Here is a 69,463-nt window from a genome sequence, read left to right on the forward strand (position 1 = left end):
TAATATGATATTATAGAATTACCTTTAAACACACACACGCAGTTTGCTGATATGCTTTTGTCCAGGTTTTTTCCTCCCACATGATTTGTGTCGAGTGTGTGAGTTCTCATGGAGTTCTTTGTCTCCGACAGTGTTCGGCTTCTTGTGGCGGTGGAGTGAAGCGTCGACTCGTCAAATGTGTCGACACAAAAGCTGAGACGGAGGAAGAGGAGGTGGAGCGAGCGCAGTGCGACGCTGAGACTCAGCCAGAAGAGGTCCAGAAGTGTAACTTACAAGAGTGTGAGAGCGCCCCCTCTGGTGAGTGAGCCCTAACTCAACTCAACTAACTACACTGAAAGGTTTGATTGGACCTGTCTGCACACAAAGACAACATCAGAGGAGAGTGAGCGAGTGTTGAACAGCATCAGTGTGTGTTTCCTGCTTGGCCGGACTGAATCTGATGGTTGACCTTCCGATTGTCAAACCTACCTAATTCAATTGTACGCAATTCACAACAATCAATATCATTAAAATTCCTGACATAATTAGAAGGAATTGCACTTCCTTCAGTCAACAGTGGAATATAACTGTGATTCTATACATAATGAGCATTATATATATTATATAAGGTCCTTAAGGCCGTGCTTAACTTATTCCCTTCTGAATAGCAGGCATCAGAAGTGACCCACAGGCTTTTGAAATACATTCCAGATAAGGGCCCAACAGTGCCCTACTTTATATTCAAAGGATGCTACATATATATACATGTACAGTAATTAATATTATCTGACAGCTTGGAAACCCACACAACTACACATTTTCACTCTGGCATGTAACACACTACACGGTCTCTGGCGGTTCTCCCAGATGCCCAGGCCTTCTGCCCTCACATGTGGGCCCTCACATGTGCCCGGAGGACTGAAGGGAAGCGGCAGGATGTGGACACCAAAGCTTAATAAGGATCAGAAATGAAGCACAGGAACACGATGTCAAGGGATACTTTGAAAGTAAATTACGCAATTTCGAAATAAATTTTGAGCTAAAACTGATGAGTCCAAACTTTTGGCTCTAGTCAGGAGTGTGATTGACTGAAGGCGGCGTTTGATTGGCTGAACGCAGGTTTGCACTGCAGCGTTGGCAGCAGAGGTGGAGGTCGTGTAGATCCACTCAAGTCCTGATCCACCCTGTAAACAGAATAATGAAAACATTCCTCAGAAGGTTGGTAGCTGAGAGAGGCATGTGTCAGGAGAAATGATGAAACTCTTTAGTTATCCGTGTTATCAGCTGAGGACTGGAGCTTCACTGACCCTCTGTGTCATGCAGCTAAGAAGGCAGCTCAGGTCAGTGTCATTACACTGGGATGGTCACTCAACCCTGCGTTAAATAGCTTTCATTTAATGGACTGTTAGCAGAAGAGAGAAGCTTGCAACAATCCCAAACACAGAATTCATTTTGACACCAAGAATTCTGTAATGATTCTTGTAATGCCTCATTTTTATTCCAATAAAAGCAAACTAACTCCTTACACATTAAAAACATAGACTTGTATAGACTTATTTTAGTTTGGCAACAGGAGTGTGTGTGTGTGTGTGTGTGTGTGTGTGTGTGTGTGTTTCATCATTATCAACACAATTCCCCTCTTACAGATCTCTTAGCAGGGCCTGTTTGGTGTTGAAACTTAATTATGTAGCAGAAGTGTGTTTTCTTAAACAAGAAGCTTGGTTTGCATAAGAGGGAAAAGTGATGAAAGGAGCAATCATGTGTGCTGTAACGGGCGAGTGCAGATCTTATTATTCATCCCATTTTAAACACTATATGTGGCTTTAGCATGCGTGGTCAGTGCTCCTCCCAATGGACTCCATGCTTCAGGAGCTCACAGTCTTTGGTTTCATGTGTCACTGAGTTCCAGCTTATCTTAAGTAAGGGCTTCATTTCTTATTAAGATCAGACCCTTTAGTGAAAAATACACCTCCAGATAAGCTGTTGGTCTTGATTTATGTATCCTATCCTCTATGAGCTGCAGCAGGATTCCTTCACAGAATGTCAGATTTGGTTTTTGAAAATGTTGAATTCAGAATTCTGCTGGCATAGTTTGGTTTGGTATTCGGCTCAAATGAAGACCTTCCTGTTCCGTGGTCCACACAGACGCTCCTCTGGCTTATTGATCTCGTCCAGATAGGAGAATGTAATGCATGAATATGAAGAAGAAGAGAGGGATGGCTTTATTTGTAGGAACATGTAGATGAGGGACTGTGAGTCTCCCTGGGCGACGCTGGACTCTTACATTTGTCTCTGTTGTCTGTTGTCTCGATCAGAAACTTTGGCATACTGCTGGGAAAATCCATTAAAAATGATTAAATGCAAATGATTTTGATCTAACAAATACAAGAGTCAGAATATTTTCAGCTTTTTGAAACGTTTCTTTTCTTAACAGCGTGTCAGAGGCATCGCTGCTCTGATTACATTTCTTCATCTTTTGTAAGAAAACACTCAACAATCATGTTTGTCAGAAACCTTGTCTCAGTTGAAATGATACAACAGATTCAACAGATTCAGGATGATATTATTATTTTACATAATGAAACGGATTTCACATGAAGGCAGCATCGTCTCGTCAGTCCTGTGGTGCAGCCTGACAGAGTTTTAATCATTCATGAGAGAGAAAACAATAACTTCTCTGTTTTTCTGAAACTTGAGTCCCTTCGCAGGAGCGGTTTTGCTTCTTGCAGAATGGAGTGTGTGATGTCACACTGGGCCCTGGGTGTGTAGTGTTACTGCAACCCTCACGCTCATAGGCAGCAGCATGAGAGAGAGAAAACATGATGATGAAAAACATCACAAACATTGGGGTTACAGGATCCTATCATAGGGATTGGACCCTAGAGAGAGAAGAGAGGGATTCTCTTTACCACTATGTGTTGTTGTTGAGGGAATCTAGTTTTGGTGCTATGCTTTCAGTCAGTGTGTTTCACAGTCCACACACGGATCCTTCTTTCATAGACTGCTTGGGAGCACACACAGACACACACACACACACACACACACACACACACACACACACACACACACACACACACACACACACACACACACACTCCCAAGCAATCCAGTGGGACCATGAAAAAAAGATCCGATCCCAAAGGAGATTTGAGTTGAGTTGTTGTTGTGTGGGGTTTTTGGACTTTTCTGAATATATACGTATGCATTCATATGCATATGTATACAATATCTGGATATGTACAATATTCAGGCTTGGACTCCATTATTTAGTTTGACAATTCCCATTCTTGTGGGGCTATTATGTTCATCTTATATTTATAAAGCAGGGCCAGTGCAGACTAAATTCTCTTAAAGTTAAATTTTCTTTGCCACAGTGTTGTGAATATATAATTTGCAGTCATAGTAACATTGAGCCTTTATCACTAAGGGCACACAACTGAATCATCAAATGAATACAACTCACAAAGTGTCCAATCTTCTTGACACTGTGGGTGTTTGAATGCAGCCGTCAGATCAGACGATTACTGACACAACTCTCATTACTCCATCATTCATCTCACCGTGTTCCTCTGCCTCTGAACACTAAACTACACTGTGGTTTGACAGTAAAAACAGCTGTGGGGGTCTGAGTCAGGCTGACAGCACAGAGACGTCACTCACTCACCTATCCGAGGGTCAATGGTATGAAGAAAATCAATCAGGCAGCAATGACACACAGGAAAATGAGGAGGAGGAAAGGAGAGAAAGGTCCTGGAGCTCAATCACAGCTGCTGTCAAATCATCCCAGTATGTCATTAGTATTTAATAGTTATTGTAATTGAGATACTGGTACTTTAATACCTGATATTTTTACAGCATCAGTCCAGTCTGCACACATCTGTACTGTACTCTGTCTACACACAATTACAGTTAGTTACACTAACACAGTTTCCTTTTACAAATGAATCTAAATCCATAGGTCCTAACATGGGCAGAAAGAGGTCAGGTGTGTGTGTTCAGGTTTCCCTATTCCCTCTGTTAGAAATTGACAGCCATAATTAGGGGTTATTTCACTCCAATATGAGCAGAGGTTGGTCCGGCGTGTGAAGTGGTTGCAGCTCAGCTGTTAGGGCTCATTTCAAGATGCATTTCACTCAAAGTAATGGTTTGAGCTTAGATCCCGAGGCTTGTGGTTACATTGTAATTTCCCTCCAGTGCTGATGGTGGTCGGCCTGTGCTGATGCTGATTGTACTGATACTACTACACGGGTCAGAGTGGTCGCTTAGTGAAATGTCAAAGATAGAAGCGTAGGAGAGGGGGGGTGATTACTCTGAGCAGCAGTTATACACCCATTCCTTTCATCAGTGCAGTAAATTCACCTATATAAGCCTGCTTTGTAATCATAAATCTGTTCAGGCACAGGGGAGGAGATGTAAATAGTAAATCGAAAAAGGCTGCAACTCACACCCACAATCAGGGAAAAGCCTGCTGCACTTCAGGGGTAGAATGTTCCCAGCTGGGCTCAGACTGACCATCAACAGCAGCATTGATATCACTGGGCTCCTCTAATGGTGCAGCACGTCACACCTCCAGTGGAAAGTCTGACCGCAGGCAGAGTCAAAGATGCTCTTTGTCATCCGGGTCACATGAGAGATGGAACTTTTTTCTTTCAAATGCAGTTAAAGTAGAAACTATCTGAAATCAAAGCAACTATTCAGCCCAGGGAACGGCCTGCTGCGTGTATTGTCTCCCCTGAAAAGGATCATTCATCCAGCAGGGAGCATAGAAGTCATCTGAAAGCCTCCTCGTCTGATGCAACAATCATTATATTCTAATGGCGGATGCTTCTCCTGCTCGGGCTTTCAGCATCAGTTGTCGGTTGATTGAACAGATTAGATTATAAGATGAATGTTAAGTGCCACAGACTGTCATCATCCTACAAAAACTTCAAAAACACTTCACAGAGCCTCACAGTGACAAAATAACAAAGGCATCTAACCTCCTCTGCATCAAATATGTATGACGGTGCAGTGGAGAATAGTTCCAAGCATGAATTGTAACTCTGGACCTGACTGGATAATTGTTATGGCTATTATGGCTCCTGGTCGACACTCAGCACAGGACAAAGGCTTTGGACATGTTTAGAGTCTGACAGTGGGAATAATATGTTTTAAGTCCTTTTATGTGATTGTTATATTCTATTCTGTTGTTAAGTAGATAAAAGGCTTTTTCCTTTAAACAAATCCTATTATTCTGCAAAAATAAACCTTTTCTCATCCCCTTTTATAGTCAATATTATCTGTTGTAATTGGACAAAAGTCAATTTTCTGTCTGATTTTGGTTGTCAGTGGCATTTGTGTTTTCTATCAGATGTGAGATCGCCGTGTTGTGCTGAAGGCGACCTGTTGTGGAGTGAAAGCAGGCCGAGCTGACATTTTGAAGGGACACGGCTGCAGAAGTGTTATCATAAATAGATAATGCTCGGTGGAAAAGGTGACATCTTTGACTCTGTGTGTAATCTTTCATCTGAGAGGACGTTGCGGTTTTTCGTGTTGTACTTTGTGGCACTGGAACAATCAGACATTAGATGTTTTATGCTCTTTTATCATGTTAGAATGTCCAGGATGTTTTTGGAAGCAGGCTGAAATCATAACAACAAGTCTAATGCGGCAAAATAAATATGAAATCGAAAGCCTCATCTATCTAAACGGAACACTGGAGCTTGTTCTTTTCTTCTTTTCTCCGCTGGGAACATGATTTTCAATTCACATCCTGTCAGAGATGTCATGCATGCAGCCTAATGGGAACATTCTAACCAACGGCAAGATGACCTGGACGTGTACTGGGAAAAACTTCAATGTCTTCCAAATTGTTTTTTTTTGGGTTATTGTGAAAATGTATGAATGTGTCTAACCTGTGCCTGTTTGTCCGTACTTTCTTTGGAAATAGAAACACAGTCAAAACAAACAGTGGCTCACAGCTGCAGCGTGTACATGCAGAGATTGGACATATTATATGGATATGTCTTCATATTTTCATGTCAGGGAGTATTTTGAAACTTTTGTGATTCTTTCACGAATCCACTTTCTGCAGCACGGCTGTGATTGAAAGCAGGCGTCTGCAGATAGATGTAGTCTCCTTCATGCTCCACAGTGCTCTCTGCTCTGATTGGCCAGATGCATCTGGAGTGAGCTGGCAACACAACTTTAATGATGTCATATCTTTTTAAGACTCATGTGTTCCTTTACAGTTGAATTAAATGAAGCAAACCTTTTTGATCTTTCTAAAACGCCACATAATGCCAAAACTAAAAATGTATCATTAAACAAAACCACATGTATCACACATGTATTAGATGGTGCAGGTTAGTAGAAGTTGTCCAAAATGAAGATGCTCAGGTAATCTATATAAATACATACTGTATATACCTCACAACTTCTCCATTTGCTGTATTTACTTTGTTCAAGGACTTAGTACTCTTTCTTTCCACGCATGACTGAGTCTTGTACTGGTCTTGTAATCTGCAGCACACAGGCCTTGAATGAAACAAAGCAGTACCACGCCTCGCTCCTGTGTAGCCTTTCTTGATTTTCACAATTGAAAGGCTTTTTGTGCTGCCAGTGTTGAGGACGCAAGCTCAATCAGGCCAGTTTGACATTTCATATAACCTGCTGCTTGTGTAAGTGTGCCAGAGGGACTCATTGATAAAACACAATACACCAACTCAATCATTGCTCTTAACGGCTGCCGAGCTGGCGCAGTGTGTGTGCTTTTGTCTGCAACTTGGCTCTCATCGAATGTAGATGCTTGTTATGCTCCCTGCCCTCCAGAAATCAGTCAAAGGAAATGCCACTACGAATAGGTGTGTGTGACCCTGGTGCTGTGACCACGTGTCAAACTGCCAACAGGCTGCGTGATCAGATCCTTCACATGACACATGCATGTGTCTGTAAACACAAAGCACAAATTGGATCCAATGAGCACGAGCCGATGCATGTGCATCTCCGCTGGTCTCATACTATTAGTCATCTCAGGCTCGTGCTTAGCCTCAGCACCAGGTTGATTGGCCTGTGACCCTCTGAACGCTGGCTCTTATGTGACACATGTGTGCTTAGTAGCTGTGTGTCTCAAGTCAAGTCAACTTTATTCCTATAGCCCAGTATCAACACATGTCTCAAAGGGCTTTAGAGGAAAGTACACGTGTTAAAGTTCTACACTAACGACAGCAAGACCCTCCAAGTAGAAAAAGGATTAGAGTGGGTCGAGGTGGGCGCAGAATTGAGTTTTGACTTTGTGTACGTATGGAGGCCATCTAACTTAAACGGCAGCACAGGCGCTCTAATCATTATTATATTGAGTGAACTGAATGTTACTCTGTGCTGTCACTTACAAGGCAACAGTTACTGTGATGTAAGGCAGGTGAGTGGGTGAGTGTGGAGGTTTGTCTGCTTCTTTCCAAAGTCATTCTAGTTTCACCACTTCAGTATATAGAAGATATTTGATTATAATGGATCAATGAATATGTGACTTTTGACGTCCAAGTGTCCTTGGAAGAATTTGAGTGAAAGCTCTGCTTTATGCCAACATCCACAATTGCATGCCGTCATCTTCGTCTACACACAATGTCCTTGCGGAAGCTATAAAGAAGAATGTCTGTTTGGAACTCTATTCAGAATGCATGTATGTATGTACGTACATGTGTGTGTGTGTCAGTGGCCTGTAGCCTTGTATTTCCTCTTTCTCTTTGAACCTCTTGGACTTTATTCATTCATTTCTAGTTATACCTGCAGAATGTCATCCAGTCAGCCCAACCCAAAGGTTTGCTTAAGTGTTCCTGAGTGGCCTTCAGTCAGGGCCTTTCTGCCCTGCTTTTCAGAAATGTTTGTGCATTTTTAGTGTGATGTTTATGAGCAGGCTGAGGGTTGTGCAGCCATATTCATACAGAAACTAGAAAGACACCTGGCGTTCCATTGTCCAATGTACGAATGAAATGTCCTTGGAGAAGCATCATCTTTACAGACAGAACACAACAGAGTGGACCTTCCAGTAAATGAAAATTATGTGTCCTTTAAACTAAAGTTTCCTGTGAGATGTATGGCTCTTGTATACGCCACAGCATTTGACCCTGGAAGAGCTGTAAGGAAAAGTTAATTGGGATAATTTTCTGTACCTGCATAACATGTGGTTCCTCTATTTACTGATCCAAGTGAGCTGAGGAAGCTTCATGCTCCACTTCATCCAGGAGGAGCTCACCTGTGAGACCAGCTCAAAGGAAAAGCTCATCGTCATCTTTTCATCCTTTCATTATTATTAACAAGCGCTATGTAAAGACCAAACCAGAGATGAGTGTGTCCCTGTGTGTGGAGTACTGCAGAGAAAGAGTGTGTGTGTAGAGAATCGATGGATGGATAGATGAAAGCTTAGTGCACTTAAAGCGAGTTTGCAGGCCTTTATCTGCACTGTAATAGAACACTTAGTAAACCTTTGAGTAACTCAAGGATGAAGATCGATGTTACATTCATTAGTATTATTATTAGTATGCAGTGACAGCGACCTTGTAGGTTTGTGTTTATGTGCAAGGAGACAACAAAAGCTGAGGGAGACGCTAAAAGCAGTGAAGGTCAAAGCTTTGGCTGTGCCTCGTGCTTGTTTAGCACAAATATTCAAAGGTCAGTCATCCGTATGATTATGCTTTATCAGTCATATGGAGGCGATGCTGTATCTCACAATTTGCAAATGTCTGAAAGGTCAAAGTGTACATCACTCAGCAGCCTTTCACCCGGCTTCACATTCAGCTTGTTTATTCACAGGCTCGTCCGCTCGGCGTGCTGGAATAAGCATCGTTGACAATTCCTGCAAAGATACTTTAAAACACTGGCAATGAAACTGAAGACGCAGCCGCGGTCGCTCAAGCTCTTACAGTGAATGAGGCGCACAGTGGAAATCTCCCGACCCACTACCTCCTTTCGTTGTTTACTGTTCTATATGAGGCATTCTGGAGTGTGTGTGTGTGTGTGTGTGTGTGTGTGTGTGTGTGTGCGTGGATTGGGGAGTAGGTCATAGACATGGTGGGGGGGGGGGGGGGGGGGGGGGGGGGGGGACTTGCGCACAGGAAATGCTGTGTATAGATTTGCAGCTGTGACCTCTGTGCCCCACTGATGTCACAACACTGGAAATGCTGCAAGCTGGGCCGTTTCTTTGTAATTGCTTGACATAAGAAGGAACATATCTGTGTCCTCTTCAATGAGGCAATCAGGGTGAATCCCAGACTTGACCAGGTCAGCAGAACGCTGAGCTAAGCCATTGAGAGCAGATGAGGGTTGATGGGATTTCCCCTCTTCTGACGCAATCTATGGACAGCAAACAGGTGGATGTGACCACCAGTGACAACATCTGGCTGCTCTTTTTATAAGTGGTTCCAGATTGTAATGACTTGGGTGAAGCTGTTGTAGCTGTGGCTCAGAGCGTCACCTCAGGCAGGGAGTAGGGAGTCATTTCACCGACCAGATCAGAGCAGCGGATTAGCAGCTTATCTCAGAGCAGCAGCCACGTCCACTCACATCACACATACTGCAGGAAACATGTTGTGCCCTTTGACCTGACGGTGGCGCTGTTGACATGCCTGTGTCAGGAAGGAAGAGTGTTATCTCGGGAATGGAAGGTTCTTGGAAATCATTATCTCTTCATCTTTAAACCTTTCACGCCTCAGACTCCATCCAGCTCCTGCCGAGTGTGACTTTGAATGCATTTTGCACTTTGATGCATATAAAACGTCTGATCTCAAAGTCATAGCTCCGTACGTAACATGCAGACTGTGATCACAGAGCTTCAGCTGAGTGAATATTTAAACTGAAGGAGTGTAAAATGTCTGACTGTCTCTCTTATTGAGACTCTTGAAAGTAAATGTGTTGCAGTTCTCCAGAGCGTCTCAGCTCACACACACTTCTCTCTTCTGAGAAACGGTGAAACTATTTACCAAACTCAGCTTGTAAAGGACTTAACAGGGGAGTGTGGGCTTGTTTTCCTACCTCATTTGTTACTCCGCAGCAGTAAACTACACTCCCGAGGGACGTCTGCCTGCCCACTCGGCTGCTCTTAAACGGGATGACAAGGGAGCAGATTTGACAACGATATCAGACGATCGCTGTGTTATGAAGTGTAACACTGCCCACTCTCAAATTGCTGTCTGACCTGCTGTTTCAATTCCATCCTGCAGCCGCCTGCAGTGACGTGAAAGAGCAGGAACCAGATGGTGTGAAGATTGTACTGGGCTGGGTTGTAGAGACCTGTGTGCACAGCGGTGCTGCTGGAAACACCGGGCTGCCTTCCCACATGGCAAACGTGTTGATGAGATGTGTCGTGTTCTGGCTTAATCATTGTGCGCCGATGGGATTGGCGCTCAAATCCCCGCCTGTTCATGGGAATTAGCTCATAAGCAAAACAACTGTGGCAAGTGGGGTGTGTGTTTGTGCTCGCAGCTGATTATGGTTCAACACAAACACAAATTAGACGGCACACACCGATGCACAAATGTCCCCGGATTTCTATTTTTGCCAACATAAACCCACAGTTTTACAATTTCAACCTTACAATCATGGGTTAATTGAGTTCTTATAGTATTTGCAGATGTCATTGTGTTCTTGTTCTGTATCTATAGATGTAAACGTTGCAAATCTGTCCATTTACAACCTCTAAAGCTGCCTGATCTCAGCTTCACATTGGTGCTAGTTGTATCTTTCTCACTTTACTTGTTGGTGTACAGAGATTTCATTAAGATCCACTTCTTTAGTTGTGGACATTTACAGCTCTTTCTTGATGAAGGTCTCATCTCTTGTGGATGGTGGAGATAGAGGAAAGTGCACTCAGACCCACTTCTTCTGGCAGGAAGCAGCTGAACTTCACACTCCTGCTATAGAACGTCTAAACAAAGATTAAATATAGCAGATTAAGTTTTCTTAATACAGTTTCTTCAATATGTAACCAGTGAAGTGTAGAAGGGCCCAAAGAAAGGCAGAATACAAGAACCTGCACCTTAGAGCTCCACTCTCTGGTTTGATTTGAATTAGAATTTAAATAAATACAGAGAAATGTGTGTTTAAGCTCTTACACACTAATATAAAATACCATTAATATCCAATATCTGCGTCATTAGATTTATTTTGTAATTTGACTCCATTTCACATTCATAACCTTCCTAAATGATCTGTCAAGGTTAAATAATGGTTGATTATGATACTAATGAGAGAGGACAGAGTGTAATTACCTTAAACTCTTCTTCTACTCTATGAACTCTAATCTATGCTGACATCGCTTATTTTTTCATCTGCACCAGAAATTAATCACTTAAGTGAATGAATACTTGGTCCCTATAAGGTGAATCTTAGCTATGTAAACAAATATATATGACAGTTATGATGCAATATCTTTCTTACCACTTAATTTAAAGATCTAAATTGGTATTTTTCAGGAATTTAATGGTTAATAATCCACTCTGTAGATCACATTCTGTGTATCTGTATATGCAGATGAGCTCCTATAGGAAAATAATTGGACAAGTGATCAGTTGACATTGTGGACAGTATGTGGCAGGAAGCAGTTGACTAATTAAATAATGATAAATCAGTGTTTCATCCTTCTGTCTTAACACTTCCAGAGTCTGTTTGTATTTGACATGGACATGACTTGATGGGATTCCCAGACACTTCCTTCACTTCCATTTGTTTATTAGTGACCTGAGATAAACGTCATCGCCTCTGAGCAAACTGAAGAAAACCTCAGCACCACGAGTCTCTGTGCTGTGAGGAAATGGAGACATATAAGAAGTATAAAGTACATGTACTGTGCAAATATGTAGGACACTAAGTCAGAGTCCATCCACAAAGGAAAACAGTTGGATATTAAATCTATTTCTGACTTAAACCATTGCGAAGTTGCGACACAATGTACATAGATTTCAGTCGCTTTGAGCCTCCGCAGTCAGCTGATGTACCACCAGGGGGCGCATCAGGTTTGACTAAATGTGTGTAGACCACAGGGGGAGAACAAAACGAGATTTAGAGAATAGTCCAAAACAAACTTCTACCTGCTGGGTTCTGGTTTTGTCCAAAGGCTCATATTCATGTTTACCAGTCGTGTTGAATTAAATAAACGATGAATACATTATCTGTGTGTGTGTGTCTGTGTGTGTGTGTGTGTGTGTGTGTGTGTGTTTGTGTGTGTGTGTGTGTGTCACCCACAGGAGCAGTTTGCCTCCGTGACCGGCTGACGTCTCGTTTCTGTCAGACTCTCCGCTGGCTGGGACGTTGCCAGTTGACCACTGTGCAAGCTCAGTGCTGCAGAACCTGCAGCCAGCGTTCCCATGCCAACAGCGGCCCTCGCCACTGAGGTGTAATCCATGGCGAAGTGTCACGTGCGGCCCACAGGAGGGCTGATTGTATTCAGGGCCCATTTCCTCCCACGCAGACCTGCTGTAGAGAGTGAATAATGGAACCAAATGAACTGCACGCTCCGACTCCTTTCCTTACGTCCTCCCCACTAAGCTCCCACCGTGAGTCAGGCCCTCGACACATCTCTGCACGTGTGAGCTTGTGGAATATTAAAGAGGACAGCATAGCCTTTTACTTCCTTTGAAAACAATGAGAATGTACATATTTCTTTGCACTTTTTATATTACGTAGTTTGATCAAAATGACTTTTTATGAGTCCAGGTTTCAGAGTCACAGCAGACGTTAGGACTCCCAGCAGAGAACATCCTAATGCAGTGATGACATGCTTAGATAAGTGGGTACAATGCTTTCCTTAGACTGCAGCAGGTAAAACAGGGAGGCAGATACAGTGTACTGACAGTTTAATGTGGTACAAGCAGGTAAATGCAGCATAAATGCTTCATACGACATTTAAAAATTCTTTAAACTTGTAAAAAGCTTTGATGGGGTAGATGAGTCAGTCACAGTCGGTTAATGTCTTTCATTGGCTTTCCAGTTTGCCTCATAAATGTGAAACTCATTGGTGCTACACACACACACGTTTGGGTCGGGTATTGGCAGGCCCAGTGCTTTACCTACTTGAATATTAGGAACATTGGATATTTGTGTTATACACTGTTGAATTATTTGAATTGATTTGAATTCCAGCGTTTCAGACTAAGTGTTGTTAAAGTGGAGAGATGTTTTCAAACCACTTCTCATTCATGGCGGATCATCAGGTGTACAGTGTTTCATGCTTTATGATTATTTGAAGGTTTCTTCTGGTTTTACTCCACACTTTACCTTGCTACATGCATTTTGAGAGAATTTGCTGGAAGTGATGGAGATTGTTTGTCACTGTTTAGTTGATATAACCGTCCTGTTCTAATTTTTAAGTTTTTGTCAAACTTGCCTTCTTTCCTCAGGCAGCTCACCAGCAGACCAAAGCAGTCAGTCAGCTGTCACACAGATGTCTGTGGTGTTGAATGCATTTCAGGAGTTAAGTGGCGATGTAGCAGTGAGAGTGACAGTAAACGATAGCGCTCCTCTTCGTGTTTACTGCAGTGATTGCATTTACAAAGACCACAAGCCCCGGGAAGCACGTGCAGTCAATACTTTAAATTGAAGGTTAACACGTAAACAAAGACATATAACAACCTAATGAATATAGAGTATACATGTGTGGGATTGGGGCCATGACCTTAAGGCAAAATGCATCTGGTCTTGCAGCTGCATTGCTTTCTGCTCTATTCCGTTTTCTTCAACTTCTGCAAACAATTTTTCTTTCTGTTATGATTGTGTGACTGAAACTGACGGTGGAGGTCAAACGTTTGTTTGTTTGTTTGTTTGTTTGTTTTCTGCAGCTAAAACGTGATCAGAGCCGGTGTGACATCACAGGACAATGTTTACGTTTGTGTACATTTGGCCACTAAGACTGACATATCACAATCTCAACACAACAAGGATCCAACAAGGATCTTGTGAGCTTACAGGAAGGCGGCGGTGCATTTAGGGGAACAGGCTACTGGACGTCCCTTTGCCTTGTGTGTTTGATGTGTTTTTGTTCTGAGCTGACAGCTTGGTGGAGGGAAACATTCGCTTGCAATGAATCCAAATCTCCCATCTCAATATTATCTCCATGTGGAATTGTCCTCAGGAAAAACTCACTTTCAAATTGATGCATTCAGTTTGATCAAAATGACATTTTACAGCTTCAAAATGAGACCTTTGTTTCTCTCTTTGTACTCTATTATTAATGTGTTCAGCTTCTTTTTGTCCTTTGATTTGTATGTTGGTTTCATCTCTTCTCTGCTCTCAGTACATTTTCCTTACAGGTGCTTTAGTGTTTCATCTTCCAGAATCTCTCAGCAATATTCACTTTGAACTCCATTTAAATGCACTCTTCATAAGCCATAAGCCATACAACTGATACGTTTTGGAGGGAATGATAACATTGTTATTAATCAGTAATGTGTTTATTTTTGCATATGGATATTTATATAATTGCTTTATACCACTAAATAAAATTTGGGAAACAGAGATTTTCTAATGGTGTTTATTGGAAATGATTGCAAAACACATAGCTCTTAGGAAAGTTACCAAATATTCAGAATTATTCATAAGTACCTCGACAGAAAGAGTCAAACTGCAGAATTCAGCCAACAATCAAACAGAATTCCCATAAACACACACCTGTGCCATCTGGGTTGAGTTGAAAATCCAACAGAAGCAAATGTGACTTTGACTGGAGGCGTTTCAGTAAATGTCTCTGTGCTTTACAATGTCTTTTAACTTAATCGTGAGTAAAACCTAAGAAAACTGAAGCATTATTAATTTCTCTTCATGCATCGTGTGACAAGGATGTGACAAGGAGTTCAGTGTGTGTGGCTGAAGGTTTGAGGCTTCCTGCTCCTGGAATAATCAATAATCAACAGGTGGCAGCGTCACCATGTGGGTGAACTCCTCATAGTTGATGGTTCCATTGGATCGGACGTTTGCTTCTCTGAACAGCTCGTCCACTAGAAAGAGAAGAAGAAGGACAACAGCTTGAGAAGTGACAAGAAGGTAATCCACTGACTCACGACTTTAGATTAGTCTGTCGGGATTGGTCCCTAGGGGCCATGGAGACAGTGTTTTTGTTTCACAACAGTCTGAGCGAGACTGAAGCCACAAAAAAGAAGACAAACATAAAGTAAAGGGAACTTCCACCCTTTTAAGGAAACTGAAATTGGACGACAAATTCTCTTTGTGCTTGGCTGTGAGGAGGCGTCTTGTTGCTGCCACTTCCTTCCCTACCTCTCCCGGATGATGGGGGTGTTTTGTACCTGATCGCCTCATCTCGCTCTCTACATCTGTTCATTCTGTTTTTCACCGAGTTATGATTTTTCATTTTTATTATTTATAAGTCCGTCCTTGGACAACTTGGATTTGTTCTCCATTATGTGTTGTAAACAGTGCGGCTCCAGCCCACGCTGCGGGGGCTTCAGTTCTCTCTCCAGCCCCTCATGAAGTACACAACTTGGTAAAAGGGCCTTTTCTTACTCTGCCCACTCAACCTGGAACAATTTACAGCGGGAACAGAAGCTGTCCAGCATGATTCTCTTCAGCCATTTTAAAGTACTTAAAGTAAAGTGGATAAAGCTTCTGTGAGGCTTTGCTCTTGTACGTTGCAGTTTAAATCAAGTGACTTCAATTCAGTAGATTTAAGTGTACTGTCAATTTAACGGTCATTTATCATGGCTATTTAAAGGCTGTGATGGCGGTTCCATCTACCTTCAAGCTGACAAATGGCTTCTGAACGCACAGTGAGTGGAGAGACTGATCATAAGAGGCAGCGGCCAATTACAGCAAAACTGAGTTGGAATATCTCCACTACTCACTTTGATGAGGCGACAATTAAGGCCCTGCAGTTGAGAGCGGAGCTATTTGAGCCTTAATGGGTTGTTGACTGATACTTTAATGGCTTTGGAGGCTGTGCCCCACTGGGAAACAGCATCCATTAGAACATAAAGTGCAAAGAGGCAGTGCTGTGATTAATGTAAATATGCAGCAAAAAACATTCATCAGCTGAGACTGCGTGTGTGTGTGTGTGTGTGTGTCCCTGCAGCCGTCCCTGCATTAATCCAACAGCTTCAAAAAAGGTTTGACACATTCTTGATGCTTGGGCTCCTTCCGGCTGTATTCAAAGTAATTGTTGAATATCAAACAAAATGGCGGCGTCGGTATGTAAACATCAGAGCTACGCAGCCTCTTTTGGGCTTCAAATGAACTCTAGCACCTCTAGCAGTTTGACAATGTTTTGAAGGTTATTGGGTTCCATAAGTCTGGTTTGCAGGACGCTCTTGGATTCTGTGATTAGAATCTTTGCAAGCTTGTTTTTGTGCAAAAATGATTTCCTATTGTCAAACTGTTTGACATTGACGCCTGCGGTCATTTCCCACCGCGACTCTACAGCTGTGACTCTACAGCTGTGACTCTACCTCCTCTCTCAGAAATCTCACAGGTGCTTGGTGTGCCGACAGGTGATCATACAGTTTTCATGTCTCGCCACGATCTCACCACTTCTGGGAAGACATGAAGGACGACCTGTTGGCACGCCGCCATCTGTGAGATTTCTGAGGCAGGCGGTAGAATCGCAGCCGTAGCCATCAAGGGTCTCGTCATCCGTTATTCCTCGACTGTGTAATGACGCCTGCGCAAATCTTTTCAAGCTAAAGGTCAAGACACGTTTGCTTGTGCTCTTGCGGTTGTCAAGGGAAACCATTGTTCACATTAGTTGCTTTCTTTCCCATTTGAAATAATAAAGAGAAAGAGAAAAGACTGGCATGGCAGATGGAAGAATGGCTTCACGTGTTACAGCTCACCTGGACCTTCTCTTTTATAAGGGAGAATGTGTCCATGTGACAATATTTGCTATTTCTTTGGAGGCTTATAGAGGACTCTTAAGTAGATAATCTATTGTTTTGATGATGATCCATTCATTTAAGGCCCAATTTCATCACACTTGTCACAGCATTCCCTTCACCTTCTTTGTCGGTGAGTTTCTCGCCCAACTTGGTGAGCTTGGCTCGGAGCTCAGAGGCAGTGATGTGTCCCTTCTTCTGCTTGTCTGTCATCCTGAGGGCCTGCAGGATCTCAGCCTTAGGATCCTCCTGCTGCATCTGTCTGTGCATCATGGTCAGGAAAGTAGAGAAGTCCAGCTCGCCTGTTTTCTCTACACAGAAGAAGACGCCACAAAATAATAATAGGTTGTAAGAAAGGTAATTTGCTTCAAACAATGAATCGATTGAGAGATATGATGTGTCAGACGTGGAGCTCATAACTTCACTGCTGCCACTGAAACAGGTCTTTGCTTTTTGTTTCACTCTACCTATTTTGTGAACTTGGAGATGTCTCTGGGTTTCACCGAATGTGGGACTTGTGCCCAGGCACCTCATCACGGTGATCAGGTCCTTGGCATCAATCTTCCCCTTTTGCTTCTTGTCATACAGGGAGAAGCACTCCTTGAATTCTGCACAGAGGATTACATGTGTTTATCATGAGTACTGCTCTCGTACCACTACTCTAATACTGATCTACAGTATTTACAATAACAGAGTCTGGAAAACTAGTGCCATTAATAATACTATTAATACTATATACATAATAATATATTCTTATTTGATATATTTATATATGTTTTAATATAGTTAATATATAAATATATCAAGCAATTATATTTAATTATATTTTTTATGACGTATAACACAATTACATGTTTTTAAAACTGTGTTCATTTATAAACGTACAAAAGAAATGTTAAGAAAAACACGAATTGCTGCGTCGTACTCTTACCGTTGATTTGAGCTGGAGTGAAGAATTTAGCCTACAAGATGAAGAGTGTGAAGAGGATGAAGAGTGAACGATCAAAAAGCATGTTACAAACCAAGATCAAAGTAACACACATCAAACATTTTAAATAAGAGACCTTTAGCTCTCACCATGTTGTTAGACCTGTGTGTCGCTCCAGGAAGCAGCTCTGTCAGCTGCTTGCGTCACTCGTCACTCCACCCATGTGTAAAGTCCACTACCTGTGGGCTCTGGGTAACTTAATATGGGTTGCTGTGGTAACAGAGATACCAGATCTGCAGCGTTGCATTAGCGTTTCTCTTTCAACCATTATAATAAAAGGGACTCATTAATTACCGTCCACACAACTTCATAGACCTCCATACAATGTTGTTGCTTCTTTAAAACGAGGTAGAAGCCATTTCTCATGCTTTATAGGGGAACATTAGACATTATTCTCATTTTGGGGTCTACTGTATTTTGAAACCTTTGTAATGGATTAATAAAGCCACACACTGGTTCATTATTTCTCTCCATGGCAGCAGCACCGCTGTGCACACTGCCATTTTTACCAGTCTCTAACAGGTCTCTTCCCCGGAAGCCCACTTCTGCCTGGGCAGTCACAGCACTTAATAGCCTCTTATTAAAGCTCGCCTGGCTCAGCACAGAACCATGGAAACACAATGATTATTTAAAAAAAAAAACCAACATGCTTGACTCAAACCAAAGCTGGGGACAATAACAGCAGATCGATGTGCACTTCACCCAAACTGACCCGCAGACAGAGAACACACATAAAAAAAAAGCCTGCAATGCGCCACCAAGTATCACGTCATGTCAGAGAGGAAGGCCTCCATTTTCCCTTCACCTCGGCTCAACACTCTCCAACGCCCCTTTAATGATGCTCCACTCAGAATGCATAGAAGATCTGACAACACATCAGCCCCAGACCGGAACCAATATGACAGGACCCGACCCACTGCGACCTGAACGCCCCTGAACACCTCATTGCTTACATATTAAAGCTACAACAGATTAAAACCACATTTAGAGTCCAATAAAGTGGAAACTTAAAGGGCAATTTCACAATTTTTATTAACACAAATGTAGAAAATCCAGTGATCCGGTGAGTGAGACAGTAACTTGGTAGTAACAACAAAACTTTCTAAGCAAAAGCCAGCAAAACAAAGTAACAAACAATAACTGTACTGACGAAAATCAATACTGCTAAGAGTAACAAGTCATCATATGCAGCACATAGACAGATTGCAATGGGTTCAATCCCACGCAAGCCAGAGAAGTCAAGAGTCCAATCCCCTCAGGAACATGTGAACGATTCTGCAGGCAGAGAAACACACGCAACAGTCGATACACACAAACACGTCAATCACAGCGGTTAGAGAGAGGAAACGTCATCGAGATACAAACATGAAGGGATGAGACTCAGTGGTTCTCCTTGATGTGTAAGGTGTAGTAGGACCACGGCTCCGGTACGTAGATGACCCCGGGGTATTTGTTGCGTAGGATGGGGTCGTCCCACAGGTAGACCACCCACACCGCCAGCAGGAGCAGGGTGAGGGAGAAGCTATAGAACAGGAACAGGCCGTTGCTGTCCGGGCTCAAGCCTTTACGCCGCTGGTGGATCACTATGGCAACCATGGCGGTGAAGGTGACGAAGAAAAGTTCGGTGATTTGACCCTCGGTGACCAAGTACCTGCAGCAGAAATGACAAAAATAGAGAGATGGATGTCAGGAACAAAGAGAGGGGGCTCGGCTTCCGTCTGGGCCATGAAAAACACTCAAGTATAACCTTCAACACGCTTAAGGAGGATACTGTGGCGAGTCGATAAACAAGTAATTCACAATGGTTTAATTAGAGGTTAGGTGAGCTCTGGTGTTTGAGTCACAGGTTGTGACGTTAAGGGAAGGATGGAGTGTTTTAATTTGGTCAGAGAAGAAGCAGTTACAGCCAGAAAAGACAGAAAGCAACAGCAAATCTTTCTATCATTTATAGACTTTTTGCTTATTAATTCCCAGAGAGCTGCTTGATTGAGGAAAGCAGCTCTGATGTTCACTTGTGACCTTGTGCTGCCTTGGAGTGCTCATCAGGTATGTGTGTATAGAACAGATGAAGGGTTAAGTGGTACAGGCAGCAATTTAAGTACGATGAAACACGGCGACGCAGAGGATCATAATACTGCTTTGGTTCTTTTATGTTAAGACACAATGTGCTCAGTATTTGAACAGAAATGGTTCATTCATCAGGTTTATTTTCTCCCAGGTCAGAGGACAAAGGTGAATAGGTCACAGACGCCTGGTAAACGCCTGCAGCATCAAGAATCAGGACTCTTCTACTTGGAGAAGACGACTTCAGTGGCCCCTCCATTGCAACTTTTAAAAATGTAAGTTTGGTGTTTCCCAATTTCCTAATATCCCTCAAATGCACCACTAATCTCTCAGGATGAGGAAAGCAAAAGATACAACAATGAATGCAATAACAACACACTGCTGTCAAGAACACGGGAGTTAAAGCTTGAATTATAGATATCCTGTCTTCATTTCACATATCTAATCATCCAAAAAGCTGTCCAACTTTATAAAAGGAAGAAATTCACTGCCAGAAATCTGAATCCATCACAGTAAACACCAGCATTTACTTGTCAAAGCCTCCGTTTCATGTGGATTGTTGTGATGTTGACGTCAAATTACACACAGCTTTCTACTAAGCGCCCACATCAGGAGGAGGACACCGCGCCGTCTTACAAGCTTTAGCAAACGACAGCAGCAGGATGTCTGGATCTGCTTGATGGAACAAATAAAGGGAAGCAGATGAATGCAAAGGAAAGGTGTGAATCGATACGTTCGATCGCAGTCATCAGGCAGCGCACAGAGCGACACGGAGGACGGGACCTGGTCATTATGTCCAGAGTGAACAACAAAAAGACAGAGGAGACACACAGGGAGACATGGAGGAACACACACACACACAGAGACGGGAAGAGACACACACACACAGAGAGACGGGAAGAGACACACACACACAGAGAGACGTGAAGAGACACACACGGAGACGTGAAGAGACACACACAGAGACATGAAGAGACACACACAGATAGACGTGAAGAGACACACACACAAAGACATGAAGAGACACACACAGAGAGACGTGAAGAGACACACACAGAGATGTGAAAAGGCACACACAGAGACATGAAGAGACACACACAGAGACGGGAACAGACACACACAGATAGACGTGAAGAGACACACACACAAAGACATGAAGAGACACACACAGAGAGACGTGAAGAGACACACACAGAGATGTGAAAAGGCACACACAGAGACATGAAGAGACACACACAGAGACGGGAACAGACACACACGGAGACATGAAGAAACAAACAGAGGCGTGAAGAGAGAAACACAGAGACATGATGAACATCACAAACATAAACATCTAAACATGTTCCTGCTCTCTTTCAGACGGATGAAGACACTTTGTTTTCCTCTGTGACCTATCAGAGCCCAGCTGGGGACACAGAGTCTTTCACAGAGACACACACACAGACGACTGACCAGTAGTAGAGAGCACTGGGTCCCAGCAACAGCCAGCCCAGGACCGGAACTTTCTTCTGCTGTTTGTCTTGAGTGAAGCAGCCAGTGAAGTAGAGGAAGAGGATGATGAAAAAAGGAATATACCTGGAAAAGAGTGAGAGAGGAGAGAGAGTGTGTGAGGAGCTGATGTGTGTGGGAAGGTGTACAATCTGTTTCCTCCTTATCTCCCACAGACTTATAATTATAATTCTGATGGAGGTGACAGCTCAGTCAGAATTAAGGAGATCGGAGTTAATGAGTAAGACTGATGACATTAAATATGCTAAACATTCCCATTTCCCATTCAGCCGCTCATCACCTGTCTTATTTAAAACATGTAAGATCATTACTCAGCTCGTCTCCCTGTCAGTTACATGTCTTCATTCAGTGACTCAGTGACATCACCGGACCGGTCTCATTAGTGCAGAACAAAACTGTCTCACTTCTGCCTCATTCACAGTAAGAAGTCATAAACCTGAAGAAGAAGAAGTGAACAGATTCCAGTGGATTGAATCGTTACAGCTCATATCTCCAAATACTGATTACTCTCATCACTCTATGTAATATTAGAATACTCTTGTTATATTTAGAGAGTTAAAAATTAAAGTTAAATTCATTCAGCATGTCATCTGAAAAAGTTTTCCCAAGAGAAATGTCTCAGATTCTAACGAGAGTGGGAAAGTAACTGCATGTTGCGCAATCTGTGCTCCGTCTTTCCCTCAGAAACATCCAGATTCTGCCACGTCGTCAGGAACTGCAGCGATAAGTAGTTGCAGGACTTCCGGCACCGCACGCCAATCACACATATCTGAGGATCCGTTTGTCCTCCATTTTTTTTTTTTTACCACAGACGTTCCTCATTGACACGCACCACATTAAGTGTCCCAGCTGTTCGTCGTAATAATACAGCAGTTCAAAGGAGTCGATCTGTGAAGGAAGGATTAAGAGAAGCGTTATTATGTAACTCCCAACACCTAATCTTATAAATAAACTAATAACAGACACCTGCTGCATATCTGACAGGACTTTAGTTTGCATTAGTAATGTGGTATTCTGTGCCTTGAGCAACAGTGCCACCTGCTGTTACAACAGCAGAAAGACGTGAAATGCAATGAAACTGAGCCAGATTTGCTGATTAAAAAATAACATTTTGCCTCAGTAAAGACCTAGAACCTATAAACACACAGACAAACAGATAACAGATCCTTTAGACAAAGTGGGCGTCTTACCAGTGAGGCCGGCTTGAGGTCTTTGATGATGGGGTTCTCTCTGACGGACAGGTGCAGCTGGTAGCCGCTCAGGACGAGCCGGTGGTTGATGGAGTCTCCCACCAGGTGGATGCTGGCGCCCATGACGAAGGTGATGATGCAGATGTAGACGGCAGAGCGAGGCAGGGCCCCGGGGCTGCGCTCTATCAGCTGAGTGAAGCAGCAACACACACACACACACACACACACACACACACACACACACACACACACACACAAACACACACACACACACACACACACACAAGAGATTAGATTAGAGATCACGCATGATGTTATTGCTTTTCAATACTATTTTGGTTACATATGAACATCAATCACTGCAGTTCAAGAGTCAATACCTCCTCCAAGATGATGCATATGAATCCATACATCTATCCAGGGGTGGAAATAGGAATAGTACAAATGATCTTAGAGAGTGTGTTTTGCTTTTGTTTTGTTTTTTCTTTATTTGTGGATATTTTCCCAGGCCAAAACAGATTATAAATCAGTGAAAAATGGTCACATCATTCATTCTCCATCTGAAGTTTCAAAAATAGGTCCACTCTACCTTGCTTCTGTTTCTTCCAAACAAACAGCCCCGCACACACACACTCACACACACACACACACACACACACACACACACACAGAGACATCACCTCCTCTGTACACGAGTGGCTCTGCCTGGTACTTTAGCATTGTTACAGATATCCCCTGAGAGGAATTGGAGGCTGCCATCCCTGTCAAGATTAAAGGAACAGAGTTCTTTGATGGGCTTCTGTGAAAGATGCTGGTTTGCAAAGTGGGCAGAGAGGCTACTTGTGGAAGGAAAGAGTAGGACGCTGTTTTGGAGGACGCTGTCAAAACTATAGGAGGGAGTGGAGAGTCTGGAGGAGCTGAAGATGGAGATGGATTATTTGTTAACTCAAACATCCGTCCATCCTTCCACCCCACTTTCTGATTCTCTAACTCAATTGCAGAAGGAAATAAGGAAAGTAGGTGTTCTGAGTTACTTCAGTCTGACTTTCTTCCTTTATATAAGTTGTTTTCTTACCAAAATGTAAAAAGAATCCTTCCAGCAGGGAAACTACTGAGTGGGGAAACAAATTTTGACTGTTAACTAGTGACCAGCAAAGGTTCAGTCCAAATCAGAACCTAAAGTAAGTTTGTTCAGTGAGTTCAGGTCATTATTGTATCCAGCCGCGATAGAGAAGCCGTTCTATTGGGAGAGGAAGCAATGCTCTTTTCTCTTGTGTCTTTCTTGCGTCCTTCTATAAATACCAGACTTACCTTCAGCATTAAGAATGGAGTGATGACGTTGTAGGCCATGTGGAAATAGTCTCCTGCACTGGGCTTGTTCAGGGGGAACCAGTCCAGAGGAAGGACCAGCTAAACATGAGCAGAAGAAGGAAACTGTTGAAATGAGTCTAACCATCTACTTTCAGACGCCCTAGCTATCAATTCAGTCAAAATGTTTTCTTACCATGACGATGGGCCTTCCAAAGTCCAGTATCCAGTTCTGCAGTGTCAGACACATCCATAGGTCCAAATGGAAGTTCTGTGTTTTCTTCTGTGGCACATTTTCTTTTACAACAGGTTTGCTATGGACACACATTAAGACTGTGGTGACAAAAGTGTTCAGACACGATCATCGGTTTGTCTGAAAGCATCATAGAATTGAGTATGTAGGTCTTGTCTCTCCGCTGTGTGTGTGTGTGTGTGTGTGTGTGTGTGTGTGTGTGTGTGTGTGTGTGTGTGTGTGTGTGTGTGAGAGTGTGTGTGTGTGTGTGTGTGTGTGTGTGTGTGTGTGTGTGTGTGTGTGTGTGTGTGTGTGTGTGTGTGTTCTTTCTCCTGCACTGTATGTTATTGCGTTCCAGACGATTTGCGCCCTCGGCTGATATCTTTTCTGCCCCAAACACTTTGCAATCATGCACTTTACTGCCAGGTTAACCACTTGTGTGTGTGTGTGTGTGTGTGTGTGTGTGTGTGTACCAGTCACACTGTTATCCAACATGAACACAGGTCACCAAAACACTCACCGGCCGCTAACAGAGACCTGCTGACCTCCACACCTCCACTGAAACTGAAAGGAAATTACAAACCACTCCTAACTCTCCAGGCACTCACGTGTCTGAGCTGCATTCAGGGACTGAAGGATTGGTTTGGGTTTGGGTTGAATTTGTATTGAATTCCGTGATTGTGTAATCATGAAAAGCTGTAAGGAACAGTTTGTTGTGGCCTGTGGTTCAGTCCCTCCCTGTGCACGACCACATTATGACCTCAGTATTATGAGATTCTATCTGGCATTTTGGTTGGAACGAGAGAACAGTGCTTTAAGCTCTGTGGGGGTTATTTTCATAATTCTAGAATTTAATATTATAAATAATTTAAGCAGACTATATTAAACTGAAATTTAATATTTGAAAAGGGCAAAAGCTGTAAGAGTTCAGCAACATGGAGTGGCCAAACTTTAAAGCCTGATATTAGGATGGGGCCGGTGGGGCTCAGGAGGGAAGAGTGCTCATCCTGGAATTGGAGAGTTCCCATTGCGGGCTGTCAAAGTGCTGTTGAGCACTTGTGGTCAATGTAAAGCACCATATAAGTACAGCTATTACTAAGGTCACAATATGAAACCTTGATTCGCTCAAAAATACATCTTCAGCTCTCTGGATTAACTCGCTGGTCTGGTACTTATGGGTCCCTGCAGGCTCGGCTGCCCCAGCAGGGACGAGACAGAGACCAAAGACAAAACAAGGACGAGACAAAGACAAATCCAATGATGCCTCCATGAATACTAACTGCTACGTCGCTGTAATAAATACAGATTTAAACTGTCTTTGAACTCAGCATGGCCTAATTCAGGTTTTACAAGTCTTCTTTCTGCCTTCACTGACAGAATACATGTTTTACAAAACTGTAAATGGACTTTAACGGGTCGTGAGTAAGATTTGTTGAAACTATTTGGCTGGTTTATATATGAGAAGAATCAGACGATCAATATTTCGTGTCCAGATAACGGAAGTCGTGTGATCAATCAAAGTCATCGGTAACACATGATCACACCACGTGAATCACCTGATGGCCGGACTGTTGTAGTTTTGTAACTGTTTGTCGCGTTGTTTCACTATCAAGAAGCTGTGACGTAACGTGAAATGTTGCCCAATCCGCAGTTTTAAAACCAAAACAAACCTGTGTTGAGTTGTTATCTGGTGCTCGTTGCCGGTTCGTTTACGCACAGTCTGCATTTTCGGCCACAAGGTGTCGCTGGTCCACCTCTTCACTCACAGATGTTTAGTCCAGGAGATTAAAAATTATTAAATTAATATAGAGTAACTGTATACTATGGGTACATTTCTACGGTAAGTACGCGGTTCATTTCCTGTTTGCAGCATTTGGCCCCGCCCATCCACTCAGTCCACCAACCAAACAGCAGGAGTGCAGTTTGAAGCTAGAGGGTAAATTTACCCCGAGTTTTGATTCGCAGGCGATATCATCGGTAAATCCATTTATTCTCTGCTGACATGACTGAGTAAACAATTCTTGATCTTTGAATGACTTAGAGCTGTAACATTTAAGTTTGAGCAGATAGATATTATTAATAAATGTAAATTAATCACAATATATACAACAGAAAACAGAAAACATCCTCTGGAACAAGATTTACATAAGAAAGGATATATAAGATAAACAGTTTATAAGAAAGAAAATGATAGAATTTACATTTTTACGTAATCATAAACTCAACAATCAAAACCTTGGAAAAAGTGGAAAAAATTTAAATAGGAAGACTGATTGAATACTACTAATAAAAGATGAATGCTTATCAATACTAAACACTAAGTAAACAGTTATATATACAACAAATCCTTGTACAAATCTCTTTTTAGTATTCTTGTTGTCAGAAGAGAATCAGCGCAAGAACGTACGTCCTGCTTGGGGAAATATCATATAGGTTTCAGCCATCTGCTGTGTGCATGTCAGCTGAGCATGTGTGTGTGAAAACTAAGGATCTGTGGCCTCTGAAGAGCTACTGAAAGACATCTTATCACTATTTAACATGAACTCATACTAAAGTCTGTACCTTCTTAATTTGCTAAAGCATCCGTCTGTGTAAATGTAACATTTTAACTGCTTCAGTGGCCAGTATTAGAGACATATTGGCAGATGTTCAGTTTCTAATCAGGAGTACTGAGCTTTTTACATTTGGGGGCCAATCTAGCCCCTGCAGTCCCTATATCACATACCAGCTTTCTCAGTTTTCCCAGGGAGTCCAGACAGGCATGCATTACCTCCATCACACAATGAGTTGCAGCCGCTTCTGTTCACTCACTTTCCCTTAAATCTGTCACTCAGGCGCCAAACAATCTACCATTTGTGTTCACTGGACCACCAAGCTGGCTTCACCAATGCCAGCAATCTCAGGGATCGGAGCTTCCAGTCCAGGTTTCAGGCCTCATGCCACACGTGTGACCTTTAGATTGACATATGTTGCAGATAGAAATTAGACAAGAAATTAGGTTCATGCAAGATAGAGAGTGACTGGAAATGTATCGACAATAGATGTTAATGAAGGTTGACTGCTGATCATGTCAAACGGAACTTGTATCAGGGTTTTATTCTGTATGTTGATATAGGACCTTATTTACATTGACTTACACTGTCTGTCTGTCAGGCTGTTTAAATGGACGAATGCTGAAATATGATCCTGAGACATTAAACTAATTTGACAGGATGATGAAGCTCAAACATACTAGATGACATGCAGAGCTCATTCACTCATATGTTAAAGTCATCATCTCCTTCTAATCTGTCTACATAGAAAGCTGTTGACAAAATGTAATGAAAGGATATGAGCAAAACTTTGAAACCATCAATGTAAAGGAGGAGTGAGTATGAAGAGATATTAGCCTGCAGCAAAAGACATAAAGGTAGATTCTGTAAAACTGGGAAAATGTATTTAATATCTTATCATGTTCAGCCTTAAAGAACCAACACATCTAACATGAACACGTCCCTTAACACAAAACACCAGAGCAGCTCAAACCACTGAACACATTTGAGACAACAATTCTGCTGTCTGTGAAGAAAGTTCATAAACTGCTATCTAGTGGTGAAGCTCAGAATGACATCCTTCTCATTAGCTAGAAGGCCTTTTCTTCACATCAAGTCAATACATGAATGCTTAATAAAATCTATTTCGGTTCACTTATTTGTGTATTTCCTTTGGAGGAAATAACTTCTTTTGACATGAACAAGTGCTGCGTTTCTGTTTTTGTTCAGAGTATTCACTTCTGAAATGATTCTTCCTTATTGGCCACAGACTACCTCCTTAAACAGCAGCGGCTCACATGCAGGTTTCTTACTAAAAACAGTTGTTTTTGACTCAGCTGATGCATAAAAATGAGTAGAGACAATTCACCCAGTTGAGCAGTTTATTCTAACAACAACTTTAAGAAAAAATGTAAACAGGTCTGTACTCACAGGTTTGTAAACTGAAACATGTAACAGATATGTTAGAAAAATAAACTACACAGGAGTATGTGTTCATTAAAAAATGTGCATTCCTAAAAGTGGATTAAAAAGGCAGATTCACAGATGACAACAAGACTTATAATACATATTAATGCCTGATCTGACTAAAACAAGATTTGGCAAAGAGATTTCCCTAAATTCCCACTTTTGTTCCAATATCACATAGTCTGCTTAAAGGTTTCCATCCTCGTTTGTTCTTTCCTTCTTTAATTCACGCACCTGCCTGAATGCTCGGACAGCTAACGCGGCACCGAACATGAAAGCAAACACCCCCAGCACCCCGAACAGACCCCCTGCAATGTCTGCACCGTTTAACTGGCACCCAAAGCCCTGGTGACCTTTACTCTTGTAGAGCTGCTCTCGCTCCTTGCAGATGGGATTGTTGTAGGTTTCCTTCAGCTTTATAAAGTAGAAGGCGAGTGCAGGTATGTAGCCAAGGCCAATCAGGAAGTTTACCAGAGCCTCCGCCAGCAGAACCAGGGGCCAGCGGTACGGTACTCTGAAAACCCCCAAGGCCAGCATTGCACAGGCGTAACTCATTACTGCCCCCCCACAGGCCATTGTGAAAATGTACGGAGGCCGCTTGAGTTGATTGAACAGCTGGTCGAGTTCCTTCACGCGGTCTGCGTCAGCTCCAGTGAAGGCGTTCGCTCCACCGAAGTGATAATAATAGAGGCCGCCGAGGCTGGCCAGGTCGCGGTAGCCGCCGTTGTTGCTGTACGGCACTCCAGCACAGATGATGATGAGCAGATTCACAAACACCTCCATAACCTGGCAGAGACCTGCGAGACACAGAGTCAACACAAGGACATGAAGCAGAAGACCTCACAGGCACCTTTTGTTACACTTTGAAGCAGTGCTGGCTCCTTTGCGATGGCATCAGGAGGGTGCATGATGGCATAAAGTCTCAAAGTGAGAAAACCTCTGGGGAAACTGTGGCTTTCCAGAACAAATGCTTACAAGATCAGTTACAGTATACGATGCCATTGCCTCTTATTGTTCGGCCTAACAAAGCCTGAAAATCCTGGTTGATCACACCTAGATCACAGCAGTCATGTTTGGAACCCAATCAGCTGCCCCTCATCTCTTCATCACACCCTCCACTGAGGCACAGCGTCGTCCTGGCAGTGATCGTGTGGGTGGAACAAAACAATCAGCGGGACAAAATCCCACAACTCTGGCAACACAAAGGTTCAACAACAATCTAAGTAATTTCAAACAACAAAGAGAACTGTGACGTACATTACTGATTTGCTCATTAGTGCATAAAAGGTTAGGTCTGAGGAGAGTAAGAGCCTTCAGGATGTCTCTGCTCAGCTCTATGATTCACTTTTATTGCACTGCGCTCATATCGACTGGAGCATCAAATGATTTCATTCTCCAGCGTGTTTACAGAGAAACAAACACAAGGCGTCTCTCCCTAAGCTGCTAAGTCTGTCTGTGGCAGAGGTGTGTGAGTTTGTTTGGCACGAGTGACGCTCTGTCCCAGTGTGCACAGATGGAGGAAGCACAGCCGATCCCATATCAAACATGTTTGCTATAATCAAACTTTGATCCAACATGATTTTCTGTGGCTTTATTATGCAGAGTGATAAGAGGAAATTATACAACGGATCTGTTACGTATTTGCACAGAAGCCCAGAATGCAAGGTGGCAACACATTCCAAACTATTCCAGGTTTTTGGTGATGCATTTGGGATCAGTTTTCCCCTCTTCCCTCAGACTGGAGGGGGGGGGGCAGCTTGTGTGCCCCCTATTGGCTGGCTGCCAATGATTTGGACACTTCAGGTTCACACACAAACACAAACATGACTTACCTCTGGCAGTTAAGACGTATCTGAAATTATAGAGAGGCCGTCTGTGTTGTTGCTCATAGGACCCATATTCAGACGGATACATTGAGGGCTCTCTGGACCTGTGGAGACAATATGGTGTCTGTGATGAAATAGAATGAATTCTCTCTTCTTTTCTTGTACTTGTAAATAATCACAACCAATGACATCACCAAATATATCAGCTGAACACCTGCCATGTCTTCATTCTGGTATTATTAGGGAACGGGTTGAAGTTTCTGTGGTTGTATTAATGGTGTGATTGAGGAACACACAGTTAATCATGTAGTTAGGTAAGTTAGCAGCTGTTGTTGTTGTTACAAATTCATATGTGCAAAGCAATACATTTCCTCATAAAACCTTGGATAATGGTCAGTTCGTTACGCATGAATGTGGTCTCTTACGGTCCTGAAGGTCCTTGATGGTAGTGGTCTCTGTGAGGTGGAGGCGTCTCCTCCCTCTCTCTGTTTTGTTTAGCTCTCCTGTCCCCAGCAGCGCCTCGTCCATCCTGCTGTCCATGACTCCTGTGCACGTCTCTGTCCCTGCGGCCTGCAGCGTTTACTGCATTGTGTGAAGCTTCTCTTTCTCTCTCTCTGCTCTTGTGCTCCGGATACTTCTCTCTCATCGGGTGGTGATTCCCTCGATCTGACATCATCTGCTGACAACAACAACAGTAAAAACATGAAAAGGATTATAAACAGGCTAGATTATTACAGTTTACAGTTTCTGTGCAGCCCTGTCCATGCCAACAGACTGAAAAACCATCCAACCAAGAAACTATTCATGATTCACAAATCCTTCATGGAGTATTTTGGGTGCACAAAAGTCTCTTTGTCATTTGAGTGAATGTAGTGTATGATGTTTTTGTGTTAAAGTACAAACAGTGTTTAAATGACACATCTATTCAAGCAGAATGCGATGTGACCAAACTCAATGCGATCTTTCCCTTCCATGGACCGGGGAATAAACACGCCACTTGTTATGAAATCCACTTGACTTTTGATTTCAACATTGAAAATAATCGTCGATGACTTCGGTATCTAAAAACAATAAGTGAAAGAAAGTAATTTACACTCACCAACCTGTGGGTCGCCCGAACGGAGGGAGTTTAACTTTTTTTCTTTTTCTGTGGGGAAACGAGGGCGTCTCTGACTTCCTGTTTAGAACGTCTCCACCTGTCCGATGCCACGCCCACTGGCCGCGTAGCTTATACGTATAATGTGGGAAAAAGTAAGAATACATATTTTTCTGGAAAACTATCATTGTTTTGGCATTATTTTATTAACAGCGGGTAGCTTATATTGTGTAGGAACGAAGTAGCATCAGGGAAAGGTCAACCAAAGTAAACAGCAGGTGGAAATATTTGTATTTCTCGTTTATTTGCTGTGTTTGTTTGTTTGCAGTTTCGAATCGAAAATCGAACTCGCCTTACTTTACTTATCTTAATTAAAACACCTGTGAGCATTGTGCAATAATTAGTTGGTTCGATCCACATTCATGCTCGCACACGATGCACGCGGAGACGGAGTCGCGTTTCTACTGTCAAACTCTGCCACGATACTTCCGGTGTTCTGCCAAAACAGTTCTACCTTTAAAATAAATGTCATCAATCGAAGTTTGGTCCTTTACAGAAAAGTCTCTGATGGCACTCTTTGCATATGCGCTTCTTTAAATTGTTTTATAACCTCGACTGTAATTGTGTGCATTAAAGTCTGATTTTTACAACTTTGAAACTACTTGGGCACAAGGGACAATTGTTTATCCAGCTCTGCAATGTCAGGTTACATAGGCGGCAACTATGGCATAAGTGGGTCGGAATTATTACATCAATATTTATTTCTAATGGTAATGTTACATTTTTAACAGTATATACATATATGAAGTATATATAGGTTTATTTGTGAAAATAATTGACACAGAATGTTGGTTAGCTGATGGGGGTCAGGACGATTAAAAAAAACTAAATCAAAGTCATTATAAAATATAATTGTGCAAATATTTATGTTAATGATGTGAATGGGAGCGTGACTAAGTCTTTGAGACCGGACCCACCCTGCTTCTGGCCCAATGGCTGCTGGACCCCCGCGACCCTGAAAGAAAGAGCGGACATAGAGAATGAATGGAGGACTCTTAATCTGAAATCCGACAGAAACCCCTTGCCGGAAGTAGCTGTCGCTGTTGCCTCGACTCATGCTGCCACTACAACCGACCGCGCGCACAGCTAGCAGGCGAGGAAGATGCTAGACAGAAATGGCGGTGACGGTAATGGGAGCAGCATGAAGTGCTGATGCATAACTACGACCGCAACTTAGGAGCGCCAGGACACCGATGGGAAAATGACAATGTCGAAGTAGGACACTCGCTGTAGTTGTCATTACAACCCTGCAACATCACCCCGGGAGTTTGATTATCTGGTCCGCGGAGGAGAGAAGACCTCACCGGGAGCATGGCTTCTTACAGCAACCAGGTAGCTAAGCTAACTAGCTAACGTTAGCTTGCAAAACAACTCACCCTGCACGCTGTGTAACGCTACATGCGCCCCCTCCCCGCTACTCCGGGGTTCAGTTTGAGTTTGCTGAGTGTCTTTTGATCACCGTGTGTCGGTTTAGTGCGTGCTCTTAATTTAAACTTAACCACAGTCGTGTCATTGAACGCTGTATGTGGTGAAAAGTGCTTTCTAATGCCCGCTTAAGCTTCATTGAAACCTCAGCAGCATGGCAGCTAACAGGCCCCAGCTTCATCCACTCAGACCGGCCTGCCCTCGTTCTCCCCTGCGCTCTACTCGCTCATGTTTGCTTCGCTCCGCTCCATGACACCATAGCCTCTCCGCTCAGCGGTTATAGGCGCTTGGCGGTGAGGTCCCGCAGGTGTCATGTGCGATTTAGCCACCGGTCATGAGGAAAATGAAAAGTGCTGCGTGTGTGCCGTGGCCCACCCGCTCAGCGCCGCGACAGGCCCCAGCCCCGGCGCTGATTTACACCCGTTATGACTGCGAATTAGCACTGTTTTGAATTAGGGCCTGTTATTACCATTTTACGAAACGCTTTACATGTCATGTACAAATATAAGCACGCCAAATATGGTGAATTTATTCCATCCAATTCATTTAGCTGTCGCTCAGCTAGCGGCTTCGGACAGGTGGTGTGGTTCCACCGAGGCTAACATTAGCTGCTTAGCGACGTCAAAACGCCACCGGGATTGTCTTTGAATGTCTAGATTTTGAAAACCGGGATTCGAGCTCGCACCCTCTGGAATGTGTGTGATATTAAACTGCAGGCTTCGGGGTTTGATAGCGTTGTGTGGTAGCGAGTCGGGTGTTAGATTTTGAAGGATGTAGCTCTCAGGCTGGAGGCCCATTTTAATGGCTGTCTATGGAGATGCATGCATGTCTGAAGTTTGTACTAGTTAGGTAAAGTGCTGTGTCGCCTTAAATCAGAGATACGAATATATAAAGAAAAATAAAACGGATACATGTTGCAGGACTCGCTGGATTCGATGAACTCATGATCACAAGGGCCACAGCAGCTGAAGCCTGAGTCACTTCAGCTTTCATTCATTACTGGGCTCATTCCACTGGCAGATAGTTCAGCAAAGTTAGGCTAACTACCACAAAACAAAAGGGACAAACCTATGCTCACTCATAAGAAATGACTTGTTACATTGCTTGGTGTACACAATAGCTGGATGTGTACATTAGTGCTCTTCTTCTCTCCCTCTCTCTGTTTCAAAGCACTGTGATCGGGATTCCAGTACTTCATGGTTTTCTGAATAACTTCTTAAATCTTGTTTGGTTGAATGGTCGTTGCAGTTCATATTTGCCCGCAACATTTGCCGTCCATAAGTGCACATGTCTGTACAGAGAGTCTCTGTGTAGTAATAATGGCAAAAATGCAAGGAAGTCGTAAACACAACACACAATTATTAGGATTCTGTTTTTCAACAAATGTTCAAGTTAGTTGAGTAACGGGCATATGACATGTCCCCAGGTGTGAGGGGATGCATGTAGAGACGTCTCACTTCTATTGTGATGTTTAGAGGCCAGAACAAAGCCATTTACAAGCATATAATCCAAGTTTTGCCTTCAGAATACTCATACGTTGATCACGGCGATCTCACTCAGTGTCATATTTACGTAACAATTATTCATCTAAGCAAAATCATAGTTTTAAGGTGCACATAAACATACTGACACTCTCTCAGGCTACTGGAGTAACAGCTTAACAGTGAGTAGTTCAATACTCACAGTACTGTTCGGTACTTCGGTTGTGTTGTGTACATTTTGTTTGATTAGACGTGTGCACAGGTGTGTAACTGAGACGGTAACAGGAGAGGCATTGTCTGTTTGACACTACTTTAAAGAGTGAAACTTGAGGTTATTACATTGTGTTTAAGATAATGGCCTGTGTTATGCAAACACAGGATAAGGCAGCAAAATGCATTTAGGGTCGCCACTTTGTTTACTGCTTACAAAACCCAACCTATGGCCAACTGTATATGCTTAGTAAGAAGTGCATGTGAACACAGTCTGAACTCTGAACCCAGGAGTTTCTTGGGACTGAGGAGTGTTTTAGTAGCTTTCTAGCTTGATGTTCACTGGCAGACATGCAAATGTCAGTATTGGGCCCTCAGGCTCCCTGTAGCCAACACCTCCTTAAAGGGAGGCGTCCATATAAGAAATACGAGAGGCATTAGAGTCTCTGAGTGGTGTTTAAAATGATGCTAAACCTTTTGGCTGGAGGTCAGAAGCATTTGGCCAAATAAACGCCTCTCTCAAGGTGGTTTGGGTCCAGAAGCACAAACACATTCCCCAAACAACTCCTGTAATGAAACTTAAGGTGAGAATAGAGAAGAGAGCTCTCATGTGTTTGTTACACATGCATCTACTGAGGAAGGATTCTTTTCTATTCAGTCTTAAAGTGGAAATTAAATCCAGCTGAATCATATTGAGCAGCTTCTTTGAAAAGCTTAAATCTGTCACGCAGTGCAAACATCTGTGTGACTGGACAGCAAGGACGTTTGAAATGATTTCAACAATTTCACATATTCATAACATCTGTTTGTGACATCTACAGGCTTTTCTAAGGGAAGTCACTAATATTGAACATTCAAGATGTTTACATGTTAAAACTACATAGAATTTTCTGTCTTCATTCATAAGGATCATGCGGTTGAATTAGTAATTTCCCTCAGGATAATAAACTTTCATCTTATCTTATATTTATTCCAACTAAGAGATGTAGATTGTAAATAGATTTTCAGGCATGTAAACACTCTAATGGGAGTAAGACACCCCCACATGTAAATCCTCACCTGGTGGACTCTGCTATACATTATATAACACTGAATGTATGTTCATTCTGTCTTTCGTGAATCACTTGAGTATAGAATGCACCTTAATGAACCGATTTCTCTCAGTAACCTGTGGCTCTTATAAAAGCTTAGTTCAAATACTGCAAGGTGCCACATAAAACTCCAGGAGATCTGAAGCTGCTCCAATCGTCTGTGTGAAAAATGTTCCATCTGCTCTCTGTAAGTGTGAAGGCTGACGTGTTCTCTCCCACAGAGAGGTAAATATTAACCACCACGGATGACAATTATGAAGCTCAGTTATCTTGTTGGGATCATTCTGGGACAGCGTTTCCTCCGCTGTGGCCATGTGCTGGTGTGTAGACGCTGATAAGAGGATGGGTCAGTTATTCATTAGGACGAGAGAAGCAGCAGGATGTGTTGATTGAGAGTGTGGCTAATTAGAATATTCTAGAAATACCTCTCAAATCACCGACTGCTTTCCTGACCCAATCATCACTGTTTCCAGTCTTTCCTCGTTTAATGCTTTTGCAAATCCAAATGGCTCTAATCTGTTATGAACTACAGCTGCAGGCGGTAATAACTGTGTTGGCATTTGGCCTATTAATACATTACCTGCTGAATGTGCAACAAACTCTTCAGGATTGATTCCAAACACGCTGGCATTCTGTAGATATCAGAATGAAAACAAACTCCTTACAGAAGCTTTTTGATGAACAGAAGGCAAGAAATGTCATCGACTTTAAGTCAGTTTGAGAATTGGGGTTGAAAATAAATGAATGAAGGGAAGCCGATGGCTCTGTAATCGAGACAGAAGCTCCGTTCTTGTGCGGGAACTTGTTTTTAATTGATCTAATAGATGGGGAAATGGTCTGATTAAACAAGCCAAACAAGCCCAACAAGTTGAGGAAATGTGCATATTCGTTGCTCAGAGGAGCGCTCAGGTGCAGACAGCTTTGCATGCATGCTGTTTATGCTGCTGCTGGCTGTACACACGCGTGTGCTTGTCAGAACAACAGGCTGGTCACGATCATGAATGGTAAAGGATTCCCTTAGGCAGGATGCTGCTGTGAGAAGGAAAAAAACATTCAGCACAACAAGGACAGAAATGTGACTTCTGTTAAATGTAAATACTTGAGATTCTATGAGGATGATGTTGATCTAAATCAGCTCCACTTCTGTTGGCATGACTCCCACAAACGCCTTCTACTTAAGTGACCATTTATGCCGGTCAGGGCTTCCAATTCCATTCTGCAGCTTCACCAAACATGTGCCAAGCATGAGTCATGTGAACCAGAAAGAAACGCATTCAAAGTCATATAATATAGAATCAAAATATACAACTAGAATGCATCTGTATGCAGTTCTTAGCTTGGTTTGCCTTTGGGTCTAAATCGGAGCCGAGTGATGTGGACGTACATTTCTGTACCATTTTTGGTTCCCCTTTTATCATTTTATTCACAAACCAAATGCTGTAAATAGTAACGTCTTTCTTCTTGAGTATCAATTTAACCAGAGTGTTTGAACACCAGCCCCACACTTGGTTTAGTAAATGAATCAGTTTGTTACACTGTTGCTCTGGTGTGTGATTTTGTTACTACTCCATTGTGATGTGCAGGCACAGACTTGCCCCAGAGCTTCATTGAAAACCTGTCTGACCTTATTTGTAGTGGCGCTGCAGCATTTCCACTGTCTGCCCATTAATAACTCTTTGCATTCCAATTGGAGTGGAAGGATCCAGAGCTGACTGGCCCTGTTATGGTGAGAACACACTGCAGGAATCTGCAATCGTCACCGATTGTTCAATAAAGCAGCGTGATGCTGTATCCTGGTGTTGCACTGATTGATCTCTTCATCTAAACCTGGCATTGGGCTCAGGAATATACAGTAGATGTGTAGCCAGCATAATTGTCTAAAAACCCCGTGGGTGGGTGTAGTTACATTAAACACACTCCCCTTAAGAGAGCATGGTGTTGCTCGGGGAACAGCAGCGGCATTCCTATAGTCAAGCAGATGTTGTGGCAATGTAAGTTTGATCTGTGTTGAGTGTGTGTATGTAAATAAACGGGCACAGAGTTGTGTAACCGAGTGCACTCGTCGTGTTGATCCCACCAACTCCTACATGTGTATGATTACATAGTGTGCTTTGTGTGATTGCTTTATGTTTGACATGCAGCTTAGAGGTTTGTTTCTCTGTCATGTTTGTTGTGATGTTTTGTTTAGGGTTTGTCTACCTGATATTTATCCGCTGGATCTACCTGAAACGGCTTGCTGGTGCGTATAACATTGACAGACGTCTAGTGGCGTTGACTAGAGCCGCAGCATATGGAGACAGATGTGACGTGCGATTGCCTAATGGAACGCTGTCATGAGACTGTGTAAACCTGCGGACGATAGGACAAAGTTTTAGGTTAATCAACTGAAAACTCTGCATTTTCACATCATTTTGGACGACCAGCATTAAGCCTTGATTTAACCCTAAGTGCTGCAGGTGTCCTTTTTCATAGTCAAATCTTCCAGCCACATTGGTAAAAACAGGCTTTCAGTCAATTGATAACCTAAGTCATAAAAAACAAGGACTGATTTTTACCAAGTTGTTTACTTCTTATAAACATAATTTTGTTGCCCTACAAAGGCAATACGCAGACTCATCTTGGAAACACTGATTAAAAACCCACCTCAACTTAACCCGGCTCTGTTTAGGACCCAGCAGCAGAATACAGACTTTGTATTCATGCTAAATATAAACAAAGTACAACCTTTCACACAACCGTGTTCGTGCTGTCAGTTGTAACGTTCGCCCCACTAGAGGCACCGAGCATCTCATCAGTTGTGCATGAGAGCGCTTGATCTGAGCCGTGTGTGTGTGTGTGTGTGTGTGTGTGTGTGTGTGTGTGTGTGTGTGTGTGTGTGTGTGTGTGTGTGTGTGTGTGTGTGTGTGTGTGTGTGTGTGTGTGTGTGTGTGTGTGTGTGTGTGTGTGTGTGTGTGTGTGTGTGTGTGTGTGTGTGTGTGTGTGTGTGTGTGTGTGTGTGTGTGTGTGTGTGTGTGTGTGTGTGTGTGTGTGTGTGTGTGTGTGTGTGTGTCATTGACAACTCTGACATCATCTCCCCTATTATAATTAATTAATTTATGCAAATATAACAAAATAAACATGTGAATGAGCGTCCTATGTACATGATGGACCCTCAAATGATGTTTCTGCCAAGTTTGTAGGTGATTGCTGATTGATTTGAGGTAACTTGGCGTTTCTGACACAGCCGCTCTACAGGTCTACATTTCAAAAACCTTTCCAGCTCTGCTCACTCTGTCGTGCTGTGCCTGTCCTGCTCTGTGTGTCTGTGAGTGTAGAAATCATACAGATGGCTAATTTGTGGTAATCCTCAGCGTAAACGAGCAGCAGGAGCAGCTTAATGTGGTACGTGTGGCACGCCTGCAGAAAGAGGCAAAGGGCCATTCTCTCTGTTGTGATTGTATCAGCCATCCTGAGGCCGTCGGATTATAGGTGGCTGTTTGCCGCTTGTAGTGCCGTTTCAGCAGTGTGGGCCCTCGTGTGGGGCCTCGTTTGCACAGACTTGCATATGCTTCAGCTGCACTTTCTTTTCTCTGCACCTCCCTGTCAACGTTCCACCACTTTTTGCGCTGAGAGGATTAGCAGCACAGCTAGTGTAAGCGTTTCACCTTTTCTCCACCTGCTGTGTGTGTGATGAGTGCCACTTCAGAGTCCCAACACACACAGTCTGTCAGCTGGTGTTGTATACAAATGCACAATAATTAACCAATATTAACTTTTAAGTAAAATGAAAACTCCATAAATCATCTTCCATGTACACCAATTCATATCCTCCCACCCAATATGACTGATTAACTAGTTCTGGCTTCACCGATAAGAGTTTAACTGCTCTAGATTACATTTGATAATAATCTTCCCTGTTATCTCTGTCTCCGTACACACTGGTCTCTCCACCCTGTCAGTGTGTCACGTCTCAGAAGCTAACTGTGATTGGCTAAGATCACGTTGATCCTGCCTCTGTTCTCTTCAAATATATATCAATCAAACCGTCTGAAGTCTTAAAACATGCTGAGTCATTACAGCTACATGCATTTTATGACTTCAATTCAATTACAATAAAGGCAACAATGATTATTTTGACTTGACATCCTGTAAATGCCACAATGCGATTGAGATCCTGCTAACTAAATAACAGAGCTAAGTTGTTCTAGGTGTAATCGGTCTTTGCTCAGTTCAAACCTGGTCAAACATTGATTTATGTTTTAGTGTTTGGCACTGCCAGGATAAAGTTTAGACAGTCACACCGTTGAGTTCTTCACACAGCCATTTGTTCCCGTTTTGCAGATCATGCATACCTCAGCATGACTCATCACTTCTCTTTGTTGTAGTTACGGTATACGTTGATCAGTGACGATATTAAAACCACGTGACAAATATTGTGTAGGTCCCCTCATGCAGCTCTGAGCCATGGAGGCCTGGACTCCACAAGACCTCTGAAGATGTCCTGTGGTATCTGACACCAAGATGTTAGCAGGCAGATCCTTTAAGTCCTGTAAGTTATGAGAGGTGGGGTCTCCGGGATCAGATTTCCCAGCACATCCCACTGATGCTCCATTCGTTGTTGAGAGTCTAGTCGTCTAGCCATCACAATTTGTCAAAAGTCTTTCAGTCCTGCCTTAAACCCTTCAACTTCAAGAACTGAGGCTTTACCTGCTGCCTAATATATCCTACCCTCTGACATGTGCTCTTCATAATGAGAGGATCGGTGTGGTTTGAATGTTGTGGCTGATGCTTTGATGCCGGCACTGCAGTCTTGGCTCACTGCTGGCTGCTGTACCTGTAGCTTCATTGACATTGATGTCTGTTTCTGTTTCACTTATCCAGTGAAAGATGGCATAGGTTGCCGTAGAGGCCGTGTGTTGTCTCCTTCATAGTCGACAAAGACAGTTGGAAATATAAAGTCTCTTTCAACAAACGTTTGTGCCATGTTTGCTTTATGACATCACCTTTGTTTTGAACTAACAGCTGTCTTCCTTTGTCTCCACAGTACATCTTTGGGGAGTTCAGCCCTGATGAAATCAATCAGTTTTTTGTGACTCCACGATGTTACGTTGAGGTAAGACGCTGCAACACAAATAATACTGTTGAATCTGTTTTAAATAAGCTCTTATTGCTGTTAAATCATCAATGTAGTCTTGTATAGTACAGACGTCTTTCGCCAGAAATTGGTCAGATGTGTCGAGGCTTGACAATGAAGAGATGTCATTGTCTGCTGAGAACTTTCCCCAAACATTCTCACCTCAGCCTCTGTCTGTGTCCACTGCTGAATCCATGTTTCAGACAGACAAATAAACGGACCTCTTTAAACCTTCAAGTCTTTTATTTAATGGCAGTGGCAGAGCGGGTGACATGCAGCTGCGTTCCTCTGCCCTAATTTGATTTCTGGCTGCACCTCGATCCTCGTCTGACCGGGAAATTGGTTTGGTGGTCCATCTTTGAGGGCGTTCCAGTGCTCTTATTTCTGCTCCCATGATGGAGGACCAAGGAAGCTTTCAGCTGTCATCAGTAACTTCTGATGACACCTGAGACGCCATGTTTCATTTCTTCACAAACTCATTCCCCTGTTCCTCCGACCTTGAGTGTGTTCCTCACATCTTGTCTTTGTGTCTTAGTCACTCCTACTTAAAGATGCAATTATCCAGCGTCCAACCCAAACACGTACCTGAGGGGGGGCAGGATATTAGAAACGCCTTTCTGTGCAATGCATTTTTTATATTACAGCACCAACTGCTACCAACTTCTATGGCCATAGTGGCCATCGAGTTGATTCAACAACCCTCTGACACGTCAACCAAAACTGAACATTAACAGCCTGACTAAGGTAGGATTTATAGCAAGGCTGTTATAATGGATTGTATAGGACTATAGGTGTATCTGATAAGGTGGCCCCCTAGTGGACATGTCGCACTATGGCTCCCTCGATATTTGACCCCTGAAGGCAAAAGGTTAATGGGACTATTTCCAAGAGTGACTGGCAGTCTGTACATAAAACAAAATGGTGGTTGTGAGAAGAAATGCAGCACAGTGGAGGCTGATATGTGAAAACAAATCAATAAAGATCCCACAGGAGGAGTGGATTAAAGGGAGATGGGATGAAGGACACCTCTGGAGGCAGCTACTGGTTTTGTAGATTTGTTTCTAGATTTCGGTATAAAGACAGGAACCTTGATGTAATTCAAGATGTCATTCCATAGATAAGGAGTGTTTTTAATGTTTGTATGTCTAATTTTGCCTTTTGTCTCCTCCCAGCTTCCTCCGTTCAATGATAAGGCCCCCTGTGTCAGTCAGTCTTCTGGTATGTACCCTACTGCTAGACCGTCAAATCATTTATGATGCAATCTCTCGTACATGTCAGTGTATTTCCTCAAAGCAGGACTTATAAATGTAAGAAAGTTGTGAAAGTGATAAATGTTACATGCTTGTATTTGCTGCATCATGCCGGTGTAGAGAAACCTCCCAAGTGTGAACCGTCGACTCCTCCCCTGTGGTGAGAAGGAGCAGCAGCAGCAGCAGGAGGAGTGAGCTGCTCCAACATGAACACAAGCAGATACTTTCCCTCCTAACAACACGATTTGAGAGGCGACCCAGAACTCAAAACTATTATAAATAGTAGTAGTAGTGTGTAGTAAATGTTCATCAGTGATCTTTCCACCCCCCCGGCTCCCTAAATGGCAGAACTACGCTGATTTGGCTGAACTTCCCCCCACGGAGCCATTTTCCGATCAGGAACATTCTCTGACATCTTAGTTTTCTTTTCTTGTTTGTTTGTTCTGAGTCGCTGCTCAAATCGTGATTTGTGTTGGAATGTATCCACTTGGGTTCACGCTGGAGCAGCACACTGGTGTTGTTGCTCTTCCTCAGCACAGGGAAGGAGAGGACGGATCTCTGAGGCTCACCGGCAATGCACAGATGCTTCTCATTGTTTTTGCATATATATACTGTATATTCTGTAAAAGCATATTATGTTAAGTATGAGGAACAAATCCAACTAGATCTTGACTTCTTTTCTTTTTTTTTTGTAAGGATACATCAGGCCTGTTTAACTTTTGAATTTTTCAAGCTTCAAGCCACCAAAGTCAAACTAATGCCAGCCACCTTACTTTGAGATTAGTGCCCTCCTGTTTATGATCCTTATCCTTACCTTGATTTGTATTGATTATTTAGGAAGTTACTGCACTCCTGCTGTACCTTTTATTATGGAGTCAATGGGACTGCAGGTTTGCGGTGAGTTGGGGCGTCTGACACCTTGTGGCTTGACTAGCTGTTGTACGTTTGCTGTTAAAAGTCCAAATCCAGGTTTTTCAGAAACTGGTGGCTTTCTCAACCTTGCACTTGTGTTTCTCCTCTTGCCTGTCGGTTCAATCTGTAGAGCTTTGCATGCTCAGATACTGTCTAAGTATCTTATCCTCTCTTGCATATAATGCCTTTTCACCACTGCAGGGCTCCAAGTTGAATTCAAGGCATTCAATGAGTTTTAATACAATTTTCTGCTGGTTTACTAAGGTGATGGATTAATGTGGTTGCTAACACGTGTGGAACTATTAAGCTAAATTAAAGGTTTGACTGTTTAATGCATTGTATAGTCAGGAATTGTGAGTTCACTATCACTAACAGAGGAACTTCTAATCCCGTTAGAGGAATTAACTGCTGTCTTCATGCCCTTAATCCTTACAATACCTCAGGTTTACAGTGAGGGAGAGCCGTCTGAATCATGATGAAGGGTGTTTGATTGATTTTTAATCTGATTTGCATTTACTAATGTCTTCTCCTTTGTTCACTCTTCACTTGACACCTCTCACTGCATAATAATGCTGTGCACTAAATGATTGTGCTGATTTAAAGTGTGTGTGCGTGTGGTTGATTGGCACAGTTGATGCTGTTCGGGTCACTTTTTTAACTTTGGACCATAGTAAGGATCAGCACATTATCAGGGAGTTACCAGATCCCTCTTTTGCACATTTTTATCTTCTTAAAATGTTTCTTAAGTCTGATTTAAAGCCTGTAAGAAGCAATGTGCACATTTATTTAAAATTTGGCAGAGATGCATTTTTATATGATCAATAACCAATCAACATCAAAGTCGTAGGTCAGGTTGGACCCAGCTCTTATTATTCTGACCCATTTGACTTAAATACACCTTAAACCTCCAGGGACATGTTGGTCCTATCAGCTCATTCCATTACCATATCCCTGGTATTCACATCCACGGAAGGAATTTGACTTAAGCCAACAATTGACCCAACAGTTCTTAGAGCTATAAATAAGTAGAGTAAACGTTGGTGCTCTTGCTGGCACGTCTGAACTTCAGATTGCTCTCACGACTGCTTTGCCATTTAGGTCACTTGTTAAGGAATGTAGCTTTATACTGAACTTAGCAGCGCAACTGTGTGTGAGTGTGTGTGTGAGAGAGAGAGAGAGACTGGCTGTATTTGATGACAAAAGTCTTTGTGTCTCACTGATTGCCATGTCGTCTGTAGCAGAAGACTACCAGCACATTGAGTTTGGAGTTGGTGAGGTGATGGATTCCAAGGCTGTCGGGGGAAACGATCCCCTGTTCAAGGTGTCCAGCACCCTCAACCCCCAGGCTCCAGAGTTCATCCTGGGCTGCCAGCCAACCCAGAAGGCCCAGCAGATGGGTGCTCAAGCAGACGACGTCCCCGACGGCTCACACTATGACTCGCTGGACGGCCCCGACTCGGAGGTCTCGGCCGTGGACAATCAGGCCTGCCTGGACATGGACGGAATGTCCGGCAGCCTGGGACAGCGAGAGAGGAAGAAAAAGAAAAAACGACCACCGGGGTACTACAACTACTTAGAAGGCGCAGCTGGCAGCCATGCCACTGCTGCAGATGGGACACCAATAGCTCTGGTGAACGGACATGCACTCGGTGCTCCACACCACAGTGCTGAGGATGTGGTTGGTAAGACATTGCCAGAGGCTGAACTTCCTGCCCCTGGTCCTCCTTCCACAGCAACATCTGCAGCTGCCGTGGCAGCAGCCAAGTTTGTCCCCTCATCCACTGTCAATCAGAGGACTTGTGACAGCCCCGATGACTCTTCTTTGGACCTAACCAGTGGAACTGCCTCTTTATCAGATGGCAACAATGCAACTTCCCCTTCTTCATCCTTCTCTCAAAGCAGAGGGATGACAGAGGGACCAAGGACTGCCGATCAACAACCAGATCATTTGGCTCCACAGAGCCCTGAACTCTCAGATAGTGGAGCACACAGTCCCCCCTCCAAATCGCCTCTTCCTCCCTCAGCCAGCCCCTCTGCCACCACTTCTATTATAACTACTGAATTGGAGGGGAGGGAGGTGGGAGACAGCGGGGTGGCCAATGGGCTAGCAGAGCCTGATGCGGTCAGTGCAGACGGACACAAAGAAGACTGTGAGAGCACGGATCAGGCTCAGCAGGCCCCCCCAGACTCTGCTGGGGAGCTGGTGGTGACGGAGCAGCAGGTCCACTCACCTGCCCCACCAGCTGCACCTACTGCCAACCTCCCTAAATCTTGGGCTAGTCTTTTTCACAACTCCAAGCCTCTGCCTGGGGGCCCTCAGGCCTTTGTGGAGGTGAAAAATGTTGTGGAAGTAGTTTCTCCCTCCGTGGCCGTGCCGGAGCAGCCTGAGAAGGTCACAGAGGTCAAAGAAGGCCCTGTGCACGTATCAGAGGACCCCATGGCCCCCAAGCTTGCAGGTACCTGTTTTTCTCTGTTTTAACGTGGAAGCAGTCGGGGCTTCACTGAATCACTGCTCATTTTCTTTCAATCCACTTGGTGGCAGTGTTGAGACGGCCGTACTGTCCCCGCTTCCTGCACGTTCGTCGTCATGCTGTTTAACAATTAACATTTGAGCAAAAGAGGAAACGGGTGAACAGGTGACATCATTTCATGTTGCTGATGATGGCGATTAATATGCTCAGTTTGCTCAGTGATGCTTTGCCCCAAGTCGTGCTGCATCCACTTACTAGACCCTGAATGAACACAAGGTGGTGGTAGTACACACAAAATAACTGAGGCCCTGAGTCATGTGTCATGTTAGTTTGAACCAACGGCTCTCATGGTCCTGCAGCTCACAGCAGTGCCCGACTCTCCCTCTCAAGTTAGTCTGACACTCAGGATGGCTTAGGAACTCTTGATGAAGTAAACACACCTGGTTTAGAGCCTCAGGTTAAGATAGAACAGTGAATTATGGGAAAGAAATGCAGACACATGTGTGAAACTTGATCATGTGAAGAAGAAGAGTCAGAGTTTCAGCATTCAAGTTTCCAGTTGTCTCTAAACATCTCATCGACACGGAGAGCCTCGGAAACAAACAGAAGCCACAACGATGGTAGCTTCGCCCCGTGTTATGACCAATCAGCTCAAGCAAACACACTGACAGACAACAGTTTATATCTTTTTAAGAGGAATTTCAGTTTGATTTAGTTGAGGGTTTGCACTCAGACACACAACATCAACCATGAAGAGATTAGTGGTGAGATTCTGCTGCGGTCAGTCGATCGGGGTGCTGTTGTGAAATGTGTGTTTACTGAAAGCAGTGTGTGCAATTCTGAGTTCGGTCTGTTCAGATCAACTGTGATGCTGCATGTGTGTACACGGGGGTTGGGTCTTTGTTATTCTGCAGTCATGTTTCCTTCCAAATGTTTGATTGATCCAACACATTCCTGTCAGGAAAGTAGGAAAAAGTGTGGCATGAAATTAGTCCTGTAAGTTTAGTTACACACACACACACACACACACAGGTCCAGTTTTAGAGATACAGATGAGCTCTATTGTTTTGTTTTCATATTGTCTTATGCAAATGTAAAGATTTGATCTTCCATCTTTCTCAAACCACCACTTGTCACATGTTTCTGCTATTTCATCACTTGTATAAATGTCCACGTTACCATGGGAACTGTGATTGAATGACAGCCTCCCTTCCTAGGCGTGGTACAGCACAGTCTCTCTCTAAACCAGCTGGTCTCTGGTGCCGTAGTCATCTGAGGCAGCGGAGGAGGGAGCGACACATGCAAACCTTTCTGCTCATCCTGTGACTCCTGGGTTCACTCGGTGATGCCACTCCAGTGTCTGTGTGTCTTTTGTCGGGATCGCAGTTAAAGAAAACGTGTCTTGTTTGTTTGAATCCTCAGAACTTATTGAGAATGTGAAGTTGATACATAAACCAGTGTCTTTGCAGCCGAGAGGACTGATCAACAAGGGAAACTGGTGCTATATCAATGCTGTATCCTTTCATTCATCTCTGCCTGCTGCCTTTACACTGTTTACCCTTTGAATTTAGATAGAATAGGTTTCATTATGACATGGGGTTCCAGGTCTTGTGAGTGGATGAACGCTCTGTGTAAGAGACCAATTATAGATCGACTCAAGTAAAGTAAACTCTATAATCAGAGTTAATCACAGACCCTCCTCATGCTTACACAACACGTGAGTCCTATTAACTTTATCAATGTATTACTATTAAACTGACTACAGTGTTCTCCAGCCTTTTCTCTAATCGGTTCATCTCTCCCTTAAGTCTTTTGAAGGGGAAACTCAAATTAGCGATATCTTCTGAAGGCTTTCTAAGTTTTAACTGCTCCAAAGCTGTGGTATAGCAACCTGTTACTAAGGTCTCAGTGCATTAGAATGTGTTGATCTGATAGTGTGTGTGTGTGTGTGTTGTGCTGCTGCGTTTCCTCCCTGACTCTGAGCACTCAGACCCTACAGGCCCTGATCGCCTGCCCCCCCATGTATCACCTGATGAAATCCATCCCTCTGCACAATGAAACGCAGAGGTCGTGCACCTCCACGCCCATGATGGACAACTTGTAAGTCGTGTCTCTAAACCCTCATATTCAATTGGACCTTAAAACGCTGTGCCACGTGTTTAACCCTGCGCTGTCGCCCCTTGTTTGTCCGTCTGAAACAGTGTGAGGCTGGTGAACGAGTTCAGCAACATGCCGGTGCCATCCAAGGTCAAACAAGGTAAGATGCAGTAACCTTTGACCCCATAAACGTTACATCCATCAGCTCCACTAACGCTGTCTTTGTTGTGTTTCCAGCTGTTGGCGATAAAGTGATAAAGGACATTCGACCTGGTGTTCCCTTTGAGCCCACTTACATTTACAGACTTCTCACCCTCACCAAGTCCAGTCTCTCTGAGAAGGTGAGTGACGCCGCCTCAGGATCTCAACTCACACTCCAGGGTCTCTTGGTTTGGAAAGTGAGGTCACATCTTAAAGTTTCACAAAGCTCATGAAGCTCAAACCCAAAAGAAAAAACGAATGAGATTTTTATTCCCCGACTGTCTCCTCACACATCACCGTGGTAACCAGACAGTGACGGCCGCTCTGAGAGGTTTCTGTCTGATCAAGTTCAAATGAGTTGGACCTGATTATCTGCTGAACCAAACACTCAAAGTCAAAACTAAAACGTTAATAAGAAGTGGAGTTTACAGTGAGATAGTAGTTAAGATCCACTCAGAAGTTCTGATGTAATTTGGTATTTAATTTGGCAGAAGTGTATCAGACCTGTGCTCTGTTGTTTTTAGAAGAAGCTCATTCCTGTGGAACAGATGGTGCTAGAAGGCCGTGTCTTCCTTTCCTCCCCCTCGTAACACACCTGCAGGGATTCACTGCTTTAATCAGTCAAGTCACAACTCTGATAAGGATCAGATTCATTAGCCCTTAAATAATTTGATGTTTTGAACTCATTTTATCTCCACAGTACATCGTGTCTCAATGCTCTTTGAGTGTCACTGTTAGACCTGCATGGTGGCACTCTCAAGTGTGTGTTAATCTGTGTGTGTGTGTGTGTGTGTGTGTGTGTGTGTGTTTGTGTGTGTGGCTCTCAGGGGCGACAGGAGGATGCTGAGGAGTACCTTGGCTTCACTCTGAATGGACTGCATGAGGAAATGCTGGCATTGAAAAAACTGATCTCACCTCAGGAAGAGAGTAAGTAGATCATGTGTTTACATTAAAGCTGCAGTCTGCTTCTTGAGTGTCACGTTTGTGAAGTCTGACCTTAAAGTCCGTGTTTATTTTTTATGAGACTGTGACAAATCACTTTGGTAGCTTTAATGTGACTGAACAAATTGATAGTGTAGAAATTGGCGACTGGGCGGTCACAGACTGTGCAGACCTAAACACGGCACACAAACACAACACACAAGATCCAGACTCAAGGGATCCTCATTTCATTTCTAGCAAACGACTTTCCTCAGCCAAAGTTTCTTTCAAAGTCAAAGCTGATGTGTCAAATATAAATGGGGTCATCAAGTTCTCGTGGAATTAGATTCTTGCCTTAATGGCAGTCTGATCATATATGTAACATGCATGTAAACATACAGAGTTACTTTCAAGGCCTTTTCTAGCTGCATTTTCTAGCTCACATTTTCCTATTTGTCCATCAAAACAGAGGCTCCCACACCCAACGGCCCAGAGGCCCAGCCTGGTAAGGAGGCAGATGCTGCTGAGAATGAAGAAGGAGGCAGCGAGGACGAGTGGGAGCAGGTCGGCCCCCGAAACAAGACCTCCATCACTCGCCAGGCTGACTTCGTCCGCACACCAATCACTGACATATTCGGTGGGCTCATCAGGTAAATGAACAGAAACGCTGTTGATCAGAACAGTAACTCAAACTTCACACTGTCTGGACCTACATCTGTCTTCTGACTCAAAGGCTTTGACCTTTAGTCTCGCCACCGCCGCCGTCACAAACAAGCCTCGCCACCTCCCGCCTCTCTCCAACCAGCCGTGCGGTCCTTCAGAATAACAGCAGCCTGCGGTCAGAGACGCGGCTCTGAACTCTCAGTAAGGTTTTGAAAGTCTAGAACCTGTGAGGGGCGTCGTCTGCCTAAATAGCAGCTTCCACGAGGTTCTGGTCTGGCACAAAGCTCCACGTCTGCACTGGAGCCGTTTCTCAGAAATGGCTGCAACCAGAAAGAAACTGAATCCATGGGGGTGTGTGTTTACAGAGTGTGGTGTGTGAGTGTGTGCGCCCACTCATCCTGGCTGGGGTCCACAGACGCTTCGGCCACTCGTTGAAGTAATGGGGTTGACTTGAAGAATTAGAGCAACAATTTAACGGTGATTTTCACTTTGTTCTGATTTAAAGTCCTGGTCTGCAGGACAACGTCTGCAGTCAGATGGCGTTCCTGTTCTAAGGTTCCCATCATAGAACGTCAGTTATTGAGGTAGAATGACCTCATAGTTATTGTGTCGGCACCCAAACTCAGGTCAAACCGTCCGCAGCGAAAGTATCGGAGGCCGTGGAAGTCTTAATTCCTCTTTCACTCGTTTTGTCTTTCATGTCCAAGCAGTTTTAGTTTTGAGACGCTCACTTTGCTCCTTTCCTTTCTCTCAGGTCGGTAGTCTACCAACAGAACTCTAAGGAGTCGGCCACCCTGCAGCCCTTCTTCACCCTGCAGCTGGACATCCAGTCGGAGAAGATCCGCGCCGTGCAGGAGGCTCTAGAAGCGCTGGTGGCACGGGAGACGGTCCAAGGTTACACTTCTAAAACTAAACAGGAGGTAAGAGAGCACGTCAGGACTCTATTAATACTACGACGATGACGCGTCTAAATGGTTGAGGGTTTGAGTTGTTTAGACAGTTTAGAGCTTTATTAAAGAGGCGCCATTGACTCTAAAGCTCCTTGTGGTGAGTCTGCTCAGTGGGAATCAGCTTTAAGTGGGTTTGCAGATAAACTTTGTGTCCCAGTTGTTAGCCTGTGTCATTTCCTGGACAGTAAAGTTTGGAGGATGACTCAGCCTTAAACTGCAAGAATCACCAGATACATTCCTGACAAATAGTTTGTTCTGTTCTTGTCCTGTTCTGATGTGTTTACAAGCAATTTAAGGTCTTTTATGTTGGCGCACAGTTGCAAATCAACTTTGATGGTTATCTGAAAACTTAATGTTAAAAACTTAAAAGCGATGTGAGTCCGTCCGTTTGTTCTCTGACTGAACCGCATCCTAAGCATTTTGCGGCTGCTCTTTGTAGATTGAGATTAGCCGGAGGGTGACGCTGGAGGAGCTTCCCCCCGTCCTGGTGCTTCATCTCAAGAGGTTTGTGTTTGAGAAGACCGGAGGCTGCCAGAAGCTGACCAAGATCATCGACTACCCCGTCGACCTGGAAATCAGCAAAGGTGCGAAGATGAAGAAGCTTAGAAACTACAAGTCTTACATTCAGAATTGTGTTTTGATTGCTCGGTCAAACAGGAAAAGCAGGACGTTCATCTTAAGAGCGGTGGATTTGACGTGGCCTCTTCTCTTCTCTGTTCTTTCAGATCTCTTGTCCTCTGGAGTTCGGAGCAAAGTCATAAAAGGCCAAAGAACTTACAGGCTCTTTGCAGGTTTGTTTAGTTCTCACATTATCTGGAAGTGTTCATAGTTCTGTCACCTTTATTTATGTGTTACATCACACATAAGCCACCTAAACACGCAGGCCAGCTCTGCTCTGGGTTCAGCTCACACAGGAACAGCCAAAGTTCACGACATGGATTTCCCCCTCTAATCCCTTCTTTCTTCTTCTTCCCCTCAGTTGTCTATCACCATGGGAACAGTGCGACTGGCGGTCATTACACCACAGACGTCTTCCACATCGGTCTTAACGGCTGGCTGCGCATCGACGACCAGGCCGTCAAGGTCATCAACCAGTACCAGGTGGTGAAGCAGACTGCAGAGCGCACCGCCTATCTGCTGTACTACCGCCGCGTCGACCTGCTGTAGACACACACACACACACACACACACACACACAGACACACACCCATACGCAAGCATACCACAAACACGCACACACCCACCCACAAACACACACACACACACACTCTCACAACTCACTCACGACACACACACACCCACACCAAACTAATGAACAGGAACACTGCCCAACTTCTTCTATTGCAAGATTTCCCTCTTCTTCCCTCTTGTTCCCGCTTACCTGAGAACAGCTTTCCAGACACTTTTCCTCCTCCTCCTCCTCTTTTTCTTTGGGAAGAAGAGAAACTCGCTGCGTTCACAAAATAATTCCCTGTGACTGCTCTCTTCTCCTGCACACCACTGCTCCTTTTTCCCTGTTTTTTTTGTCTTTTTATTTTTTAATTTTTAAAGCAGCAAAAAGAGGACAGTTGAAGAGACGGGGCGGCGAGTTCCACCTGAGACTCGCTCGCTCGCCCTCTGGTCGGGAGCCCCAGCCCTCCGCTGGTTGAACGGGTGGACGCGCACAGGAAGAACTATCCGCCACAGGCTGCACGTGGATACGCCGACCGCCGCGGGTGATTTCTCTCGTTTTGATGACGTTTTTTCTAAGGAGATGACGTTAGAACTATCAGTGTTTTGCCTTCTAACAAGGAGTACCGTCAGCCGAATGAATTTTCAGCATTTGAAAAAAAACAAAAAAAACCCTCGTGCATTGAAAAGGCCCAGCACCAGCATTATCATGAGTCTCTGCTCCCGAGGCCAGATTCTCTTTCTCTGCCGCCGCCAACAACAACAACAACAACCGACTCCTCCATTTCCTTACGTTTGAGACGCTTTGAAAGCTCCACAGTTGAAACTTGAGCCATCAGAAATAGGGTCAAAGATTGATGTTATAATGTATCAGAACCGAAGAGCTTCCTTGTTTAAAAGAGAGAGAGAGAGAAAAGAGACGTTTAGAAAAATAAAAACCTATTAATGCGCTTTAGGAAAGTGATAACAAAATAAAAGCTTCTGTGCACAAAAATTTGAAGTGATTCATGATAAAGTCGTGACAGGCAAATGCATATTTTGCAAGATATTTAGAGAAAAATATTGAAAAAAACGAATAAAAAAAAGAGAAAAAGTAAAATCTAGGTGACTGACAGCTGCTTTGGGTCCTGGAGGACTGCGCTAGTTTTCAGACTGGAGACTGGAGAGATCAAAGACAGATTCCACTGCAAACCCCGCCCTCACTCGCTCACTCTGTACATCTCCTCCCTCCCTCCTTTCCCGCCTGCCTGATTGATTACTTTCTCCTCTGTTCTCGGCTGTCCATAAAGGTTCCGCCTGTGTTCCCGTGGCTCCCCAGTGTATCTTTGAGCCGCTTCACCCTTCTGACCCGGGTGGGGGGAGGGGGGGCTGCCTTAGGTTCAACGTGTACGAGTCAAACCTGAATCAGGCACAAACGGTCTGATGTCACCATATATGGGACAGGGGGGAGGACAGGGGGGACGTACCTGACCTCTGACCTCTGTATTTAGTCTTTTTGTGGCTCGGCGTTTCCTCCCAGATGAGGGAAGCTGAGCGTCGAAGGGAAAGCGGGACTCCGTCTGTGCTCTAAGCTCGAAAAACAAGACCCTGGAAATGCGCACAAAAAGGAGATTGCGTTCGTTTGCTCGTGTTGAAGTGAAGATGCCGATTCTGCATCCTTCATTGTGATGATTTTTTGTTTGTTACTAAAAAAAAAAAAAAAGATGTTAGTTCTTTTTTCTTTTGTTGATTGATCATTTACCAGATGTCCCCCACGCTCTCGCTCTCCCTTCAGAACCCCGCTTGCATTTGAATTGGTGTTTGGAAGAAATTTACACTGGCTAAAGCACAACAATGAATAAAATTGAACTCGTTCTTTGCTTGATATTCTGTTGATCATTCTTCTCTCCCCGGGGGGAATTGTTAGTTTTTTTTTTTTTGCTTTTTGACCCATTTCATTCCAGCCAGTGTCCCAATTTCAGTATTAAGCGTTTACAGAAGGTCATCAGATGAGAGTATTCCTACGCCACCCGGGCTTTGTACACTTGTATCCTTCAGCGGTGTCGCGCACGGCGGTGGGACTCAATCCCCGTCTGAATGTGGCTCCCCCCCACATTCTCCTGCTTCCGATCAGATGTGAAGTATTGAAATCCTTTTAATAGTATTTGAATATCAAGAGGACGTTGTTTTAAAGATAGAAACGGACAAACTAATGTTCTCGCCTCCCTTCAGGCTCCTGTAGGCGGTGCTGTCGCAGCGATGTCGTACGTTTAATGATGCGGATGTGCAGGCAGGTGCAGAGCTGGATGTTTGCTCACAGACGCTTTGGTACACAAACGGTTTGTTTAAAGGAGAAACTAAAACTGTTGTCATAATGACGCCAATAATATTTTAACTTCAGCTACGTTATGACATTTCAAGGTGTGCTCCTATTGGCTGGTTTATAAAGGGGGGGGGTGAGGGGTCGTAGCAGCATCACACTCATATTCTGCGTTTAAATCTGTGACCAACCATGTGAACGTCACCGAAGCTATTCTGGATCAATGAGCCACTTCATGTTCCTCTGGTGGTTGTGTTTGATGTGGGACAGCTGGACGTCACACACACACACACACACACTCTGTAGGAGCCTTCACACAATCATGACTTCTCAGAATCATGTTGAATCAGTTTGAATCTAAATTGAATTGTTTTTTATCTCAAAGTGCACATTTGCTTTGAGACGCTCTCTGCATCACTCATGATGTCATCGTCATGTCGTCATTTTATCTTTACATAATGTGGGTTTGCAATGTTGTAAACAAAAGGACAGTCTTCAGCCCTGCCGCCTTTCCCCGCAATCCATGTTCACATCCATTTTTGCCTTTTCCATCCATAAACCTCATCAGTCCACCACTCAGTCCTTTACAGGAGACCAGATGTTTGATACTCTTCAATGACCTAAACAATAGTTTCAGTGGTGCTGCTGGGTTTTGCAGTCATTTTCTGCACAAATTGTACCATTGTTGGTTTGCATATTTTCCTTTTGGCTGAGGAGAATGTATGGAAGTTGGGACACCTTGAGCTTTCCATTGTACACACTCTTAATCTCATGAAATGTGCTGTTGAACTGCTTCAGTAATGTCATTGTTTCTCCGGTTTGTTCTCCTAACACTATTGTCAGCTGGGAATTGTCGGGATCCTAAAAAATCAAAAAATCTGTCTTTTAATTTTCAGCCTCCAGCATCTATTTTGTTTATTGTTCAAATAAAGAATTGTGCAAAAAGCAATTTGCTCACGTGTATTCTGAAGAATTTGTTCCGCTCCTCCCAGCATCTGCAGCCTCCTCACTCTGGCCCGGGTTTACAGAGCAGAATGTGCTCAAAGAACCAGAACACGAAGCGGATCCACGTCTTGGCGTCTCGGTCGACCCCCACTTTCATTACCACACTCTCTTGTTCTTGCATGTCAACACACACGGCAGTAGATCACGTCTCCCTGGCTGTGGTCTCTCTGGCTGCCTCCCTCCCTCCGTGCCCTCAGCGCTCTCTCTCTCTCTCTCCCTCTAGCTCGCCCGCTCGCCTTAATGGGAAGCAGACATGTAATTGAAAAAACTGTCCACTAAGGTTTTTCAGCCGTTTGGTATTTCTTACTATCCTCTGCTTCTTTTAGCTCGGCCCTGTTCGTGTTTGCAGAGTGTGGCTTCCCTCCAAGCTCAAGCGTACAATCAAGGGTTGAGTTTTCCTTGTTTAACACAATGAAACATAACTACAAGCTGTTTACAGGCGCTCGGCATGAGGGGAAGATTACAGCTCTGCTCTCCCACTGATAGACCACCTATACACCACCATGTCTCTGCTCCAGCGTGTGTGTGTGTGTGTGAGGGAGGCTGCTGTGCCCCCACTGGGCTTTTTAAGGTTCCCAGCGGTTTGTGGACATATTTTTTAACATAAACCAGTCATTTCTAATTGGTTTGTGTTGTGGTATTGACTCACTGGTGGAACATAGTGCAGGCTTGATAATAGCAGGGTTCATACACACTCGGAATGTGAAGTATTTTGGAAAAATGATGAAATGTATATTTGGTAAAGTCGCTGACATTTTTAGGAATGAAATTATGAAATTGATATACGAGCTGAACGATCTTCACTCCAAGTTCAAGAATTTCGTCCTGTGGTTCTCCTGAAGGACACAGCCAAATGTATTATATGCAATGCTGAGTGGCAGAATGAGCACAGCAGAAGGGGAAATAAAAGAGAATAAGTTGTAATAAGGATTTTGTTGGATTCTGCATTCAGGGTTAAAATTGACGATTGCATGATTGTGTGGACTGAGCCATGTGAACTAATATGTGCAAGGTCAATCAGTTTCATCAAACACAACCAAAGCTCCTCGCACAATAAGACGATCACATTTTATCACTCATATCTTTCATATTTTCATAAATATTGAGCCTTTTCTTCAGGCGTCTTCTGCCCTCAGACTGACTCAGCTGAGCCTCTGCTTAATTGGCTGCACCTGTTTATAAATAATCGACAACTTCAAAGGATGTGAGCTCTAGCTGTCATTCAAACTGCGTGACCCTTCTTCATTCTTTGAGGTTCAGACATTTCTCAGCACTTCAGGCTTCATTTCCACATTTCATGGGTTCCCATTTGAAAGTTTTCAGCCGTTTCCTATGAAAGTACATTGAGATTTCATTCAGTCTCTTCATGCTTTCAGGTTCAGAAACCATTCAAACATTTTTCAGGCCTTCACATTCGGCAAAACCTTTCAGCAATTGCAATCAGCGCATTTTCTTCAGGAAATGCATTTCTAGTTTAAACTTGATGAACTGCGGAGCTGTGGATAAACTTAGTGAAGTGGGCGGAATGGGGAGTAAACTGGAGTCAATCGCTCCCTCTGCCCCCTACCTCCCTACCTACTGCGGCCTCCCTCTGCCCCCTACCTACCTACCTACTGCAGCCTCCCTCTGCCCCCTACCTACCTACCTACCTACCTGCTGCAGCCTCCCTCTGCCCCCTCCCTTCCTACCTCTCCTGCACAGACATGATTCACGGTGACTCTGAGATGCCCTCTTGTGGTGATTGATGGTAAGTCTTGGGCTTATTGAGGTTCCTGAGAGAAATGTACTGTTAAGATTCAATGAAAACACGTCTTTAAAAAGAGAAGTGAGCTCCTCAGGCTGTCCCTCTTCAGGTCCCATCATGGCTCCACCCATGCTGCAGCCTGTCTGGCCCTTTGGAGTCTCAGGCTTCATTGAACAGTGGAAACACAGAGAGTGTGACATCACACTCACGTCAGCCATGTTTCTCTGCAGTGTTATTGTTCCTGATATGAAGCACATACCAGTCACATGTACATGTTACACACATGTGATGGACACTCTCCAGCTTTGTGTATGTAAGCCTCCGCCCTGCTCAGTTGCCCTATTGTGGCATTAAGGATTTTTCAAACCATTAAAGCTGCAGTATAAAAGCCAAGTAAAGACAAAATTCCGCCTCAATATTCATACTACATGGATATGTGAACAGTATTTGTTGCTTTCTGGATCTGGAGGCTTGGATTGGGAAAGACAAAGCAGTCAGTCTGTAATCAGAAGAAGAAGAAGAAGTCTGAAATGTGGTGCTTCTAATTCCATCTCTGCCTGTTTCCTTGAGTAAGCATAATTAGACTAATTAGAAGCTTTTCCTTGCTTTAATTATATCATAAAGTAAAGTATCATTGAAGCTTTGATGGGTGGACACAAGGACAGATTGTGATCCACTCACAGGTTTGTTTATACAATCTGTACACAATTCTTCATCTCTTCATCCAGCCTTCTTCTTCTTCTTCTTCTTCTTCTTCTACTTCTCCTTCTTCTACTTCTCCTTCTTCTTCTTCTTTTTCTTCTTCTTCTTGTTTAGCCGTTCTGTAGCATTCAACAGTTTCTAAGGAAAGTAAACATTATGGCAACCAGAGTTTCAAAGACCTCCACAAAGCCTCTGTCCAAATAAACCAACGCCTGGCTCAGTGTGAGGAACAGCCCTGCACTGTGTGTGAGTGTGTGTGTGAAGCGGGATGTGCAGGGGATGAAGGTTCCTCTCTGGATCCTCTGACCTGAACTAACAAGGGTCCCTCCTGCTCCTGATTATATAATGACAAAACATAAACAGGAGTTCCAGGTTGTGTAATCCCTCTGTTGTCCTCAACATCAACACAGACTAATTGCAGAGTTGTGAGTTTCCATTTTCCTCTGCGTCTGGTATGAATTATATCTCAAGGTCGATCCAGCAGAGTAATGAATGACGCTTCACTCTGGGTGCTTTTATAAAGCAGATCGGCTCTCAGATGATTGCTGTGGAAAAGCTTTTGTTCATTTAAAGGATTATTGTTCATCTCTGTCACTTTTTCTGAAGTCCCAAGATCAAGAAGCCGCATATACATACGTCCACACTGTGATCATATAGATGCCTGTCAGAACCATAGCGGTATGGAGAGCAGGATGAGGCCAAACACTCCTAAACCAGAGAGGAGGGGTTGATGAGCCATACAGAGCCAATCATCATCTTCAGGATCAGGATCATCTGTCACTGGACCATAGACGTTCTTCCTAACATCTTGTCCAGGACAGTTGGAACAGAACATAGGTGGGTGTTGGGACTAAGTTTGTAAGTATGTGAGATGATTCAAACAGATATCTAACCCATGGAATGGTGGAATTAATTGGATACTGCACATTGCTAAATTTACATGAGAAGTTGCGCAATCAGAGTATATGCCAGGAAACTCATATAGAGATCGATTTATGATCAATAATTGGGAGTAAGGACGCTTGGATTGATCTAGTTGTGGTGTTTAAGACATGACTGAGAAAATAATCAGTTTATTGCTCAAATCAGAGTTTTAATGTGACCACATGACACATCAGCTCAATCTGCTCAATGCCCCTTTAAATTCTTTGTTATGTTAGAAATGTTTCTATTGCTGCTTTCGCCGACACACACACACACACACACACACACACACACACACACACACACACACACACACACACACACACACACACACGCTCACACACCCACGTCATGACTGATGATCTCACTGACTGGGATGATGACAGACCGCTGATTTACTGTATTTCTACTTTTCCTGCTCGTCAGTCAGTTGAGGCTGTTTGCCAGTAGGAGGAGGAGGAGGAGGAGGAGGGGGGTGGGGGCGCTCAGTTCCTTCCCTCATGAGGGGTATCTTTCTCTCCCTCTCCCTCTCCCCCTCTCTCCCCTCTCTCTCTCTCCTTCTCTATATAAGGCTCTGTGAGGCGCTCAACTCACACAGACTCTTCAGGATCAGCGCCAAGCAGGAGCCTCACACTCTCACAAGGGAATAATTTGACTTCAGCCGCGCAGGGAAACTTTGGGAGCCTTGAAATATTCCACCTACTGGATACACACACACACACTCACACATACACAGAGCGGAGACTGAGGTGAGCAACTGAACGCACCAAACACAAGATTCTAAGAGTTTGATAACTTTCATTGATGCTGCAGTGTTTGGTTTAAACTGTGAAACTGAAGGCATGTTTATGATAACTGAAGGTAAATGGACTTATTTGTCACTTTTACAACTTAGAACTTAAATAGAGAATATCATATATGACAGAAAAGGTAAAAAGACTCATGATGGGATGAGACACATCAGGCAATAAGATGCCGGGAATGATCAATACATGCAGGAGTCATCTGAAGAATCTGCATGAAATCAAGGGACCTAAAATTATGAATGAAAATTAAGAAATTAAATAAAACAAGGTACGAATAAGCAAAAAAAAACAACACAAAAATGATTTAATTCCAGGCTGGTTTATGCATGAACAGGTCAGTCACTCCAGTTGTTGGGGAGAAGCTTATTGTGAGTCTCACTGAGGAAGCATCAGCTCAGTTACCATGGAAAATACAAACAGTGAAGCTAAATATTTCAAAAGTGAAACTCATCATCAGGAATAAACCAGAACTCAGAAAACAGAAATCCGGTGCTTTGCACTGCAGTTGCATGACTTAGACTTGATTTGCATTGGAGTCTCTAGTCTGCTGACTTGGCTGGACTTGTCTTATACTCCAAATAGACTCGCAGCTGGATTTTGACTCGTGACTTAAGTGTTTTCAGCGTGATTCTCCAGTCCAAAGATAAAGACTGTGTGCACATCTTTATCATCTAAGTCCTATTATAGATGTGTGTCTTCATCAGATCAGATTACTGTGTAGAGTTTATCTGTAAAGTTATACATCAAAATGTATGTAATAATATCCAGAATTGGTCTGAAATGACTGTTAATGATGATCCTGCCATATAATGTAGTATATAGCACGACTTGTTTAATACTGTAAGTTCACAGTTTAGTATTTGTAACTTGAATGCCAGGAGTTGGGACTTTGATCTGCAGTGACTCAGTGACTTGGTCCAGCCTCTGGGGAACTAATGGAGTCATGGCTCATGTTTCTGCAGAGGGATAATGATCTCTGACATCACAAGGTTTACTTCCTGGCGATGCTTTAATGATGATAATAATAATAATGATCAGGCTTATTTGTATGTCAGCTTTCTCAGACAGCAGGTCACAAGCTGCTTCACATGCAGTGACATCAAACAATATAGTGACCTAACAGCCTTAATCTGTCCTCTAAACACGACCTTTAGACACTTGGGGGATGAAGTACGCTAAAGTTAAAGTGGAGTTATCATTAAGACTTGGGATTTGACTTGGACTTGTCAGACTCGACTTGGGACGTGATTGGTCCCTTTATGAAATCACCTGTCAGTCAGTTTGATGTTGAAGTTTGGTTGCAATGAGACATTTTTGTTTACCTTTAGATCACTGATTTGACCTTTGGTTAAATCGTCACTCCAGTTAGGAGAAGGCTCAGGGAGCTCCCCCCCCCCCCCCTTATTGGCATTGGCCCAGGGCCCACAAATCACTTAAGTCCACCCCTGCCATGGTGCCTTGGTACCTTTGGGACATGAAGTCAACCGGCCCGTGGCAGAGGGGCTGAGTTCCCAAGTGCAGGGCCACATGTGGATTTTGTGTTGTCTTCTTCTGCTCCATCTGTCACTGTGGTATAACATTCATGAGAGCAATGAGAAGGGCCCAGACAGAAGAGCTGGTGGAGGCTGAGTGTGAAAAGGGGCAGAGGGAAAAGGGTGTGGTGTCTCGGCTGCCCCGGTGCCCAGAGCTGGCACGGCGTGTTGACACAGAGCCCACGCCAAACCTCAGGCTGCCTTCCCAGCCAGAGGGAAAGAGGTAAAGGGATCTGAGGAGACAGAACCAGGGCCAGAATTTGCTTCATTTATTTATCCTTTCAACGCTGATCACACTGACTCTCTACCATCTTCATGTTTGTGACTAATGTTGGGAATCCTCCTGCTCGTTCCCTCAAAGAGAGGTCAGATGCAGGTTCAGCTATAGAACAGCAGGAGAAGAATGAGCTAAATGGTGCTAAATGGTTCACTTTATCAAGGTGATCCTGCCTGCTGCCTGCTTGTGTTAGAAAAGAACCCCCTATTTGCAGGAGAAGTTGTTGGTAGAGACTCAGAACACCTGGAAAAGTCTGAACAACATACATAACATGAGTTTGTCAAATGTTCAATAGTTACTATTGTAATCCTATTGTAATCCTATTGTAATCCTATTATAATCCTGTTATTTTATTATTATTACTGTTGGGTTTATCAGGCTTCTATGTCAGGAAATTCCAAGAAGAGTCATGGGATTTTTTTAAAGTGTTCCAAGCCTGGTAATGTTTTGTAAAATGATGAAATATGCCCAAACATTTTGAAATGTCATCAAATTTTCAAAAATTATAACTGTTATCCTTACAAATCAACATGTTTAAGAGCTACACAACAAGCTATAGAAAACAGAAGTTCAACTAATATCTTTAGAACTTGTAGCTGGTTACTCCCAACTAATATATCATTATGTAAGCATGTGTGTGCTTCATCTAGACAAGTCTGTGCATGTTTGAGGAAGTCCTCCTACATAAACTCCTGTTCACATCTGTGTCTGTGATCTGAACTTGCTGCCTCACTGGCTCTCAGCATGGAAAGACTCACGGGATGTTTCCTCCCAGCAGGTTGTGTCTGGGGCAGCGAGGAGCAGCTTTTACACACCACTGCTCTCTGCTGCAGTCTGAGGGATCCATCCAGACAGAATGACCACTGTGACCCCAGCCTGGCTCCCTGTCCTCTCTCTCTCTCTGTCCATTCTGCTGCTGTGTGCGAGGGACTCAGCTTCCCTCTTCCTGCCAGACTCCAAGGAGCTCAGGCAGCTACTGAGCCGATTGGAGGAGGAATCAGACAACGATGGTGTCAAAAACACAACTGGCCACCGCACCAGGCGAGCCATTCGCTGGTCTGACAGAGAGGAGATCCTCCAACTCCACAACAAGCTGAGGGGAGAAGTTTACCCCACTGCATCCAACATGGAGTACATGGTGAGACATCTGGACCTTATTCCAAACACACAAAGATGCATAACCACATCAATGGTAGTATTTGCTTTGCCACATAGAGGTCATTAGGTTGGGGATTAGACCCTGAGGCCCAAGACCCACATGCTGCTTCAAGTGAGAAATACACAAAATACATTATTTTTGAAATGTTATGGATTCTGCCATCTACATTTTGAGCCTTTGTCAGGATTCCCAAGTCATTTTCTCGGGCATATACACAGGGTCGTTAGTATGAACCAGTTCATGTAACCATGGACCTCCTACTTCCAAAATGTAGCTGATACAGCTGTTGTCATAGAAATGTGTTTTTTCCTTGGCATTATTCTATAATGGTTTATCAATCTGAAACTTAAATATTAAGTGACAACATATTTTCATTCTGCTCCAACATTGTTTACTTTGGCATGTTGGTGGTGTCTGACACTTCACATACAGACGGTCCCACATTCAGAGGTGGAGCCCAGGCACACGGGCGACATGGGTGTGGGCTTATTCTTTAATTTTCTTTGGATTTGTGATTTTATGTGAGGCTTGAAAAAAATGGCTCAAGCATTTAAGGGGCCAAAACAGGCGTGTTTCAATAAAACAAGCTTTTCTTTCTGCTGGAAAAATGGTGTCATGATGGTGAGCTACTGGCAACCTGCGGTGTTTCTCTTTTAACAGTTTAATAATGCTGAGTCTGTCCTACCTGCAAACAGTGAAGAGAAGAGAGGAGGGGAGGGGAGAGGAGGGGAGGGGAGGTTTTGAGCAAAGGAGGAAAGAGAGAATAAGGTTGGGGGACTACTGGCACGTAAGGGTCAAACAGGAGAGAGCGATTGTTGGGACGCAGCAGAGATCTCAGGTCACCAATTTGTCTCCCTAAGATGTCGGCAGAAGCAGCTGTGGTCTGTGTCTCTGCTCTGTGGTCAGAACTGGGAAGGGAAAGTGTCTGGTGTTGGTCTTTACCCAGAGCCTTTTCAAATTCCAGGGAACAAGCAGTGTGTGTGTGTCTTAGTGTACGGTTGTTTGGGGTTGCAATGCTGTCTGTGTGCATGTTTCAGCGACCACCAAAAGGCTGGAAATTTACTGGGTAAGATGTGTTTAGAGGGGCCACGCTGTCCGGAATCCTCCCTCCTTCCTATCCACGCTCAGAGTCAGGTGCCTTCTCTGCTTTCCTCCCTCCTCTCCTCAAACTGTAAAGGAACCCACTCAGGAAATGTGGGTAATTCTGCTGTGATTGCTGCAGATTTGTAGTGGACCAGGGCCAGGCGCCAGCTGCTGCGCTCGCATGTCACCGTCTAAACTTAATGCTGCGCTTGTATCCAGCTCAGTTTCAGCTCACAGTGGAGGAAGTTCATAAGCCCTGAACAGGTTGAAGAAGCCGAGGGAGGATGTGCAACAGTGTTTAAGTTTATTTTACGGAGATAACTATCAGATACGTACATAAACATTGACTGATGCTGCTTTGCTTTAAACATTTGTTCTACCTGATTTCAATGTACTTGACCAAATCAACTACAACTTCAATTCCTTTGTCCTCTGTTGGCTTCTGAATTGCAATGAGGCGCCTCAGACGAAGCTGCGATGTGTGTGTGATGAACTGTGTTGTTTGTGTGTGTGTTTGCAGGTGTGGGACGATGAGCTGGAGCGGTCGGCTACTCACTGGGCGGAGCAGTGTCAGTGGGACCACGGCCCTAAGGATCTGCTCATGTCTATTGGACAGAACCTGGCTGTTCACTGGGGAAGGTGAGATGACGCACACACACAACAGGTCAATGGCTCCAGTCCCTTTGATCAAAGCAGTAGAATGTAGACCTGCCGGGACTCCCCACTGTTCCTTTTAGTCCTGATGGATTAAACCCAGAGGGGGAATTCCTTCACTGAGCTGGTTATACCAAGCACCAGACTTCTTTTGGGGGAAAAACAAGCGATGGTTCTCAATGTTCCTCCAGCACGACAGTCAGTCAACTATGTTATGACTTGTGCAGTTGGTAGCCTTCGTCACAATTCTTTTTTGGCCACTTGTTGGCAGAATGAGGCAAGCTGCACATGATAAGTGGTATTTGCAGACACAGAGTGATCATGAGTGTGTCACTCCCCTTCCCCACTGGCTCATCAGTCTTTTAGGAATTGGAAGGTTTCAATTCCGGGCTCCTTTGAGAGAGACTGCTGAAGTGTTGTTAGAACTTTGTCTGTGGGGTGTTTGGTGCTGGACAGGTGAGAGTCTGTCAGCTCATCATAGCCATTTAAAAAGAATGAAACAGCTTCTATTTTTGGAAACAGAGTTGTTGAGACTCAACTCTACAGTAACTGAGCCGTCAAACCAACTCAAGGAGCCAGAAGAGAGTTGGTGTGTTATTCTCTGAGGCTTTGACACTAGAGAGACACCAGACCAGACATACACTATACGGTCATTAAGCTTGGTGTTTGCTTGAATAAGAGTGTAGTCTCTCTCTCTCTCTCTCTCTCTCTCTCTCTCTCTCTCTCTCTCTGTGTATGTGTGTGTGTGTGTATTATATACAGTATTACTATCGCAGCAGGTGCCCTTCCAGGAATCTGCCCTCATTTTCAATGCCCCCCCCCCTCCTCTCCCCCGTGTTTCTTTCTCTTCTTCCTGTGCCAAAAACCCTCGACATGCAGCCTTTCTTTTTCCACTCCCCCTCTGTTGCCATTTATAAGCTCAGCACTTTTCAATACCGTAAAAAGTGATGTTTACAACAAGGACGAGAACTGATTTGTTGGGCAGTAGAGCCATGTTTAGGTTTGCTCTGATTTTTTCCCTGACTGATTTGATTTCCCCTGTTATGGAGGGAACACACTGTGGTTCTGTGTGCCAGGTCAGAACCAGACTCATCATTTGAGGCCTAAAGGAAGGGAAGGAGCAGGGAGGCTCATGCTGCCTGTCTCAAGTCTGGCCAAAGCACCTGGCAGGTCCCTGATGTTTCCCTTTTGCCCTTCATACCTGGATAGCCCATGACTGAGCCTCTGTTTGTCTGTGTGTGTGTGTGTGTGTTTGTGTGTGTGTGTGTGTGTGTGTGTGTGTGTGTGTGGTTTTTTGCCCTCCAGATACCGTTCCCCTGCCTACCACGTCCAGGTCTGGTACGATGAGGTGAAGGACTACACCTACCCTTACCCCCAGGAGTGTAACCCCTGGTGTCCAGACCGCTGCTCCGGGCCCATGTGCACCCACTACACCCAGGTGAGACACAAGCAAAGGCAGAGAGAAGGAGATGTAGACAACGAGAGAAATCTGTAGAAAGAGAAAAACAGAACTCGCTTGCAAGTGAGTTGGGCAGATTTTAGAGTCAAAGAGTTTGTGGCGAAACCAGTGAAGGGGAAGTCGAAACAGATCGTCAGAGTTGGCTTCCTCTTCCTCCAGACTTTACTTTGTAGCTGGGATGAACTCACACAGACATCCAGGCTCCTCCCCTCGCCTTCACCCTGACACCTGAAACCTGATCACTGGCATCTGGGAATCATCCCCAGACTCAGCAGACATCTGACTGCCTGACCTGGATTCTTTGGAGGATGCTGCTGAGAAGGGACAGTGCCAAAGCCCAGCATCATCACCTGGTCTCGCTTTTCCATTTTCCTGCAGTACCCATGCATCTGCGATCCGAGCAGGCGTTGCTCTGCACTCTGGGATGAGCAGCACTTAGGACCGCTCTGCTGACTCACTGCTTCCAGTCGCCTCTAACTGTCCCAAGAATGAGATGAACATTCCTGAGGAGGGAGAAAACAAATGTTAGACAGTCGGGAGGAAAGTGAGGAGGAGTTTTGGAACAAACTGTGTGGAGTTGGCTGTCAAATAGCACAGAGCATCACCAGCATTACAGGGGCAGATTTCCATTTAATGAGGCATTTTATGATATTTTACCCCAGACAGGCCAACGCCTATGCTCACGTGAAATAAGATATTAACCCTTTGAGGTCCTTGGAACAATCAGAGGTCAATGGGAGCGACTTTGGCTATGCTGCTCCTATTTCAAATCAACAGACAGAAGGATATTGTGTGATGAAAGTGCAGGTTTGTAGCTTTGCAGCAGTTTTTGCAGTATTTCACATACACAGCTTCATGTAACAGCCCCTCCACTAGGGGAGAGCCTTTCACCCTTTTGAACATGCCCCTAAAAGAGCTTTCCGTTAGATGTAATGGCTCATTTACTTCCACTATCCAGGTCAGTGTGGCCTTCACTCCCTTTTTGCGGGAAGGAGTGAGTGGAGATCCTACTGAGTGGAATTTCAGATTTACAGCTTTTTTCATGCTGAGCTCAGCCACACTTCCTACAGGAATGCAAGCAAACACTTCTCTTACTTTATGAGGAAACAGAGAAGTTCACATGAAAGCTCAGAACAGCCTAATGTAACTTTTAGTGTTAAACATCTATCAATCCCAGGTATTCTTAATTTTCAGCACAAATTTTGTGACCTGTAAGGGTTGAATAACTGGCTGATGTGAATCAGCACCGTAGTTTCACAGAGGGCAAAGCTGTGTGAGCCTGACTAGGTTAGAGTAAAAAACCAGGCTCTCCTGGAGGTCCCAGAGGGCCCATTAATATTGGTTGCAGTTTGGGAGATGTTGCCTTCCATGTAGTGTGAGAGAAGTGAGACAAGAAAGTCTGAGGTTTCCCTCTTAAACCCTAAGCTTCACTTAAATCCACATAGACTAACATTATGTATTACATCATTATGTAATTATGTTGTTAATATACATGTTTATTATACATATTAACTTAAAACCAATATGTAAGTTGCTCAATTCTATGTAACCAACACTCAATGGTTCAATTTACAATCATATGAAACTAAGAATCAAATCTTCAAGTTTGACAGCAGTCAGCATAATATTTGATACTTTTACAAAAATCATTTATGACTTTTAGTCGTGATTCCTTTCATACAGGCAATGGAAACATCGCATGGTTTAAATGAAAGGTTGGATATTCTCATTCTTAAAGGAAACTCTCAGGGTTAAGAGGTTCACACTTTATGGTGAACATGTGAGCTTCTCTCTCAGTTATGCAGAAATACCTCTTTCTTTTTTGCTAACATGTCCATTCTTTTCTTTTCCCCTTTACAGCTGGTCTGGGCAATGACTAGTCGAGTGGGCTGTGCTGTTCACACGTGCCCTCGGATGGATGTGTGGGGAGAAATCTGGGAGAATTCTATTTACCTTGTGTGCAACTACTCCCCAAAGTAAGATCAACATTCTTCCACATTCCACCATTTATCAACACACAACACGTCTGCTCCTCCCGCATTACTCTCAGGATTTCTGCAGTCAAGATAATCCTGGATTTTGATGTTTTTGGCCTTTAATAACGATAATTATGTTGACTTATACTGTCAGCAAATCGATTGAATAGACAAATGTACACAGACAATATAGACAACGGTATCAGTGAGATGATTGGTTCCGTACAACACGTACGACCAGTTCCAGCCCAAGACCTATGTACTGGACTGTATGGCATACTGGGACTATTAAAATTCCAAAAGAACTCAGAATAGAAAAATAATGAAGTATGGGGGAAGAAAAATAAGAGGTGAGTGGGCGTTTGTTTTCCAGACAGGCCGCAGGATTTTAGAGACAACCAGGAGTGTTTTTATTAGTTAGTGGGACTGATGACCAAAGGCGGAGCTCTGAAATAGTTACAAGGCCACGAGCCCAGTGGTGCCAGAGTGATGAGTCATTTCCGCCCAGTCAAACTGTCTTCTGTGGCTCCTGCAGGGGCAACTGGATCGGTGAGGCCCCGTACCAGCATGGACGCCCTTGTTCCCAGTGCCCCCCCAGCTATGGAGGCGGATGCAGGAACAACCTCTGCTATAAGGGTGAGCAAAGTCACGGTTCCCATTACATTAACGCCTTCAAGCCTGTGCAACCTTTGTGTTGGAGAGGAACAAGAAGGACATCGTCTGTTTATGTCTCTCCAGACTCTCAGCGCTCAGAGACGGAGGATATGAATGAAGTGGAGAAACCTCAGGTTCCAATAGTACCTCGTACTACAGCCAAACCTGCCCCCAAACCTAAACCCTCACCTCCAAAGAAACCAGCTTCCAAGCCCACCGGTCCTAAGCCAGCTACTCCCAGAACCACACCGCCAAAGACCCCCAGCAGCAACTTCCTGGGTAGCTACAGACATGATTAGAGTCCTGAGTGCCATAAAGAGTGTTCATTGTATTGCCCAGTGATTTCAACATTATACCAAAGTTCCGAGTCTTTTTGTCGCAATTCTTTATTTGCCTCTTTTGTCATTTTGTGTCACAGCTCAGAACATTAAGTGTGAGACTCGACTGCGAGATAAGTGCAGGGGAGCAACCTGCAACAGGTAAACCATCTTATTTCAGTCATGTGACTCTATTTTAATCTGTGTATTGCATATTGAGTCCTAACTCCAGCTCACTTTCTGATTCACTTGCAGATACAAGTGTCCTGCTAACTGCCTGAATAAAAAAGGCAAAATCTGGGGAACTCTCTTTTACGATGTGGTCAGTCTGTCCTCTGGAAATCCAACATGATTCATAATCTACTCATTCTGTTAATAGACAATTCTAAGGGTTCATGTTGTACCATTTCAGCAATCCAGTATTTGCCGTGCTGCTATCCACTTTGGTATCATTAACAACAACGGAGGATTGGTGAACGTCAACAGAATGGACAAGTTTCCGTTCTTTGTCAGAGCTACAAAGAACGGCATTGAGTCCCTGAGGTAGAGATCTGAGCTCAGCTTCACTTCCCTAAACCGACTGAATTCCTACATGCTGATGCATGTCTGAAACATTTCACAACGACTATAATTCACGTTTTGAGCAATCACAGATTTCCCGATTAGTAATACTCCTATCTGATCTCTTTCACAGTAAATACAAACCCAGTAATGCGTTTGTGGTGGCGAAAGTTGAAGGTATGTGAAGAAAGGTTAAGATTTGTTAAGGGCAACTTCAATCATTTGTGAATTCCGGAATTTACTGGTTTTCCTCCTGTGTTTGTGACAGAAACCTCTGCTGACTGTTACACAACGGTGGCTGAGATCTGCCCGTTCAAGAATCCCTCCTCACAGTGCCCCAGGTGCATGTCTAAGACTAAACTTAACCTAGGCTATCTAATCCTGATGTCATACCAAAGAATAGGAGTGCGGTACGAGATTATTATGGTTATGATTGTTGGCAACTCCTGCTAATGCCCCATGTTTTCTGCAGAGTCACCTGTCCAACTGACTGTAAGAATCAGCCGTCTTATTGGTCTCCTGTGGTTGGGAACAACATCTATGCTGATGTAAGTAATGGGTTTTCTCCTCATTATGTGTCATTGTTTCCGAAAATACACTGTATCTGGATTTAACAGTACAGCCCCAGTATACTTACTAAGAATTAAAACTTTCAGGGAACAAAGACGTCTGAATCCGAGGTGATTCAGGCTATTTTGGTGTTCTTTGCATTGAATCCTTTGTGCTTCTGATTCCTCAACTGGTTGATGTTGTCCAATTACCAGTAACACAACAAGACATATTTGATCATGTGATATTTGGGCCAACTGCGGCCAGGATGAGGTAAGAACTAGAAAAGACTAAAGACTAAACACTAGACACTATACCTCTGAATCACCTGACCTAGATGTCTTCCCATTTCTAAATCAATGAACCATGTACGTAATATATCATTCAGACATGGATACGCTGTATTTAGGCCTCAGTTCCCCTTTATGGCTGGTGAGCACTCTCAGGGTCACTCAGGTGATCTCAGGCTAAGTGCTCATGTCTCAGAGCGAGAGCAGATAGGAGAAAGCATTACAGGGAGACTCATTACTCCATCATCACTGGAGGAGGGATTAGTCACTGTGAAGTACCTTCCCGACTGAACTTGTCAGATGTACAAAGTAAGAGCACCAATGTCACTCTTGTGGCTCATTAGGGTTTCGCCAACTGGCACTTTCACATGAGGCTGATGTGGGGTTTAATGGGGTTTTATCAAGGATGAAATGACAAAG

The 69,463-nt window shown here is 43.8% G+C and overlaps 6 protein-coding genes across 10 annotated transcripts in view; 3 read left to right on the plus strand and 3 right to left on the minus strand.

The window, feature by feature from the left end:
• The window catches only part of adamts7 (a disintegrin-like and metallopeptidase (reprolysin type) with thrombospondin type 1 motif, 7), a 51,008-nt gene extending 37,073 nt beyond the window's left edge, over positions 1–13,935 (plus strand). Inside the window, exons 23-24 of the mRNA XM_076155757.1 lie at positions 132–297; positions 12,198–13,935. Of these exons, the coding sequence (XP_076011872.1) occupies positions 132–297; positions 12,198–12,343 (312 nt within the window). The 3' untranslated portion in view covers positions 12,344–13,935. The remainder of the gene's footprint in view (positions 1–131; positions 298–12,197) is intronic.
• Positions 13,936–14,461: 526 nt separating this feature from the next.
• calml4a (calmodulin-like 4a) lies at positions 14,462–17,978 on the minus strand. The gene is made up of 5 exons (XM_076155880.1): positions 17,904–17,978; positions 17,758–17,788; positions 17,294–17,434; positions 16,949–17,137; positions 14,462–14,942 (listed from the first exon to the last, which is right to left on the minus strand). The coding sequence occupies exons 1-5, from the start codon at positions 17,904–17,906 to the stop codon at positions 14,845–14,847; spliced, it is 462 nt and encodes a 153-aa protein (XP_076011995.1). The 5' UTR covers positions 17,907–17,978; the 3' UTR covers positions 14,462–14,844.
• Positions 17,979–18,978: 1,000 nt separating this feature from the next.
• LOC143004747 (ceroid-lipofuscinosis neuronal protein 6-like) lies at positions 18,979–25,990 on the minus strand. Its single transcript, XM_076155879.1, has 7 exons — positions 25,788–25,990; positions 24,082–24,199; positions 23,889–23,987; positions 22,578–22,766; positions 22,220–22,275; positions 21,331–21,453; positions 18,979–19,465 (listed from the first exon to the last, which is right to left on the minus strand). The coding sequence occupies exons 1-7, from the start codon at positions 25,841–25,843 to the stop codon at positions 19,195–19,197; spliced, it is 912 nt and encodes a 303-aa protein (XP_076011994.1). The 5' UTR covers positions 25,844–25,990; the 3' UTR covers positions 18,979–19,194.
• A 1,920-nt stretch (positions 25,991–27,910) lies between these two features.
• marveld3 (MARVEL domain containing 3) lies at positions 27,911–31,137 on the minus strand. Of its 4 annotated transcripts, none has more exons than XM_076155893.1 (4): positions 31,045–31,137; positions 30,367–30,620; positions 29,948–30,045; positions 27,911–28,912 (listed from the first exon to the last, which is right to left on the minus strand). In XM_076155893.1, the coding sequence occupies exons 2-4, from the start codon at positions 30,615–30,617 to the stop codon at positions 28,302–28,304; spliced, it is 960 nt and encodes a 319-aa protein (XP_076012008.1). In that variant the 5' UTR covers positions 30,618–30,620; positions 31,045–31,137; the 3' UTR covers positions 27,911–28,301. The 4 variants fall into 4 exon arrangements, with proteins under 4 accessions (XP_076012008.1, XP_076012007.1, XP_076012005.1 ...); XM_076155892.1 differs by having other exon boundaries at positions 27,912–28,912; positions 30,367–30,617; XM_076155890.1 differs by having other exon boundaries at positions 27,914–28,912; positions 30,367–30,617; positions 31,041–31,137.
• A 1,011-nt stretch (positions 31,138–32,148) lies between these two features.
• usp10 (ubiquitin specific peptidase 10) lies at positions 32,149–54,128 on the plus strand. 2 transcript variants are annotated; one of them, XM_076155383.1, is made up of 15 exons: positions 32,149–32,429; positions 40,328–40,396; positions 41,590–41,635; positions 42,505–42,564; positions 43,818–45,035; positions 46,473–46,564; positions 47,041–47,150; positions 47,252–47,307; positions 47,385–47,488; positions 48,176–48,275; positions 48,739–48,919; positions 49,687–49,852; positions 50,322–50,466; positions 50,608–50,673; positions 50,862–54,128. In XM_076155383.1, the coding sequence occupies exons 1-15, from the start codon at positions 32,409–32,411 to the stop codon at positions 51,047–51,049; spliced, it is 2,622 nt and encodes an 873-aa protein (XP_076011498.1). In that variant the 5' UTR covers positions 32,149–32,408; the 3' UTR covers positions 51,050–54,128. The 2 variants fall into 2 exon arrangements, with proteins under 2 accessions (XP_076011498.1, XP_076011499.1); XM_076155384.1 differs by having other exon boundaries at positions 43,821–45,035.
• Positions 54,129–58,338: 4,210 nt separating this feature from the next.
• Positions 58,339–69,463, plus strand: part of crispld2 (cysteine-rich secretory protein LCCL domain containing 2) — a 15,474-nt gene continuing 4,349 nt past the window's right edge. The window contains exons 1-13 of the mRNA XM_076155286.1: positions 58,339–58,475; positions 61,120–61,479; positions 63,104–63,222; positions 64,543–64,675; positions 66,557–66,672; positions 67,208–67,308; positions 67,411–67,605; positions 67,745–67,805; positions 67,899–67,965; positions 68,056–68,186; positions 68,338–68,381; positions 68,473–68,545; positions 68,677–68,752. Coding sequence (XP_076011401.1) covers positions 61,198–61,479; positions 63,104–63,222; positions 64,543–64,675; positions 66,557–66,672; positions 67,208–67,308; positions 67,411–67,605; positions 67,745–67,805; positions 67,899–67,965; positions 68,056–68,186; positions 68,338–68,381; positions 68,473–68,545; positions 68,677–68,752 — 1,398 coding nt within the window. The 5' untranslated portion in view covers positions 58,339–58,475; positions 61,120–61,197. The remainder of the gene's footprint in view (positions 58,476–61,119; positions 61,480–63,103; positions 63,223–64,542; positions 64,676–66,556; positions 66,673–67,207; positions 67,309–67,410; positions 67,606–67,744; positions 67,806–67,898; positions 67,966–68,055; positions 68,187–68,337; positions 68,382–68,472; positions 68,546–68,676; positions 68,753–69,463) is intronic.

This window comes from Genypterus blacodes, unplaced genomic scaffold (genome assembly GCF_046128005.1).
Source record: "Genypterus blacodes isolate CSIRO-AG114 ecotype Tasmania unplaced genomic scaffold, CSIRO-AGI_Gbla_v1 ptg000067l_1, whole genome shotgun sequence".
Taxonomy (NCBI): Eukaryota; Metazoa; Chordata; class Actinopteri; order Ophidiiformes; family Ophidiidae; genus Genypterus; species Genypterus blacodes.

What these genes read in the sequence shown, in the direction of transcription:
- marveld3 (XM_076155893.1), bottom strand. Translation starts at nt 30,617, where the DNA reads ATGATGTCAGATCGAGGGAATCACCACCCGATGAGAGAGAAGTATCCG. An exon ending in CATCAAGGACCTTCAGGACC is followed by an intron (nt 30,046 to 30,366) that starts GTAAGAGACCAC and finishes TTGTCTCCACAG; the next exon opens with GTCCAGAGAGCCCTCAATGT. An exon ending in ATACGTCTTAACTGCCAGAG is followed by an intron (nt 28,913 to 29,947) that starts GTAAGTCATGTT and finishes TGTGTCTCGCAG; the next exon opens with GTCTCTGCCAGGTTATGGAG.
- calml4a (XM_076155880.1), bottom strand. An exon ending in TCTCCAAGTTCACAAAATAG is followed by an intron (nt 17,138 to 17,293) that starts GTAGAGTGAAAC and finishes TCTTCTGTGTAG; the next exon opens with AGAAAACAGGCGAGCTGGAC. An exon ending in GAAACTCACCGACAAAGAAG is followed by an intron (nt 14,943 to 16,948) that starts GTGAAGGGAATG and finishes TTCTCTTTCTAG; the next exon opens with TGGACGAGCTGTTCAGAGAA.
- LOC143004747 (XM_076155879.1), bottom strand. Translation starts at nt 25,843, where the DNA reads ATGCAGACTGTGCGTAAACGAACCGGCAACGAGCACCAGATAACAACT. An exon ending in CTCCATTCTTAATGCTGAAG is followed by an intron (nt 22,767 to 23,888) that starts GTAAGTCTGGTA and finishes TGCTTCACTCAG; the next exon opens with CTGATAGAGCGCAGCCCCGG. An exon ending in CAGCTGGGACACTTAATGTG is followed by an intron (nt 21,454 to 22,219) that starts GTGCGTGTCAAT and finishes ACTCTTTTCCAG; the next exon opens with GTATATTCCTTTTTTCATCA.
- usp10 (XM_076155383.1), top strand. Translation starts at nt 32,409, where the DNA reads ATGGCTTCTTACAGCAACCAG. An exon ending in ACGCCCATGATGGACAACTT is followed by an intron (nt 47,151 to 47,251) that starts GTAAGTCGTGTC and finishes CGTCTGAAACAG; the next exon opens with TGTGAGGCTGGTGAACGAGT. An exon ending in CGACCTGGAAATCAGCAAAG is followed by an intron (nt 50,467 to 50,607) that starts GTGCGAAGATGA and finishes CTGTTCTTTCAG; the next exon opens with ATCTCTTGTCCTCTGGAGTT.